This window comes from Saccopteryx bilineata, chromosome 5, assembly GCF_036850765.1.
Source record: "Saccopteryx bilineata isolate mSacBil1 chromosome 5, mSacBil1_pri_phased_curated, whole genome shotgun sequence".
NCBI lineage: Eukaryota > Metazoa > Chordata > Mammalia > Chiroptera > Emballonuridae > Saccopteryx > Saccopteryx bilineata.
The window spans coordinates 101,564,546-101,636,634 of NC_089494.1; the positions used below are offsets into that span (position 1 = coordinate 101,564,546).

The following is a 72,089-nucleotide window of genomic DNA, read 5'->3' on the forward strand; positions in this document are numbered from 1 at the left end:
GAAACAATGGTTTTAAAGACACTGGATATCAGGTAAATAATAGAGTTCACATTTTCAAATAAACACAAAATAAACCAATTAATTCTGAATAAGTAGTAACAACTTTATTTTAACACAAAGTGCTGAAATGCCAAAAATATTTTCAGCAACAAGATACCAAAATTATGTATCTCATTATTAACATGAGCTGATTAAAAATGAGGCTGAAAAGTTCAATATACATTTGCAACTTGAAAATCAATTTCCCCCAGAACCAATTTTTAAATACTTTTAGCAGAATTTTATTTTCAAAAGTGGATTCAAGTTTACCTTCATTCTAAAAATCTGAATGCAAAATTAACTGGGTCACAGTATACAATAAACTCTAACAAAAGACAAAATTAAGTATAAGAATTTCTTTTCCAACATAAAGTCTGTCACATACTGCAAGCAGAAGACACGGTGTGATGACTTAATTCCTATTGAAAAGGAAGTCTTGCATATGGTAGGCACTCAATATTTATTCAACTGGACCTAAAATTTACATCATTCCATGTGCACTTAAATAGAGTTCATAATCTGTATAAAAGAGGTTTGAAAAATACTCTTGTTTGTGTGTGAAAGTGCTGTCTTTATAACCCGAAACCACTAAAATCCACCCACTTATTTTATTTTGCAAGAATATATTGAATATTTTTATTTTATCCATCTAAGAGCAGGAAAATCCAACTTAGAGTGACTCAACACTTGAAGTATAATTCGTCATGAAAAAAGCTTGTGAATTTAACAAAACAACCTCCCAAACTCCCTAGTGTAGGTAGCATCTACGATACACAATTTTATAAAGAATTTTTGCTTAGGTTTTAAAATTTATGCACAGAACTTAAATGGGTAAATAAATTAGTAATTATACTTTTGGCAATTTAAGCTCTAACTTAGGTCTAGTTTTTTAAAAGCCAATAATGTTCATAACAACTTCTTAAGAGAGCTTTGTTAATATTTTAAACTTAATTTTAAAATTAATGAAATCCTAAAAAGGCACTGTTTTGTCATGCAGTAAATTGGTCACATTTCTGAGAATTAAGATTTCCTGTCAATCAATTGTCTCGCAAGAAAAGTACATTTAAATGAAATACTTCAACTAGCCTGAACTTTCAACATTGAACTGAGTCTATTTTCAGCAATTCACTCTTTTGAATATACCACACACAAGTCCAAGTAAAAACAAGTACATGTACACTCACACACACACATGCACACATACACGCACACAGATGCCCAAATAACCGCATAACACATGCAAGGTTCTCCAATTACTATTTGAAGACAATGACACACAAAGTATTCAAGGAGGTAACAATGGCAGCCATAATATTATGGCACCTTCATATTTGTGCTCCAAATACCAATACACATAAAAATTCAAAAACAAAAAAGGCACAAATATCGTGTTTCCCTAGCTGAATCTAAAGAAGTTTTCCAATGATTACTTTTGTAATATGTAACATTTAAAACTAGTCACTACTTTTTAAGAAAAAGTTCTGTTTAGGTGACAAAAGGGAAACAAGAGCAGGCTGATCATCGAAAGGCAAGACTGCTCTGGACAGAATCTGTGCCTAATGAAAACAAAGTACTTTAAAAATGAGCACTTATTTCAGAACACATTAACAATTTTTTATCATTGCCTCAAGAACCCACAATACCAAAAATATACATAATAAATAAAAAAAATAAATCAACTACCATACAATTCTTTTAGTATAAAGGTAGGCATTATATTATCTGAGAAGTGGACATTTCTATAAATGTGGATATTCTTACAGCACAGTGTTTGACATTTTTGGTGAAAAATGTGCTACCAAATTAAAAGAAATATTTATAATAAAATCCTTAAGTTTTGCAATAAACATGAAAACAAGAAAGTGAGGGCAAGCTGAAATGTTCATTATATGGTGTTATTACTGAAATGTAGATTCAAGCAGAGAAGTAATTCACAATGTGCCTGTATTTGATATAAATGGGTATGCCAGTATTTTCTTTGAAATATGCAACAAAATTCTACAGCCTGAGGAGAAGCTTTTGTTTTTTTATAAGACCCTGGCAAAATTAAAATTAAAATTAGTGTAGTATGTATGCATGTATTTTTCTAAATTGTACATTATAAATGTAATGAATTCAATCTTGTGTTGAAGTTAAGAAAGTTTCTGCTCCTTATAGCACTGCTCCATAGGATAGAGTCTATTAACACGTAAAAATCTTTCTTCTACTTTCCAATCTAAGTTAATATAACAATGAAAGACTCAAAGGAACTACACAAAAAGTAATAAAGATATCTAAAAAAAAATTTTTTTTAAACTCAAGTTGTTTATGGTAACAATGCTTATTTGACAGTGTTGTTCAAAGTAAATATGAATCACTCTTAATATATTAGAATTGTTTCAGTGAATACCTAATAAAGAACAAAAAAAAATCCATTTTAAAACCTCAGGCTTAATTTTTTTTCTTTTGTCCTAAATTGAAAAACTAAATAAACAAATTTTAATCTGAAGAATAAAGCTATATATGCAAATATATAGGTATATGCAATTTTCCAGTGACACACTTTTCCCCTTGTGGTCAAATATGAATGTTGCCTACGAAGCTATTTCAGGAAAGCAGATGTGGTTGGTGACTGGACACTGGCAGCTCCTACTTCTCCAGGACAAGGCGCCAGAACAGACCTCCACTGTGAGCAGAGCTATCAAACACTGAGCACGTGTGTATGTTTAAAGCTAAAATTCATTTATAATAAAAGAACTGGCCCATGAAAAGCAGTTTATAAATAGCTTATCCTGTTCACATTATGCAGAATTTCAGTATCATCCACAATGTTAGTACAGTAACTGAAACAGAAAGAAGTCTGCGAGTGATGAGGAGGTTCAGAGTGTGGCCTGACACATTCCTAAGGGTTCTCTCCTTAAGTCTGCAAATACCAATTCCTTGTTTGTGGAAGGAGAGTAGAAGGTCCAGGATTCATTTACTGTTCAGATGCCTTATCCAAAGTGTGATAAAATAGGAATAAATTGAATACTGATTATTTAAAATTGCAACCAATTTAACTATAATGAAGGGTACCTTTCTTATCTATTATCACAAATAGCCCAGTTACCTCCATCTGTCTCAAAAAATTCTTTTGAAAGTTAAGACACAATTAATTATACCTTAATTCCCTCAAATCAAAAAAATATATGTACCATTCAGCATACAAAAGTTCCACATTAAAAGTGCATATATATCTTTCTTAATTGGCCCACTCATTAAATTTACATTTGGTCATCCTTACTTTTAACGTGTACAGAATTCTTCATATAAATGTAGGTCACTATAAATTTAAAAAAAAATCAGCATAAAACATGCCTTCTTACTGAAATCTTAAGCTCAATCATTTCTCAATAGTCATAAACCAGGATAAACCCACAAAGAAACACAAGCAAAGGGTTGTTATACTTCTCTTAGTTGTTGGACAGTTAACATACAAACATCACAAATTTTACTAAAATTTAGGCCAACTCATTGCATATTTGCCCTCTGAAAAGAAAAATAAATTAGAATTGAAGCAGTGTATTGCCATCACTTACCCTGGAGGTAAGCACGTTCTCCTTGCATTGATAGAACTTAAACTGGAGACATTATAGTTATCTCCAATACAAGTGCTTTAAAGGAGAACCTAGTTTGAAACTTTGAGATAGCGTAGCACAAACCCTATAAAATTAATTTTGCTTTTCTCAAGTTAATGGAAGATCCTTTTGAAACAGTATCTTCAGTTACCAATATTACTGCATTATGGAGCTAGTGCAATTCTGCATAGCCTTGGTCAAAATGACAAGGCACAATAAAAAAATTAAAGTATTATATGAACAAGAGAAGTCACTGGAGATAATTTAAGGCCTTGAAGTGAATTAGAGTATAGTCAGTCTAATTTAAAGCTGAAGAATAAACCCATAAATTATCCACCTGAAATGCAAGCAATATGCTTTTTCAGCTTCTGTTCTGTGGACAAGACAACAGAAACAACTCTTGCTTATGATCTATTAGAATCCTTCTGGACCTGGAGGAATAAAAGTCAATTCCATTTTCCTACAGTTCATGGAAGATTTCAGGACTGTTTTAGCCGTTTGCGTGGAATGCCAAACTGTGGACACTGTGCAGATGCTAGTGCTCGGAAGGCTTCTGCTACTAAATGAGGGTGAGACTGAATCATGGACTTCCACCCTGATGTCTCCATTATGTCCGTTGCTTGGCTGAAAAATAAAATTAAGACATGTTTATTAAAGAGTAATTTTAAAAATACATTGTCAATTTTTTTTTAATTTAAGGATTTCAAACTGTTTTGACTATTTTGTCTCTGTATGTATTCAGACTACTTGAATTCATTAAAATATCCTCTTTACCTTACTAGTGTTTTCTGTTGCAACTGAAACTATTAAAACTTTCTGGAAATTCTATTTTCCTGAGGTATGTGACACTTGTCCCCACAGTCCCACTCTGATTGTTACCATTTCTGAAATGGATTTTTCAAAAGCTCTTTTCCCTGGCTTATGCTCAGCTGTTTTCCTCGAGTTCCAATTTTTGCCCTCTATTCTTTTCTCTTAACATTCATTATTCATCCTATTTCCTCCGTTCTTCCCATATTCAATGATGACAATGACTAATTTGTTAAATCCTAAGCCTCCCACAGGTTCATTCTCAATCAGTTGTTCTCTTTACTTGGATGTGTTTCACGAACCATAAATTCTGGATTATAAGAGCTCAACATGTCTTTCTTCAATCCCCAGACTCGTCCTCCCTCATTTCCAGTTAGCTAATACTTCCTTCATTATCCAGTGATTTAAGTCAGAAACCTGGGAGTCACCTAGACCCTGTCCTTTCCAATCAATCATCAAAGCCCTATTTTAATTTCCAAAGATATCTTAAATCCTTAGTCAAGGCCTGCATAATCTACAACAGTCTCCTTTTGTCTTCTAGTCTCCCTTGCTCCTCTCCAACAGGCTTCCAAGCTGCCTAAGTAACCGAAGTAGGACTATGTCAGGTCCTCTTCTACTGCTCCCCACCACCTGGACCCAAGTTCTTTAGAAAGAAAAACAAGGTTTCCTACTTCCTCTCTCTATTGTTCTACCTCCTACTTCCATGCCCTGGTGTTTTGTACAGATACTGAACTATGTACCCACATACAACATGCTCTCACTGAACTATCAGAGTAAATACTTAATTGCTAAAAACAACAATCTAGTGATCCTTCCTTGTCTCCTGTCTTCTCTCCCTTCTACCAGCCCGGCATCCAAATACTATCCAAATATTATAGGTTGTCCACTAGAAATATTATATCTTTTCTTGCTCTCTAGTCCCTCCCCCTTTCAATGATCAACTCTAATCTCCTGCCTGATCTACTCCAAAAACTAGTCTATCTATATTTATCTTGCTCCTCAACTACACCACACTACCTCAACCCTTCCATTTTATATTCTCTACCCTGCATGCAGAGAGAATGCTAAAAACATAAACTTGATCAGGCCCTGCCCTAGGTTGAAACCTTTTACCAGATTACTCTTCGAATAATGTTTTAAAAAGCTCTAATGTTAACTTTTATGGCTTTCTGGGATCTTATCCCTGCCTACTTTCTCTAGCTTCTTCTTATAACCTCTCCCTCACTCTACTGTTCTTTCTTATCACTGAAACTATGCAGACCTGATTCCCTTTTTCCTGGGATACACTTTTCTACCTCCCCCTCTTCTTTACCAAGGTAACTCCTACGAAAGTCTTAGATCTTTATACAATTCCTTGAAAAGGTCTCTGACCTCTAGATTAGGTTAGGTTCCTTTGCTATATGCTCAGATGGGTCACCATATCAATCATCATACTTTATTTCAATTAATTGCTTAATTCCTATGTATCTCCTGCTAACCCATAAACCCCATGAAGCCAGGGAAAATACCTGTCATGTTTACCATTACATTCTTGATACTGAGCACAGTGCCTTGGGTCATTATTTATTGGATAATAAATAAAAATATCTGTAAAACAAATGATCAACTACTGCCTTCCGACTCTGTACTTTGATTCCTGCTATTGTTTCTGTGTACAATGCCTGTTATTTTATTTCTATTCAATAGTTCTGCTAATCCCTATTCATGTTTTAAGACACCTGAAATCTCCAGGAAGCCATCCCTAAACTTCCTGCCTTTCAGTGTCCTGTACATTCCCTCCTTTATCACACTGCCTACCACATCATAACAGAATGATATATTCATGGATTTGTTTCTTACATAAGATAAATTTCTCAAGAATAGGAATTTTTTCTTATTGTTCTACAGGCAGCACATAAGCATGGTATTCAAGACGGTTATAATATGTAAATGTTTGTTGAAATAGAGTAGCTAATAATAAAACGTTTTATATTTACCTGCTATCAGTATGTTGTTATATTTATAATTTCAACTAGTTGTTTAGAATCACATAGATAATTCTTAATATACCTGACATTTTCACTTATTTAAAAAATATCCACTGAAGGTCTATATATACATAACAGCTTCTTCAGGGGATAATAAAATACACTATTTTTTGACACTGAAAAACTTATACAATGAATAATATTTTCTTAAGAGAATAATACTAGAGCTAGAAAATGGCTAATTAACAAAGGATCATAAAATTGCCAATTGCTGCTTATGCATTATATTTTAAATTTGATTTTTATCTAGATCACATACTATAATGATAACATATTATCACACACTGACCAATATACAGATCAATAAATTAAATGTAGTCACAGCCCTGACCAGGTGGCTCAGTAGATAAAGTGTCCCAAAGCACAAGGATCATGGGTTCGACCCCCAGTCAGGGCATATATGAGAAGCAATTAATGAGTACACAACTAAATGGAACTAAATGAAATAACAAGTTGGTGCTTCTCTCTCTCTCTCTCCCTCTTAAGTCCTCATTCTTCGTTCTCCCCCCATCTCAAATCAATAGAAAAAAAATTTTTTTAAATAGTCACTAATTTCACCAATTTTTACTTTCAGAAGAGAGAATTCAGAAACTGAGAGGAACTCAGTTAATTTCACATATATCAAAACAGATTAGCCTGACCAGGTGGTGGCACAGTAGATAGAGCATCGGACTGGGATGTGGAGGACCCAGGTTTGAGACCCCGAGGTCGCCAGCTTGAGCGCGGGCTCATCTGGTTGGAGCAAGGCTCACCAGCTTGAGCTCAAGGTCGCTGGCTCAAGCAAGGAGTCGCTTGGTCTGCTGTAGCCCCCCAGTCATGGCACAGATGAGAAATCAATCAATGAACAACTAAGGAGCTGCAATGAAGAATTGATGTTTCTCATCTCTCTCCCTTCCTGTCTATTTGTCCCTATCTGTCCCTCTCTCTGACTCTCTTTGTCTCTGCCACACACAAAAAAAAATTAAAACAATGGTAAATAATTAAGTCAACAAACATTAATTTTATTGTCTCTACACTGACTTTTTTACTTTCTTACATCAACTTGTCCTGGCTAGCATCCTCATATTAACTTTTGATAATCTGCAAAAATGTAAAAAAGGATTTACAAGCAAAACTAATCAAAAGATGCAAATTTCAACCTAATGACTCTATCCTTTTTGATTTTGAGTAATTATAAGGAATCAAAAATTCTTTCTAAAAACAAGAGAAGAAAACAAAGAAGGGAGTAACAAGTTCTGTACCTCATATTTGGAAGATCTGGGCTTAGAAAAGAGAACTATGCTGCCTCTTATAGTTCTACCAGGGAAAGTAAAGATCAAATGACTCTCATTTTTGGAGTATTACTCAGCTAGCTGAATATAGTAGTCAATACAATGTACATGGCTAACCTAAGAAGAAATGGGTTAGCATTCAAATGTAAAGACTTTTAGGCAAATTAGAGGCTATATTCCTCATAGAATAAAATTAGTAGTTTCCATATTTTTAAAAATGCTTTGTGAAGGGATAGGAAAAGGATATCTAGCAGTCATGAAATACTAGGACTCAGCTATCTTTTATGTGAGCATATGTGCTGAAGAAATTAGAGCATCCATCCCAGTTCATATCAGCAGCTGATCTACAAGGAAGCATAGCCTCAAGAATCTACTAAGTCAAATTAATTTTTCTAAATACCAGCAATTTGCTCCATAACTAATATTTGGATTCCTATTATTGTAGATGAACAAAAGGCTATGCAAACACTTAATTTTACGTGAGCAGATCAACTTTAAGTCCAAAACTGATGTCATCTTACTTGCTGTTCCAGTTTTTCCCATCTTTACACCCAAGCTGTCGAAGTACACTGCACCTGCATTGAAGATTTAAACACACTTAAAAAAAGAGTCCACTGAAGAATGTTGAAGGTGTCATGCCCATGGCATACAAGTATAGCTTACCTATTAATAAAGTCTATGGCTTGTGCTTTCAACTGTTCTGCACTGTGCAAATCAGCAAGGACAAGGGTATCAGCAACATTTTCTACTGAGAGGTTACTACACAAAGCTTCTTCACACATGACCTTCAGCCGTTCCAGTGCATACTATTCGAAAGGAAAACATAACCATTCAACATTTACTCGACCAAGTTTTAAGTACATGACATTTGTGACTTAGAAATAAAGTTAAAGCACAGTATACTTTAAACTGAGGCTACTTTAACAATCTAAATCATTTTTAATGAAGAAAATATGAATAAATACATTCAAAAGAAAAACTAATTTTCTTTAAGAAATTTCAATTTCTGTAAGTGTAAAATATTGTGTATTTTTAAAATATTTTTTAATTAAAAAATAAAACCTTATTACTCAATACTCTTAATGACTATAGTTCTCTCTACTATTTTGAACATGAGTGTATCAAGCAGTACACTGCATGCTGCTACGACTCAACTTGAAGAATTATAAAGCTACAGAAATCCTAAACATAACCACTAAAAGTCTTTAGTGTACATGTTATTATTACATCTTTCGCAGCTTTACTGAGGTCTAATTAACATACAAAAAACTGCACATTAAGTTTATACAGCCATATAATCTCAATTAAATCAAGATAGTAAACATTTTCATTCTCAAGTTTCCTTTGACCTCTTTGTAATCCTTCCCTCTCACCTCACCCCAGCCAACATCTCTGATGTGCTTTCTACTACTCCAGTTTGCATTTTCTGGAATTTTCTATAATTGAAATCATACAATTTGTACTCATTGTTGACTGGCTTCTTCCACAAAGTATAATTATTTTGAGCTTTATGCATGTTATTGCCTGTGTATCAAAAGTTCAATGCTTTTTATTGCTGAGTGGCATTCCATTGTATATAGATATACCACAATTTGTTTATCCATTCTTCTGTTAATGAACATATTTAGGTATTACAAAGACAGCTTCTATAAGCATTCATATATGTCGTTGTATGAGCATATGTTTCTTTTCCCTTGGATAAGAACCCAAAAGTGGGCTCATTGGATCGATCATATGGCAAATGTAAAACTTTTTAAACAATGGCCAAATAGTCTTTCAAAATGGTTGTGTCATTTTACATTCCTACTAGTAGTGTATGAAAGTCTGAATTCTTATCCAACCTTGACCATACTTAGTATTGTCTTCTTAATATTTAGCTATTATGTAGAACTATCTGGTGATAGTTTTAATTTACATTTCTCTAATGACTAATGATGTTGAACATCTTCTGATATGCTTGAATGACATTATTTTGGAAAACATCTGTTCAAATTTTTCTTTTTTTAAATAGAAAGATCTCCTCTATCATAAAAACTCTAGCTACTTTTCCTTCCATCCCCTAAATATATGAGCTAAATTCTTAGTCACACAAGAATCTACAGTTAATTGCAAAAAAACTAATGTTCTCTTCTCCAGGTAGAGTAGTAAACAGTATCCAGTCCCTGGAGCCTACTAGACTATTCTGAAATGACAACTTGCATGTAATAACTGGTTTACTGAGTCTTTAAAAAACTATAGTTCTATTGGCAGTGAATTAGTACCAGGTGTTAAAGACTGGTACACACCAGTACTCAGTTCAGCAACCTGGGGATTTGAGTTCTGGCTAAGAACGGATTCAGTGCTAAGACTCAAATTATAAGAGAAAATTTATAGAAAGTCACAGAGATAAAAGAAGTGATCTGTACGAGAAATGGGCTTAAGGAAACAAGTAACAGAGGTAAAAGAAGGACCCTTGGAGCTTAGGAGAAAAAGGCAAGAAAAACACACTTGGAAGAGCTGCCAAATATTTTCTATTTTTAGAAATAACACAGTTTTCTCATAATTGAGTTTTGAGTTCCTTCTTTAGTCTGAAAATCCCTTATCAGATGCACTCTGAATAAAAAATTGATCATCAATTTTTGATGAATAATTATTTCAAATATTTTCTCCCAGTCTGTTGCTAGTCTTTTTATTTTCCTGTGCCTTTTGAAGAAGTTTTAGATTTTACTGAAGTCCAATTATCATTGTTTTAATATATGTTTTTGATGTCATAGTTAAGAAGTCTTTGCCTAACACAAGATCATGAAGACTTTCTCCTGTTTTCTAAGTTTTAGATTTTTAGGTTCAAAATCCCATTTTGCATAAGTTTTTATATACAACATGAGTTCATAAAAGTTTATTCTTTTCAAATGAGTTCAAAGTTCAATTTGGGGGGCGTTTGGGTATCTTGATTGTTTCAGCACCATTTATTTAAAAAAAATATCCTTTCACCAGTTAGTTGTTCACACATATTAAAAATTAGATGTCCATATATATGAGTGTATTTCTGTACTCCCTGTTCTGTTCCAATGAATTATTTGTCCATCTTATCACCAATAAAGCACTGTCTTAAATACTGAAGCATTATATATATTAAGTCCTGTTATCAGACAGTGTTCAGTGTTAAGTCTTTTATTCTGATCTTCCTTTCAATTATTCATTATAGGTCCTTTTACTTACATACACTTTAAGTCAGCTTGTCAATTGCAGATGTAAAAAATAATAAAATTCTATGTATATTTGGCCCAGTTTCACATATACACATGTGTATATACATATACACATATACACATACATACACATATGCCTACACATGGATGAAAATGCAGGAACATCAATACTTTTGGATAAAGCTCCCAATGTGCTCTCAGAATGGAAAATTAATAGGTTCAAGATTTTCTGGTATTATTGTAATTTCCCTAATTACAAAAACTCACCATCCTAAAAAAGCATCATAAATTAACATTGTTTTTTCTCTTTCTATACTATCAAGTTAAAAAATAAGTATATGAATACAGAGAATTTAATTAGTCAAAATACCCACTATTTCGCACTATTTCTTCCCTTCTGTAAACAGAGATCAGGCAGTATATAGTAAAACTAAGAATATCTGAAAATTGCATTATATTATATATGTTGTTGCGTGTTCTTACAAAACAGTAAAAATAAACTCAAAACTATTAGTTTTACAACTTTAATCTCCCATGAAAAATTTACTTTCTTCCATATAAAGATATTTTTATGTCTTATTTTTAAAAAATCTCATTTCCATATGATCCAACTGTATGCTATTTCATAATACTCTCAAGAGCCATTTACAAATAGTATAAATTAATTCAGTATTTCAAGTTATTTGGGGTTTTCATTTGATGATAGCTTTCTAGATACAGCATAAACTTAAGGACATTTTTCAGCTATTCTTTTAATGTTTATAAATTGATTTATTTTTAAATGAGAGAAAATATATTTCAATAGCCAAAGTAATATTTTTGTAATTAATTTTCTATATTTAAAAAAAACTGGATATGTTCTAGAATAGGCTCTCCTAAAAAGAGGCAGCTATTAATTTTATTTCATTTTTGTTTTTAATTTATGTGTTGACATGGTTTCAAGTGTCCCCCTCAATATAACATCCTCCCCATCAGAAGCTTGAGGACATTTTTTCAGCTCTTTAAGACCTAATTACTTACTTTGTCTGCAGCTGCCAACAAGCTGTCAGCCATTTTGTCAAGGTTTGGTGCTTTCCCTGTGTAAATGAATCTCATCATTTCTTTAAAAACCTCAGGGTCTACATCATTTATTTCCACTCGATTCTGATATTGAAAACACACAAAAAGTTATACTTTAACTTAAAAGCCCAAATCTGTTCAACTCAAATTTAGTTTAAACTCTATATTAAAACTGATGTAGGTAAATCTTCAGTATTCTACACAGGAAGAGTGACACAGGTGGGTCTAAGAGGAGACATATATCCAGCCAAGCACTACCATGTAAGAATATAAACCCCAACTTTTCAATTAAAAAAGAGTAAAATAAAAACAAAATTCTGTAAGCCAAACAAAATACATGTATGTTCAGTTTCTGCCCTTTATCTTATAGGAAAATGTCTATGAACTTTTTCTCTGTTGAAAGCCTAAGTTGTAATACAATGGCTAAGATCATAGAACCAAGTTTAAGCAAAAGCGTTAGTATACGAGATAAACCCAGAGCCCACTACACCACAGAACTCCCCCATTTGCAGAATATGTAGTATTATCTACTGGCACCTCACCTCTTTGTTTAACACATCCTCACGTCCAGACAAGACTAATTTCCTTTTTACTCCTACATCTTTGTAAATTTGGTTTCTCGCCCAGGATCAAACTAAATATCTAATACTAAGACTAAACAGTAGTAAAATTTTCTGACCTTTTGTGACAATAGCACTTGACACAACACTGATGTCTCCTTACTTGGAAGTGATCAGAAAGCTGACCATAGTACCTGCCCAGATCAACAATCAAAGGAAAAGCAGCAATTTTGTTGTAGCCTCCAGTTCTACAGAAAGAATAAAGCTGAACCCACATAAAACTGAAGCCATCCAGTTGAAATACTAAAGATCCACATGAAATGCAACCAGAAAAACTAGCAAAGAATCAACCTCTGAACTTTAATCTGACATTTCAAAATGACAGGTGCTAGAGAACCTCCTGAGAAAAACCAAATGGGTAATATATCTTGATTACAGTTAATGTATAATAATGTAATTTATGCCATTTTTGTTAAATCTAATAAATATTCACTTATTTTAGTGGTTAGTCTGACCAGGTGGTGGCACACTGGACAGAGCATTGACCTGGGACACTGAGGACCCAGGTTCAAAACCCTGAGGTCGCAGGCTTGAGTGCAGGCTCACCAGTTTAGAACACAGGCTCACCAGCTTGAGAGTGGGGCCACTGGCTTGAGCGTGATTTCACAGACATGACCCCATGGTCGCTGACTTGAAGCCCAAGGTCAATGGCTTGAGCAAGGAGTCACTGGCTCAGTTGGAGCCCCCCGGTCAAGGCACGTAGGTATGAGAAAGCAATCAACGAACAACTCGAGTAGTTGACAGCTGATGCTTCGCATCTCTCTCCCTTCCCGTCTGTCTCTTTCCCTCTCCATTGCTTTAAAAAAAAAAAGGCATTGATTTTTGCTGTAGAAAACAAATTCCAAAATCAACTTATAAAGTCTAGAAAGGAGAAATGTACTTCTTAACCAGAGAGCTTTCAAATAACTATCGACCAGAACAGTCCTTTTAGATAACTATACTTTTGAATAACTATACTTTTAGGTAACAACTAGCTAGTTATTTTCCCACCAGACATCAAAATAGCTGTTATTTGGAATATTCACCCTTTTTAGGTTACATCTACTATAGAACACATTTTCCCCATCCTTCTATAATCATTGTATAATAATTGAGAACAAACATCGTAACTTTTATCTTTTAAATTTTTAAAAATATAGAATACTTCATGAATTTGCTTGTCATCCTTGCACAGGACCATGCTAATCTTCTCTGTATCATTCCAATTTTAGTGTATGTGCTGCTCAAGCTAGTACTAAACCATGACTTTTAAAATATACACACCATTATTCTGCATTTGCATAAATTCAATATTAGCCTTTATACTATGGTTACCTTTTTGCTTTCTTCCATTTCATGTTCAAACATTGCATTAAAAACTGGGGATCGAGCTGTAACAAGATTAAGCATCATTATTTAATGCACAAATTCATAAAAGAAATGCACTATATTACCGAAAAGTAGAAAGTACCTGCAAGAACAGATTTATGAGCTTTAAATTCTTGTCCTTTCACAAAAAAACTGCAATCTGTAAATCTTGTGTTTTCCCAGAGATTACCTAAATCTTCTGCTAGTCGACATTCAGGCACCTTCAAAGTATTTGTATTAGTATGCCCTGATATATTTACTGAGTCTTGAACCACACTCACCTAGTAAAAAAGGGACAGTAAGAACAACACTTTAAAATTTAGTATCAACAATCAGTTACTAAGAGTATACTTAACCATCTTATTAAAATAATTTCAAGAATTAAAAGATACTCTTGATTTTTTAAAATGTTAATGTATGAGAACTACATTTAAAGATACAATGTAAAGAAGAGAAAATACAGAAAAAATTTGAAACAAACAGGTTATTTTCAAAACATTTTATGTAAGTAAATGACATCATTGTTTGGGATATTGGTTATTGAAGTAATTACAAAACCTATTTCTCAACAAGATATAAATCATATTATGTCACATTCAAACAAGGAGGAGACATTTTTATGAGGTGGAAGAAATTCTTTCATTTTTATTTTTTCACACTACAGACCTATTAACATTTAAAATTATATACACAGTAAACACAACATCATACTTACAATAAATTTTTACACTATTCAAAAAGATTGCAAAACTACAATCTATAATATGCAATTTGGAAAAGTATTCTAAGTGCTATTCCTACATGTTTCAACTCTAGTAAAACTGATTTAAATATACAGTTAAACTAATTTTTTTTTTTTATCATTGAGGGGCAGGGAGGCAGAGAGACAGAATCCTGCATGTATTCCAACTGGGATCCACCTGGCAAGCTCCCTATGGGGCCATTGCTCCATTGCTTGGCAACAGAGCTATTTTAGTGCCTGAGGTGAGGCCATGGTGCCATTCTCAGTGCCTAGGGCCAACTTGCTAGAATGAATCATAGCTGCGGGAGGGAGAGGGAGAAAGAGAGGAAGAAAAAGATGGAGAGAGAGAAAAAGAGAGAGAGAGAGAGAGAGAGAGAAAGAGAGAGAGAAGAAGGGGTAGAGAAGCAGATGGTCGCTTCTCCTGTGTGCCCTGACCGGAATAGAGCCCGGCACTTCCACACGCCAAGGCAAATGCTCTACTGCTAAGCCAATTAGCCAAGGCTGATTTAAATTTTAAAGTGTGGAATTCTCACAAAAGTGACTATAGTTTATTAAAAGTTCATGGGATCTTTTATTTTAAAAGTCAACAGTAAGAACAATAAAAATACGTTTTAATTTTATTTTTAGATCTTTATTTACATACTAACTAATCAAATTGATATCATTACAACATTACTTTTATACAGACTCAAATATAATATGGATTAAATTATCTCTCATTAAAGATGACCACTAACTATTGAATATAATCTTAAAACACTACTACTGGCCCTGGCCGGTTGGCTCAATGGTAGAGCGTCGGAGGAGTCCCAGGTTTGATTCCCGGGCAGGGCACCCAGGAGAAGAGCCCATCTGCTTCCCCACCCCTCCCCCTCTCCTTTCTCTCTGTCTCTCTCTTCCTCTCTCACAGCCAAGGCTCCACTGGAGCAAAGTTGGCCCGGGCGCTGAGGATGGCTCTATGGCCTCTGCCTCAGGTGCTGGAATGGCTCTGGTTGCACAGAGCAGCGCCCCAGATGGGCAGAGCATAGCCCCCTGGTGGGCATGCTGGATGGATCCCGGTCAGCCTGTCTAACTGCCTCCCTGTTTCCAACTTCAGAAAAATACAAAATAAATAAATAAATAAATATGAAAAACAAAACAAAACACTATTACTAAGTCTTGTACACCATTTTTCAGAAAATGTATTCTATAACTAAGAATTTCACATTACATTTAATAAATTGAAGAAAATTCTACCTCAATAAGCGTATGTTTTAGAGTAAAATAAGCCATTTTTTACAAAAGTGCTACATTAATTATCCATTGTTTTAAACTGAGTTCTTATGTAGAAATAGATAACTGTGTGTTCATTTAAAAACATTTCATGTGGCTTTTATTAAATAAGAGTAGGTATAAAGGACACATATAAATATGTTAGAAAATGTAAATTACAAATGGATAAATTGGTTCAAAACACTGACATACTAACACAGAAAGTATAATGATAACCCAGTATAAAATATTTGGAAAATATTAAATCTCAGAAGCCGTCATTCACCTAAATGTATAAACATGTGCCATGTAAATGAATAGGCACTTCTGAAGAAAAATTTTATTTTTGATGATATATTTATTGTTTTGTTTTCCAACTTGCATTATCTAATCCAAGCACCTTATTTGGTGATAAGATTTCAGAGTGAGATCTAGAGAAGTGTCCTAAATCACACTGCTAATAAAATACAGAGGGAGACTAGATCTCTATCCCCAGATTCCTCTCTTTCAGCACTCTTTGTACTACACAATACTTCTTCAGATATATACTTTATAAAGTACACTGCTCACAAAAATTAGAGGATCAGGGAACGTGCAGATACTCCAGTACTTTCTGCCTTTTGTACAGTGCATTTTCACCAGTGAAATAAAAGTTGGTTTTGCATCTCATTTGCATAATCAAATAACTTTCTTTGACTTGTCATTTGCTTTTCTGATGTTCTTATTTAATTAAAAAAAATGCTTTTTTTATCACTTCATATTCATTTTGAAATATCTCCTAGTTTTTGTGGGCAGTACAGTAACATTATTTTAATGTAAATATGATTCAGAAAGGATTTACCACAATTTTGTGAGATGCTTTCTAAACAGAAGCATCAAAATATTGTGTGCATAAAGTTTCTTCTATTAAGTCTTTAATTATTCAAACAGTTTCTAAAATTTTAATAACTACAAAACAGAAATAAAAAGGCTTCATAACCCTTACTTGACTGCTGTTACACCATACATTACAACTTAATGACACATAAACCGAAGACGTATGACGGAGCTCATACTCAGGGTTTAGTGCAGGATCAGTTTTTACCACATATATGGTATTTATTTGTTCACAGCAAGCATTTCTCTTGAGATTTCTACACAGCAGAAACTGTATCAGTTCAATTACTTGCATAAAGTATGCAGTGTAGTTAAAAAATGTGATGATACATTTAATTTAGGAATGAGTTTCTTAAATTCTATTCATTATACATTATCCTAACTCAAAATAGTATATTACTATAAGTTTGGCAAAAGTCAGGCAATTGAAGAAATAAAAGCATCAAAATAGTACAACCATTGTCATGCATAGTGATGATGTTACGTTTGTATTTTGTACGTATAACTGTAATTCAGAAGAATTTACACATATTATTGAAGTACACCTTTACATAGTATTGTCATAGCAACCACAAATTTTAAAGAAGACATTTCATATTCCAAAGGGTACTCAAAGGACTATTTATAGAGAAGTTGATAGTCTAATTAAAATTTATATGCAGTAAATTTTAATAATTGTTTTTCTTGATAAATACAATTAAGAAAGTGGTAAAATTTTAGTTTTTCTCTAGTACATATTCAAATACAGGTAATAAACATTCCTACTGAATGGAACCTAGAGTAAAAAATTCAGAAAAAAGGCTGAGGTTCTTCCTGAGGTTAAACTGTTATTCTTTCAAAATAAAAGGGCAAACACATAATACTCAAATTTGACTACTGCTACAAAGCAAAACTTTAAACTCATTTGACAGCTCTTTTTCAAATTTGCATTTGGCTCAAGTCTGAGAATGCAATTCAGACTATTGATGACCAAGGACAGGCTCTAATCAACTGTACAAACTCTGGAAATCTGGGCTTCCTCCAGTGTGGAATTAAGGTAATGAATGCCAATTCTCCAAATTAATTCTGAGAATTAGGAATTTACAAAAATGTACAGGTCTACAAAATTTGCAATTCTGATTAACTACCTAACCATTCCTCACATTGGCTCCAAAGTGAGAAACTTTTAACAATATGATTTCAAAGTATGATTTCATCTTCTAGCATAGTGGATCCCAGACTAACTTTCACAGATACCCTTACCCTTTTTTAAAACTGGGGTGATAGAAACAATGTTGCCAACTTTTCATTTTGCCATAAAAGAGCTTTTTAGAGAATTAAACCTAACTTCCACCCCCACCACAAGGGTTTTAAAACAAAGAATATCTTAGCAACTAAAAATAGAATGGGAAAAATGGTATCGTTCTAAATTAAATAATTTAATTTTATGAAAATCTCATTATATATATTTTTTCTGTATATTACGAATGGCATGAGTCTGTAGACCAGGGATCCCTAAACTTTTTACACAGGGGGTCAGTTCACTGTCCCTCAGACCGTTGGAGGACTGGACTACAAAAAAAACCTATGAACAAATCTCTATGCATACTGCACATATCTTATTTTAAAGTAAAAAAACAAAATGGAAACAAATACAATATTTAAAATAAAGAACAAGTAAATTTAAATCAACAAACTGACCAGTATTTCAATGGGAACTATGGGCTTGCTTTTGGCTAATGACATGGTCAATGTGCTGCTCCCTCTCACTGACCACCAATGAAAGAAGTGCCCCTTCCAGAAGTGCAGTGGGGGCCGGATAAATGGCCTCAGGGGGCTGCATGCGGCCCACGGGCCATAGTTTGGGGACCCCTGCTGTAGACTATGAGATTATTTAAAATCTTTTGATTTCAAAAGATGAATTAATCTAACCAATTTTCTATTTTTTCTACTTATTCATCAATTCCTGTCTTCTGTAGCACTTTGGGAGAAAAGGGGCAGAATTGTTTACACAGCTAGAAATTTCTACTGATGATTCACAGTATGGAACTTGCAAGATTGAATTATGTCTTGCTTAGAAAGGGTAGCACCAAACTGCCTTACCTGTCTACAGCACCACTTGCAGGGGAGGGGGAGGAGGCAGTTCTTTACGTAGGGCAGTGCAATGCTTCCTCCTCTTCTGCAAGCAGTGCTGGAGATGCTGTAGAAGGAAGGGCATCAATGAGAGGTGTGGAAGAAATGGTGGAGGGCATGAGGAGTGACTGTTCACAGTACTTGCTGCCTTCCTATGCCTAATACTGTGTCCAGGGTATAAATGCCTACATCAATAAAAGGTATACATATTAGAGTATCCAAAACTAAATCAGATTGATGTCAACTTAAAATGAATGTCATGATGGGTTCCATTTTCAGGTCACTAGTGCATATAATCTAGCATGCAGACAAAAGGTATACTTCAAAAATATTTATCAAAAAAAATCTTATTTCAGCCTTCATTCTGAATTTCTTAGTGGTCTAGGTTCCAATAAAACATGCTTAGGAAAATATCTGTAAACATTATTTCAATTCTAAAATAAGAAATGTTACCTTAAAAAGTTAATATTGAAATTAATAGTTAAACATTCACGAAAAGACTCAACTACAGAAGTTTTTGAACTGAATTACATAGCATTTAAGGTCCTTTAAATTCTGAGACTGTAAGATTTTAAAAAGTTAACATGCTAAAATAACTGCTAAAATTCTGGAAGATTATATATTATCTATTATAGGTATATTATATATTAAGAAAGATTATATATTAAGGATGCTAAAATTTTAAAATAATATGACCTATATTTGCTTAAAATACATATTAAAATATCTATTGATAAAAAATGTTTTAGTCATTTTTAAAAATCATTTAATAATAAACTCTGCTCAAGACACTTGTGGCATGTGCTTTATTAACCAAATAATTGTATTCTTAATAAATTCATCATATAGTTCATTTAAGTTGTCTAAGTGCAAATAAGATGCACTATATTTGTACTATGTAGTCCCTGGTACCATATAGCAATTATTTTTCTAACACAGCATAATGACATAGAGTTAGTCTGTAATCTTGCCAAGAAATTTAACATGTTTTCTATAAAGATTTTAAAGCTAACTTATAGTAGTAGTTAAGGAAGTTATTAAGTTTCCAGAAATACTCATCTGTCTTTAATAACCTATTGAAATAGAGTTAACATTTAATAGAGTTAAATAGAGTTTACTTGATTACAAATTTTCAACCAGTTTTCCTATGGAAATTACCAAATACTATACAATTTTCAATAAAACTATGTAACTAGGATGTATTCTCTATAAATTGTATTGGTAACGTAACATAACCCTTGAATTCACTGCAAAGATGAATGTCAACAATTTGTATAGAAAAAACTACACAATGATAACATTCAGACATAAGCATACTTAAAAAATTTGAGATGCTATTTCTTATAATGCTAATAACATCATTTGATTAAATTAACCAAACTTGAATGAATAAAGAGCTTCCTACTCTTTTTTAGGTACTTTCCTGTTCAAAGTATGGTTTCAAACTGACAAACTACTAATAATGTTTTAATACTATTTAATATGATCAATCTGAATTGAATCTAACATATATTGATCACATGTTAGAAATATTCAGAATAAAGATACTTAAAATTTTCATATAAAGATATACACATCATAGTCTTCCTAAAAGAAAATGTTTAGTATGTGTTAGTATAACTGCATTTACAATTTATAACTAGAGATATGGCCAAATTTTTTCATAATGGGCTACTATACTGAATTCTAAGACAATCTAGGCAGCCTTTACTGGTAAAATAGTTTCAAATGTACGTTATCAAGTATACCATTTATTATTTTTCATAATATATTCAATATTATTGTGGTTTATAATACTGCTTTATCACTAAATACAACCATGAAGTTCCTTGAAATAAAAGATGTACCCACCTCACAAAATAATGTAAGCTTGTCATCTGGTAAAAGACCATTAGCTTCATCAAGCAAAAAATCCCTTCGAATGAATTTTTTAAAACCCCAGTCCTTCCCTTGTACAAATCGATATGCTCTTTGGCTTTCTGGTGGGAAACAGAATAGAAGTTTAAATAAACCAAGTACCCAGGAAACATTTTTGTTAATGATACCATAGTTGAATGTGCAAAAATAGGACTTGGTTGATATATCCATCATATAAAATATAGATATTTGTGTTCATAAATGGGTCACAAGAGTCAAATCAGGTGGTACCAGATCATTTTTTCGGTACTACTCAAATTTCGGCCATCCAATAAGCTCACTTTCAGATTTCTGGATCTCTAGGTAGAAGAAAAGCCAGATCAAATCTTGTGGAAAAGATCTAGGCCCTAAAATAAAGTAGGATAAAAAAAAAATACTGGCGGCCCTGGCAGGTTGGCTCAGTGGTAGAGCATTGGCCTGGCGTGCAGGAGTCCCGGGTTCGATTCCCAGCCAGGGCACACAGGAGAAGTGCCTATTTGCTTCTCCACCCCTCCCCCTCTCCGTCTCTGTCTTCCCCTCCCGCAGCCAAGGCTCCATTGGAGCAAAGTTGGCCCGGGCACTGAGGGTGGCTCTGTGGCCTCTGCCTCAGGTGCTAGAATGGCTCTGGTTGCAACAGAGCAACACCCCAGATGGGCAAAGCATCGCCCCCTGGTGGGCGTGCCGGGTGGATCCCGGTCGGAACATGCGGGAGTCTGACTGCCTCCCCGTTTCCAGCTTCGGAAAAATACACACACACACACACACACACACACACACACACACACAAAATACTGGCAATAAGCATACTACTCATCACCTACCATCACAACCTGATTAGAAACATACCTCCCATATCCTTCTCCCTCTAAAAACTTAGGCCATATTGACTTAAGTTTTACTGAACTAGATTCCCAATTCTTTAGACATAATCTCCTCACCCCTAAAAACAACTTTCATGAAAGTCTAAAAGATAGTTTTTAGTATAATTTCTAAAAGAGCTAATAAATATCTCAAGTAAATGTTTCAAATGCCTATCATAATGAATAACACCTATATAATATGAATTAAGTGAGACAATCTATTGTTAAATATTCATCATCTGTTACACAAAAAATTAATTGGAAGTGGAAACCAGTAGTAAAGCTAACTAAAATACCTCATGTTATGAACTGAATGTGTGTATCCCATCAAAATTCTTATGTTGAAACCACACATCCCAATGTGATATCAATGTAGGTCAATAACTAGGATTAGATGAGGTCATGAGGGTGGCCCTCATGAATGGGAATGTTGCTCTTATAAAGAGATCTCACAACCTGACCTGTGGTGGTACACTGGATAAAGCATCAACCTGGAATACTGAAGTCACTGGTTTAAAGCCCCGGGCTTGTCTGGTCAAGGCACATATGAGAAGCAACTACTACAAGTTGATGCTTCCTGCTCTGCCCCCCCCTTTTCCTCTCTCTAAATTCAATAAATAATATCTTAAAAAAAATAAAAGACCCTGAGAAGTTGGTAGTCCACAACAGAAAGGGCCTTTATCAGAATCTGATCATGGTGACATCCTGATCTTGGCCTTACCAGCCTCTAGATTTGTGAGAAATAAATTCTGTTGTTTATAAGCCACCTAGACTGTAGTACTTTTTTATAGCAGCCTGGACTAAGGCACTCCATTGTCTTAAATCCCAAACAATGTGAAAATACACTTGAAACTATGTATTATATTAGTTTGGCAATAAAAGATGTTATTTTTTAAATGTGTATTTGGAGGAAATTATTTTGTAACAATATTAGTTGAGTCTGTAATTCACTTTTACAAACCACTTAAAATTAAAGGTAGCATATTGCCCTAGGACACACACTGTACATCTTCTGTAATGCAGCTCCAGGCTATCTGATTTCACCAACTTAGATATGGCAAGCTTGAAATGAATTAACAAGTCTTAAGACTATGAAAAAATGATTTCCTTTCAGTCAGTGTTCAAGTCTATTATTCAAAAAAATTATAAAGACAAATTACCAAGACATTTAATATCCTTTCACAATATCCTTAAGATTTTATCTGGCAAAAATAGCAAGGGAGAAGATAAATATTTCCTGAACACCTATTACATATACTAGGCATTGAATCGGGCCTCTTGCCCTTAATAACAACTATTTTTTTCAAGTGAAAAGTAAATGTCATTTTACAACATGAAAAAATTATACTTTAAATTTAATATTATTTTTAAGTAATTTCACATGCCTTAAAGTCTAAGACTTAGTACAAAAACTATAGCTCTACAATGGCATTTAAAATAAATAATAGCCAAATTAAGTGGTTTAGGTTAAGCAGGTTTTAGTGGAAAAAAATATCCTAAATTTTTAGAGGCAGAAGTCACAACAAGTAGTTACAGAGACTTCTTCATTCAGTTTGCAAATCACTTACCCATTGCTTTTGTTTCTTCCCTTTTAGCGTTCAGAAGGGAAAATTTAAATTTTGCTCGAACTTCACTTTTTGGGCAGCTGACTAAAAGCAAATACAAGGACAAGTAGTCTTTACTTTCATCATCTAATCCCTTTGGATTTACCCTCAGGCACCTAAAATAAAACAATAGGCTCACATGGAGGAATATAATACTTTAAACATTCAAAAAAAAAGGCAGTATTGAAATCAGTTGTTAGTATCCTATCAATATCTCCAGGGTTCTTACAATTTTCTATGTACTATCACGAACTTCTTATAAAATAATATAAATTAGACTAATATCTATTCAGTAATAACAACAACAAAACAAATTAGACAATGATAACCTCAAAAACAAAACTCGAAGCAAACAAAAATCTTACCATTTCATTTTGTCACTCGGGTTAGATGAGAATGTTGAACTTTTCAACACTTCACCCATTTCTTCTCGACAAAAACTGAAGTTATTAATGGTCCACATGTAGGAAAATTTTACTACTTTCACCTAAGAGATTCAGAAAAACACTTTCATAATGAATTTTATGCTTTTTACCTATCACATGTTAAATATCCTATAACCCAGTCTTTTAACATGTATAACTACGCCAAAGTGATTCACAAGATTCTCAAAAACCGTAAAGTTTGTAAATGACATAAAGTGAGGCTTTCCAACAACATGTACCTGTGTATAACACCAGCTTTCCGCTACAGGAGCAGGAGACATATCTCCAGGGAGAGGTGGGCTGGGCTCCCGAGACATTGCCACTTTATTGTAGTCTTCCAAGACTTACGCAATATCCCACACAGCTGAGTACTTTACTACAAAGAAAATAAGTTTCATTTACTTATCAAAAAGTTTGACTGAATCCAGGGAAGAAAATTTAAACAATCATAAAACATTGTTTTCCCAAATTAGATTATATGGGAACACACAATGATTTCATTATTTTTATAATATTTAAGAAATAAAATCAGTTTTGTAACATAACACTAGATAATCTAAACAAACCTAATACTTGTAGATAAGACATTATTTTATAAAGGCAGACTTATCTAAATAATAACATTAAAAAATCATATAGCTTAATATAGTACAAAAATATAAACATAAAATAACAGCAAACAATATCTGATTCACCCTCCTTCATTTTATCATTGACATATTTGCAAAGATTAGCCTGGTCTGTGGTGGCACAGTGGAGAAAGCATTGACCTAGAACACTGAGGTCTCCAGTTCAAATCCCTGGGCTTGCCTGGTCAAGGCACATACAGCAAGCAACTACTACAAGTAGATGCTTCCTGCTTCTCCCCCACCCCTCTCTCTCCTGCCCTTCTTTTAAAAAATTAACAAACTCTAAACAAACAAAAAAAGAACTTCTCCCCAAATTAATATATAAATTCAAAACAATCAAAATCCCAATAGCATTTTTGATGGAAATTGACAGGTTATTCTAAAATTAATACAGCAATGCAAAAAGGGGCAAAGAATACAAAGCAATCTGGAAGAACAACAAAGCTGAAAGATTAAAGTACATCAGATATATGATATGAAGACTTAAGCATGAGACATAGGTATAAAATATCAATATTTAGCCCTGGCCGGTTGGCTCAGCGGTAGAGCGTCGGCCTAGCGTGCGGAGGACCCGGGTTCGATTCCCGGCCAGGGCACACAGGAGAAGCGCCCATTTGCTTCTCCACCCCTCCGCCGCGCTTTCCTCTCTGTCTCTCTCTTCCCCTCCCGCAGCCAAGGCTCCATTGGAGCAAAGATGGCCCGGGCGCTGGGGATGGCTCTGTGGCCTCTGCCTCAGGCGCTAGAGTGGCTCTGGTCGCAACATGGCGACACCAAGGATGGGCAGAGCATCGCCCCATGGTGGGCAGAGCGTCGCCCCTGGTGGGCGTGCCGGGTGGATCCCGGTCGGGCGCATGCGGGAGTCTGTCTGACTGTCTCTCCCTGTTTCCAGCTTCAGAAAAGTGGAAAAAAAAAAAAAAAATCAATATTTAAAACAAAGCCATTGAATTTAAGGCAGTGTGGCACTGATATAAAAATAGAGAAACTGACCAATGAATGGAAGAAAATAAAGAACCCAGAAAAAGATGCACACATTTTAGCCAGTTCATTCATAAAAAAGGTAAAGAAGTGCAGTACAGAAAGGATGGTCTTTTAATAAATGGTGCTGGTCAAATAATGCATAGTCATATAGAAAATAAAATCTTGACTCCTACTTTACATTAGATACAATGGTCGATGCTAGATATACTTTGGATATAAATATGAAAGTAAAGCAATAAAGCTTTTGGGCAGAAAATGAAAGAATATCTTTATAATTCTGGGGTAGGCAAACATTTCTTAAGCAGGACAGGATCTAGAATAGAAGAAATTTGCAATAAGGTATTTGATAGAGGACTTACATCCAGAATATAAAGAGAGTTCCTGTAAATTATCATAAAACATGCAGGCAAACTAACAGAAAAACTGCCCCAAAACTACATAAAAAGTAAAAAAGAAGGATACCCAAAAGGTTAATGAACATATGAAAAGCTGTTCAACATCAGTCATCAAACACATTAAGACAACAATGTGATATTACTACTTCCTGAAGGGGATAAAACAACACCCCCCCCCAGAAGACTATTTCTATAATATGAAGAAAGACATGAGTTCAGAGTACCAAGTACCAAGAATGCTTACTAAAAAAAATGATCTATACTACACACATCCTGATAAAACTTTAGAGTTCCACCAAAAAAGAGAAAATCCTAAAACTCCCATGTCATCTACAAATGTACAAAGCATTTTGAAATCTGAATGCTTAAGACATAGGATAAATATATTTAAGGTTTTCAAGGGGAAACAATTTTGATTTTATTTATTTTTGTTTTTGAGAGAGATAAGCATCAACTCATTTTCCACTTAGTTGTGCCACTGATTGCTTCTCAATGTGACCTGACCAGGGGTTCAAACCACTACCAGTGGCACCCTCAGGGTCAAGCCCTGATCAAGGCTTGAAACTGTGCCCTCGGACCAAGCCAGTTACCTCAACTTGAACTGGTAACTCTGGAATCCAACAGTGACTTTGGTGCTCCAGCTGTGTCCACTGTGCCACAGCCAGGGCTATTGATTATTTTTTAAGAGAGAAGGGAGAGGGAGGCAGAGAGGGAGAGATAAACATCAATTTCTTGTTCCACTTCTTGATGTATTCATTGGTTGATTCTTGTATGTGCCTTCACTGGGGATGAAACCCACAACCTTGGTATATGCGGACCAACACTCCAACCAACTAAGCTACCTGGCCATGGACCCTCCTGATCATTTTTTTTTAAGCAAGAGTGGGAGAGAGAGAGAGAGAGGAAGGGAGAGATAAGCATCAACTAATAGTTGCAGCATTTTAGTTGTTCATTGCTTGCTTCTCATACATGCCTATCAGGAAGCTCCAGCTGAACCAGTGATCCCTTGCTCAAGCCAGCAACCTTGGGCTCAATTCAGCCACCTCAGGCTGTAAGCCAGCGACCTTTGGATCATGTCGATAACACCACACTTAAGCAGGTGACCCTGTGTTCAGGCTGATGAGCCCACACTTAACCTGGATGAGCCCCAGCTCAAGCCAGCAACACTGGGGTTTTGAACCTGAGACCTCAGCATCCCGGGTCAATGCTCTCTATCCACTGTGCCACTACCAGTCAGGCTCCCCTCCTGACTCCTAAACATGTGTCGGACAAGGCAATCTGGGTTCCCACCCCTCTTATCCATCTCAATATGGCTTCTTCTCTATATATAACTTAGTTATATAAGTTCAGCTAATCTTCAGGTAAATTTCAAGAGGTTAGTTCTGTAATTTGGTTGTAATTTTAATGTGGTTGTGAGAGGAGAGGCCACACGGCGTTGCACTACTCCACCATCTTGACGAGAACTAGAATATGTCCATCTTAAATGTCATCCCTTCTATAAAACTTTTAGTAACCAACCTATCCCCCATAACATTTTCCTCAGTAAAATGAATTCTTCCCTATCTACCCAAGCACTTTCATCATAAATACCTCTCATATAGAACTGATCAAATATACTGTAGTTATTATTGTGATAATCTATAAGATCTCCATACTTTAGAACTGTACTTGTATATATTATCTTGCTTGATTTTCTAAACAACCCTGTGAAGTAGTTACTGTAGTTCTATTTTACGGACAGGGAAACTATTAACTAGAGAAGCAATGTGATCTGAGGTCACAGAAGTTGAAAAAAAAAACACCATCAAGGAGTCATAAATTAAATACAGGATTTAACTAAAAATACTGTTATTTTTCCAGAGAAAAAGAAACCCCTGTAAACTGTCAAACATCACAAAAGTTCCTTAAAAAATTAAAAATGGAACTACCTTATGATCTAACAATTCAACTCCTGGATATATTTTCTAAGAAATCCATTCGGTGAAGTATTATTTACAATAGCAAAGATATGGAAGCAACCCAAGCACAAGAGACAAATAGAAAACAACAACAACAAAAAAAACACAAAAAACAAGTGGATAAAAAAAAGTGATGGTACATACATACAATCGAATATTAGCCATAAAAATGAATGAAATGTTACCATTTGTAATAATATGGATGGACCTAGAGGATATTGTGCTAAGTGAAATAAGTCAGAGAAAGACAAATGCCATGTTTCACTTATATGTGGAATCTAAAGAATAAAATAAAACAGAAACAGTTATGGATACAGAGAAAAAACTGAGGGTTGCCAGATGCGAGGGTGTCTGGGGCGATGGATGAAAAAGGTGAGGGATTAAGAAGTACAGATTGGTGGTTACAGAATACTAGTCAAGGAGATAAAAGTTCAACATAGGGAATATACTCAATAATATTATAGCCACTACTTAGTGTAAAGCTTGACAGACAGTAAGCAAAAAAACATACTGACTGGATTTGAAGTCAACAACTAGAAAAATATCACATATTTACTAGATAGTTAATTTATTACTTTGAAAAAATCAAAGTACCAAATATTACAGAATGTAATATTACAAAAGGTATACAGTATTACAGAATGATCTAGGGAACACCATCAGATTAGAAATTTGGTTTCTAATATCAGATTTAGGTTCAAATCTTGAAACTGTGTGAGCTCTCTGGGTCTGTTTTCTTGTTTGAAAAATGGGAATAAATGGTAATTATTTCAAATGACTGGTGTATTAAATGGGAATGTATGAAAGATACTTAGTATAGTGTTTGGTACATATAAAGCAGTCAATAAACTAGTTTAATATGGTTAAGTATTAAAATTCAAAGAAAGACCTAGTCTACAAAACAGTCATACTTTCATAAACTATGAAGAAAGGCAGAGTTAAATTTGCCTAAATATGTTTTTGTTTTTCTTTAACCTTTACCACTCAGCTTTCCAACAGCTACTACACATTATCTAATTTTCAAATCACTTTTTCAAAGTGTCTAACCAGGCGTCCCCAAACTATGGCCCTTGGGCTGCATGCTGCCCCCTGAAGCCATTTATCTGGCTCCCGCTGCACTTCTACTTCCAGAAGGGGCACCTCTTTCATTGGTGGTCAGTGAGAGGAGCACTGGATGTGGCGGCTCTGCAACGGTCTGAGGGACAGTGAACTAGCCCCCTGTGTAAAAAGTTTGGGGACCCCTGGAAACCATACCCCTTATCCTAGAGTTCCAGGACACTGTAACAATTTTACATTTGTCTAGCATTTACTGAACAAACATTTCTTTAGTTACCTAAATAGGTCAGACATTAGAAAACAAAGATATGCTCAAAGAGGCAAATACCTAACCAAAAGTAGAATTACTAAAATAATATCCTTTTCTTACACTTGTGAAGGATCTAGAAAAAAATCCACTGTTCTTCCAGATAACTTTCCACTCTTTCAAAAGTGTTTTGTTGCCTGACCTGTGGTGGAGCAGTGGATAAAGTATTGACCTGCAATGCTGGTGGCTGGTTTGAAACCTTGGGCTTGCCCAGTAAAGGCACAAATGAGAGTTGATGCTTCTTGTTGCTCCCCCACTTTTTTCTCTCTCTACTCTCTAAAATGAATAAATAAAGTCTTAAAAAAAAAAAAAACTCTGGCAATTGCAAGGGTCCAATATTATATTCTCTTAACATCTCCTCCTTTGCTTTCCTCTGCACACTCTTCCAGTTAGGCTCCCTTAAGAAGGACTTCAGCACTTCCATTGTCTTCCTCCTACCATCACCTTGCAGAATTTCAGTCCTGTAGACTTCTGACCTACCAGCAAAGTTCCTTGACCTTTCCGAATGGTCTTATCCACTTAACATTTTGGCAATCTTTCTCAAAGATTCTGACTTGAACCTTATTCCCAGAATAGTTTGACCATTTATGAAAATAAAAGTTTATCATTTTTATAACAGAACTTACTCCTAATGTCATCAGTTTAATCCCCAATATCTTATTACCAGCACTTCATTGAGTCTTTCCCATTCTTAAGTCATTATCTCCATTATAGCTTCTCTTCCATATCAAACTCAAAACCAAAATGCATCATTTCAAACACTCTGCAAACATGCTTAACATTTCACTCCTTTTTTTTAACCACAACTATTCTGTAAACCTTCCACTGTTTATCATTATAATCTCCTACGGTCTGCTCCTTTATTTTTGTGCTGAGCTATGGTATAGAAAATCTTTTAAAAAAGCAAAATAGCAACTTAAGTATATACTTTCATTAAATATATTCTTCTGTATTTTAACTAAATACTATCAAAGAGTTTGTTGCAAAATAAAAATCTTACCAGAAAATAAATTAAATTAGAAAGCCAGTTTTTCCGTTGTACTAGACTCAAGTTAAGTGCTAAATAAATAAAGGTGGCTAAATAGCTATCACAATGGAAAGTGGAGATTATACAATAAAACCTTTCCATAAACGCACAAAGCTTTATCAAACAGTGCTGCTCTATACATTCCATGGCAGGACTGCTCAGCCACTATTTCAACTCACATAATCTATAATTTCCCAGTAACACCACCTATTGCCTTATGTGTGACCTCATGAATCTTGCAAACTGTAGCTGGAACATGAAACAACAAGCTGGTATGCAAGTAGTCAAAGGTGGTGGCATCAAATCTATCTTTTACCGTCACCTGAGACCAAAAGCAGTTAGTTGCCCCTAGTAATTTGTGTCCTAGCCCACTTCCAATCATGGAGAGCCCCGCCCCAACACTATCATTAAAGGAAGGTGTTAGTCACATTGTATCTGAGAAGGGTTAGGACAGAGAGGTGTACTTAGCAGATTCCTTTCAGATTTTACCTGTTAAAGATAGAGCTCTTTACTGCATATGTATCTCAGCTCTCACTGTGGCTGCAGCTGGAAGTAATAATCTACCAAACTTACTCAGGTTCATTTTAATGCAACTATTAATAATAGTGTTTTATTAAAAACTACCTATACAGCCCTGGCTGGATAGCTGGCCAAATAGCTCTGTTGGTTAGAGCATCGTCGGAAGCAAGGAGGTTGCCAGTTTGATCCCCCGTCAGGGCACATACAGGAGTAGCTCGATGTTACTCTCTATCTGTCTCTGTCTGACTCCCTCCCTTTCTCTCTCTTTAAAATCAATAAACATTAAAAATTTTACTTATTAAAATTCTAAGTAAAAAAAAAATGATACTAGGAGAAAAAGACATAAACTACATAGTACTACCCTAGGCAAAAAAAAAGGATAAGTCGTTATCCTTAAAAAGATAGCAGGGACTATCTAAATTATAAAATCTAGAGGAAAAAATGAACAAAAAAGCATGCTTAGCAGTGAATAGTTGTAGGGATTAATATTAATATGTTGATATCAACAAAATATATTTATATCAACATATTAATATAATATAATAATGCCTATATTATTACACCCTGCATGTCCGTAACTATTGAAACAGCTAAATTTTCCATAAAAAACAAGTTGCCATATAGCATAGTTTACAGGAAAAAAAGGGGAAAGAAAGACAAAGAAATTTAAAAAGAAACGGAAAGAAATGAAGCAGAAATTATCCAGGCAGAGCAATGTGAGACCTTGGATTTTAATCCAATCTTTTCTTAAATGAAGTAACACATAGTCAAACTAGAGTTAATAAAAGGAAGTTACTGCTGTCTAACTACCAGTCCTACCTGTCTCATAAGGAAATGCTTTGCAAAATAAAGTGAGTTGTTACTGGATCTCACAAGAACTCTTTAAGTACTCAAATGCCATCTCAGGTCCTTAGATATTGAGTTAATAATTCCAAGCTTCTTATGACTAGCAATAACCAGTAAATGCATATGAATATTCAAAGCACAAACAGCTGTTCTACCTTGAAATAGTACTATTCAGCAATAAACTACTAGCTACAATATACATATAAAATATCAAAAAGGGAAAACTATGGGCTTATTTACAGTTATGAGTCTATATATGTGTTTTAATATATCAACAACTAATTATGATGCCCAAAATATATAAGAATGGTGACCCCCTACATACGATTCTAACAATCTACATTCACTGAAGAATAAGAGACTAACCACATTCCTAACACTGAAAAGAAAACACCGGCAGAAGTATTTTTTGCATACTTGGTTTTCACTACACAATTTGATATGAAAAATACAAATAGCAACACTGCCTCTGTGACACAAGGGAAAAATCCGTAAGTAAGAAATTTAATACAAAAACACACTGTATGCTCTGGGCATGTGGTAAAATTGTCTCAATTTTAAATACAAGTTCTGAAAACACAGTAAGCTATGCCATGTAAACAGTACTTCCCTTATTTAAGGGGTAGCAAAACCTCACAAAATAATGAATGAATACAATCTACAATCCGGGTAGACGGCCAAGTAAAAGCAAGTGCATTCAGCATTGTGTAATTAAAGTTTGGGTCAATGTTGCAAACTCACTCAATAAAAATGCCTATAAAACTTTCTCCAGCTTGCAAAATTTTAAAACCTTTTCCACATTTAACAATATTTAGGCAGAAATGCACCATTTGTCAGAAAGCCAATGAACTATGCAGGGAAGCTATAATTTTCATGACAATCTCATTTTTCTTAAGTGATACTTAAATTTGTTTTATATTTTGCATCTTATCAACTGACAAGGCAACCAGAATTATCCAGTGGGTTTTATAAAAATAAACATGCCTCTATTACTTTCTCTTGGTGTGCACATGGGAGGGGTACATGGCTATGACTGAGAAAAGGAATTAGGTTTATTTTTAAAAACTAGCCTATCCACAATGCAGTATCTCTTTACACTCACCAGGATAGCTAAATAAATGAGACAATCCAGCAAATATTGCACAGTAGCTGGAACAAATAGAACTCTTACCCACTACTGAATGGATTATATAAATTGGCACAACCAATTCAAAAATACTGAGTAATATGCACTAAAACTAAACACACACACACACACACACACACTATGGCCCAACAACTCCACTACATGTCCTACAGAAACGTATACATGTTCACCAAAAGATATGTACAAGAATATTCTAAAGAGACACTATTCATTGTGGCTCAAAACTGGAAACAACCTAGATGTTCATCAATGACAGACAGGTAAATCATGGTATATACAATCATACAATAGAACTAAATACTACAGAATGAGAATGAATAAGCTAATACTACACACTACATGGAAGGACCACATAAAAATAAATGTGCTTTAGGATAAGAAGTCAAATGCAGGGGTGTACATGCTATATAATGTCATGTGCATATCTCTGAGTGTATGTTTACTTAATATAAAATGTAAGTAAATATTTAATAAATAAGCAATCTTGATGCCTAGATATTAAAAACTTGTTCCCAGTGTCATGTGCCCATCATCCTAATTTTGGGACAAAATACTGTTTTGAATCTTTTCTCTCAGTAATTTAAAACATTGCTATATTAAAGCAAAGAATGCTATATTAAGGTAACAGAATGCAAGAGTAAAATCCTTTTTAAGAAAAAACACTGATTTTAAAAAAGTTAACCCCAAAATTCTCTCCCTCTACCATTGCACTATCTTGATCACACCTGATCTTCAACTCTCTTCCATCTATCAAGGATCACTCTTTTCTGCCATTCATTTAACAGAAACACATGAAAAGTAATGACCTACCCTAGCACAGTAGTTATGAGGATAAAGAAAAGTGTATAATTAAAGATTTCAGCACTGTGACTAAGTACTCAATGACTAAACAGATTATTTCCAAATACAAAATCTTCCAAGTCAAGGGTTATTTCCAATTCATCATTTTAAACACAAAATAAGGCATTTAATAACTGGTCAATAACCATTTAATCATATGAACTCAAAACAGAAAAAGAACAAAATAAAAACAAGGCAAAGGTGGGAATGAGGAAAAAATCAAGAAGTTAAAGGAAGGTCATAACCTATTTTTGTTATCAGGGTACATAATGAGATTTTTAAATTTCAAGACAAAGCAACAAAATCATGCGCATATAAAACCATTAAAATAAACAAAAACTGCCTCTGTATTTTTCTTTCATGTACTTCACAATGCAGAAGTGGAATGTTTTAATTAAAATTAAAACATGGTTTAGAAAAAAACAACCATGGTTCTTTAATAAAATCCTTTAAAAATATTTCTGAATTAATTCCTTATGAGGTTGACAAGAACCGTAGTACATTACAGGTTCTTTTTAAGACATCCATCACAGTACATCAATCTGACTAAATATGTCATAACAAAGATGAAAGAAAAGCAGATTTTAGCTGAACCTTCATAAGTATTATTTTATGAAAATAAAAATGCAACTTAGATATCAAAATTGTTAAGACTGAAACCTTATATTAGTTTTCGAAAACAAATCAATAAAATACTTTAATCTTCATTTTGTGCACAAAACATCAATGAATCATTTGATAAGGCCCCTTTCCCCTTCCTTTTAAACACATCATCTGCTGATATACCTTAGATCAGAAATAGCATTACTGTTTTTCACCAACATTTAAACAAAGCACTATTTAAAATGTAAATATAATTAATTCAGTTCTTAGAACAGCTCAGGATAGGTGCTGTTATCATTTCCATTTTACAGATAACACTGAAGCAGAAAGTCACAAAGCTAAAGCTTTAAACAGCAGACCAATGCACACTTTTAACCTCTATGCCAGGGGTCCCCAAACTTTTACACAGGGGGCCAGTTCACTGTCCCTCAGACCGTTGGAGGGCCGGACTACAAAAAAAACTATGAACAAATCCTTATGCACACTGCACATATCTTATTTTAAAGTAAGAAAACAAAACGGAAGCAAATACAATATTTAAAATAAAGAACAAGTAAATTTAAATCAACAAACTGACCAGTATTTCAATGGGAACTATGGGCCTGCTTTTGGCTAATGAGATGGTCAATGTCCGGTTCCATATTTGCCACTGCTAGCCCTAACAAGTGATATGACGGGCTTCCGGAGCCATAATGCGTGTGTCCTGTGTCACCGGTAGTACTGTACGTGAGCAACGCCACATACTGTGCTTCTCTCACTGACCACCAATGAAAGAGATGCCCCTTCCGGAAGTGCGGTGGGGGCTGGATAAATGGCCTCAGGGGGCCGCATGCGGCCCGCGGGCCATAGTTTGGGACCCCTGCTCTATGCTATGCTGCCTGGAGAGCTCTGAAGTGAGGCAGAACTATACTTATTCTGACTTCACTTATGTTGGGAGGTTAGTTATTTGAAGACCTTGGGTGATAACCATAAAATGATATAGCAATAATGCCACATTTCATTAATGCTCAGACTCCCATTTTTTAAATATTTTAACATTTCCAAAATTAATGACATTTTACAATTGTAATTGACAGTACTCTGGGGTACAGAAACATAAAACAAAATTGTTTTATGTTACAATGGTAACTGATGGCAAATACAATTCAAAATTTATGATATATCAGACACCTATGAGGAAATTCCATGTAGAGGTATCTGGACACTGGGTAAATTGTCAGTTTCTTAAATCCTTGTTCAAATAATCCTGGTTTTACTCTGATAGGGAAAAATACTGGTTTCACTATACAATTTGATGAATTTTTTTTTCTTTTTTTTTTAGGTGAGAGGAGGAGAGATAGTATGCAGACTGCCACATGCATCCTGACCAGGATCCACCTGGCATCTGGGGCCAATGCTCAAGTACTGAGCAATTTTTCACACCTGAGGCTGACACACTGCAACTGAGCTATCCTCAGTGCCCGGGCCTATGCTTGAACCAATTGAGCCATGGCAGTGGGAGGGGAAAAGGGAGAGAAGGGGAGGAGGTAGAAGCAGATGGTCACTTCCCCTGTGTGCCCTGACCAGGTATTGAACTAGGGATGTCCATAGCCTGGCCAACACTCTACCCACTGAGCCACTGGCCAGGGGCCAAAAAAAATTTATTTTGATAAAGGACTCAGGGACAAGACAGATTAAAAAAAAAAAAAAAGTGGAAATAAAACACCTGACCAGAAAAAATCAATAGAAAAGCCTATAACAAGATACCCCAAAATACCACTTGATTCAAGTCAGGTCTTAAATTCCATTGATAAAATGTTCACATAGAAAAGTATTTTCACGTTTTTAAACACACTTTGAATGCAATCAGAAATGACTGAATCTGTTCAGTGTGTGCATACACCCCACTGAGTTATCTCTAACAACAACAGACATAAGAAAACTGCCATGTGGAATAACTGGTTAATAAAGATTCAAACTAATTGTAAGAGTTGCGAACAGCAACAACAACAACAAAAATTTGTTTAAGTATTTGATGGCTTCCTGTATCAATGTGCCTTGACAATTTTAGGTTGAATTTATATTAAATATTATTTTGTTCTTGGTTATGTTTTTGTGTTATACAATACAAATTATTTACCTTTCCAGGGAATTTTCAACTGGAAAACACCAGTAATTAAATCCAAATTATAAAGGAAAAAATGCTTGTGACAATTGCACTCTTTACCTTAAAAATCAATTATTTGGGAGGGCAGACACAATACAGAGAAAGAGTAGTACAATACATTTTACAAAAAAACCCTTAAATTTGCTTCAGAAACTACATCCAAAAACTATTTTCTTATTTAACAGATCTTAAATAATATGTAAAAAATGTCATACTACTTTTCAGTTTCACTACAACCTTTGAGACCTTGTACTACTAATAAAAGTGAAACCCTTCTCTTTTGGTTTTGAATTGTTATTCCCAATTATCTTTATTTCTATGTCTAATAAAGGATGAAGCAAAAATGAAAACTCCAAAGAAGTTTGTGTGTGTAAGTGTGTATGTGTGTGTGGGGGGGGGGGGTAATTTTCTAAGCACATTCATATTGTACAGATAAATAATATTTCTACCATACAGTCATTTCAGGTATATAAACTTATGCCAACCACAGTTTGAAAGTAATTTTATATTTATAGGTAAAGTTTTTTTAATCTTTTACCTATGTCAAGTTCTGTTTTGCAACACAATTCAGAATACTAATAATTATTCTGGAAAACAGTATCTTTTTTAAAAATGTTATGTCCTGATTTTAGTGAAAAAGGAGAGGAGAGAGGGAGAGAGACAGACAGAACATTGATCTATTCCTGTATGTGCCCTGTCGGGACGGAACTGACCACCTCTGCACATCCAGGCGATGCTCTATCTAACCAAGCTCTCCAGCCAGGGCAAAAGATGTCTGTTTTTAAAAAACATAATAATATAAGAAAAACATGCAGTTGTTACACAAGAATTTAATGAGATTTTAAAAAATAATAAAAAATAAAAAACTAAAGACCAGGGAGTAGGCAAGAGGAAACTATAAAAAAAAGAGAGAGGTTAAAGCTAGTAAGAATAAAAATAAATTTTAAAAGTTACAATTTTAATATAAAATTTAAGGATGACTTCCTTAGCAGATGTTTCTACATCTACAAAGAAGGTATTTCAGAACCAAGTTTTAATACAACCCACCCCCTTTCATTTTAAAGTAGATGTCTCCTAGAACCTTTATTTACTGTGCTTTAAAAATCTGTTTTAACATCATTCTCTTCTAACAAACTTTTTTATGAGACTTTGATCTTGCCAATTAAAGTTCTGCCAACTCCAGTTTCCTTCAGAAAGTAATTCCTACTGATGAATTTTTTTCTATTATGGTGCAAAAGATAAATCTAAGGATGTTGAGACACCTAACTAAAATAGCAGTTAAGGTATCAAGGGATACTGTTATTATTCTGAGCTCAAAAATACCATTATTGACCATATTCCTTTGAGGTTTAAAAGTAAACTCAGCAATCCTTTCCAAGGCCTTCACTTTCTACTCTCTAAATTTGAGAAAAAGTTTTATGTATAAAGTATTTCCTATTAATATCACCAAAGTATAACTGAAATACTATTTAACTAAGACATCAATTACTTAATGATTCTAAAAGCACAGGTGTAATATATGAAATATAAAACTAACCAGCAAAAATAAAATACCACCTTGGAGAATAACTACTACAACAAAGATAATCTTTCATTTTTGAAGATATTCAAAAGATATCATATTTGGTGACTATATGAGTGGTGATAACATTAAACAGCAAACAAAAAAAGAGGTACAAGTTCAAAGGAAAAACTTCTGAATGGCACAGCCAACCTCACTAACCTACCACCCATATGCAATAGCCACAATTCCTTGCATTTGCATGCTTTCAAATATCCAGACTATATTATTTAATCTCTTTTACTACTATATTGCCATTTCCACCTCTCCACTTATCTTTTAGAAACACTGTGCCCAGCATCATTTTCCTTAGAAAGCCTTCCCTAATGCACCTTTACTCTGTGTTTCTGAGGCAATCTGAATAAACTGCTATGACAGCTCTGATCACACTATAATAATAATATTTAATTGTTCATTGCCCCTAGTCTCTGAAGTCTAATAACATTCCTAAAAGTCTAGTATTCAATGTCTGATACTTAAAATACACATTCTGTTTGAATATGTCCTGAATGAATCAGTTGTAGAAATAGTTTGAGATGCATATAAAAGCATCCAGATGGTGACAAACGGAAACATGATTCTGAGCTCTGGAAGGAAGATATGGCTGATGCTATCTATACATGTAAGTTTATTCTAAATTCAGAACTTACTTTGGCAGATTAAAACAAAATTCATCTTCAAATAGTTTATAGATGGACTGATTACTGAGGTATATGTACTTTTGTTCATTTTGCTAAATACAATGTATGCTTTTTAGTTCCCAACCTAATTGATTTCTCAGCTTCATTCAACACAATTAATTAGTCCCTCCTTCCATTTTCTTTTTTAGATTTTTTTTTCATTTTAGAGAAGAGAGAAAGGAGGGAGAGCAAGCGAGAGAGAGAGAGAAGAGAGAAGAGAGGAGGAGAGAGAGAGAGAGAGAGAGAGAGAGAGAGAAAGGGAGGAGCAGAAAGCATCAACTCTCATATGTGCCTTGATCCAGGAAAGCTTGGGGTTTCGAACCAGCGACCTCAGCATTCCAGGTCAATGCTCCATCCACTGTGCCACCACACGTCAGGCTCTTTTACTCCATTTCTTTTTCCCTATGTTTAAATATTGAAGATTCATAGGATATTATGTCCCTATATCTTCTCTCTACATCCTTTCTCCATAGGCAAACTCACCCCCTATCTCACACACTAAGACATGAATATAAGCTATATGATGACTATTCCTAACTGTATTATGACCAGAAACTAACAAACAAAAAAACTGGTTCTTTTCCAGTATGTATCCCTCATATTAGGTATAAAAACCATTTACTCTGGAAATCAGCCTTCTGCTCCCTAGACCCCCAAATCTAATCCATCATCAAAACCTGTCGTTTTACTTTGCAAATATCTGTCAAATCCAGCACTGTCTGTATCACAGCCATACTGGACCAAGAGTCCATCATCTCTTGCCTAAACTACTATAATGGCTGAACTCAATCTACTCAAAGTATGGTCTGTGGACCAATACTGTTATGAGTCTGAGACAATAATAACAAGTACAGAAACTAAAAGGAAGTACTTAGAAATTTTTTTTGCAACCTGACACTGACTGCCACAATATCCATTTTATCGTGTTACTAAAATACCAGTATAAGTCAGAAAATAAAACAGGTCCTTAACCACGGGTCATTTTGAGTAGCACTGGCCTAAATGGTCTCCGTTTTCAGTTGTCTCCCCAATCTGTCCTCCACAGAACAGCCAAGTGATGTTTTTAAAACAAAAAAATTAAGTAATTTACTCAGCTGTTGAACATTCTCCAGTGCTTCCCATTTCTGTTAGGTTTACATACAAAATGTTTAGCAATGATTGACCCTTGTGACCTGTTCCAGGCTCATTTCACATCACCCAGCCTAACATGCTAGGGTACACCCCTACATGGTTCTTCAGTTCTAGAAAGTTCAAATCACCAATACTTGGGTAACTCCAATTGATTCTTCAGGTTTCATTCTGAAAGTCATCTCTTCAGAGAAGCATTCCCTGATACATTAGCAGGCTTGCACTGCTTACAGTAATTTTCCTTTGTGGCAGCTGTCATAACTGTAATTGTAGTAATTATTTGTTTAGTCTCTTTATTCCTGAACAGACTTTTGTCTCCATGAATGCAGGTATACTCCATCATGTGTCACCAGAGCCTAGCACAATGCCTGGCACAAAATTAGTTGTTCAATAAACTTGCTAAGGAAATAAATCCAAGTCAGGAAATGAAACACTTGGGATAAGTCTGTGTATCAGGTGTTTTACAAAAGTTAAAACTTTACTTCCCTAAACAACCTAAAAAAGATAAAGAAACCTCACTGTAGATATTTAAAAGAAAAGAACAAAAGAAAAAAATATTTTTCAGAAAGATGAAGAACCTTGTCTAAAGTAACCAACAAGAAACTGGAAGGCCTGAGAGGCAACAGAGTAATAGGCTCTACAACCGTGTTTCCTGGCTCCACTGCTTGCTTAGCTGCTCAATTTTGTGGATTGTGGAAGTTAAGCAATCTCTGATTCTCAGGTTCCTCATTTGTGAAACAGATGTAATAAAGCCTTCTTCAAAGGACTGTTATGAAGTTAAACAAGTTAATATATATAAATATTTGAAACAGCACTTGGCAGTGTTTTATGGATGTTAGAGATTATCATTATCTTTAATATAACCACTGCTCTCTGCATTATTATTCTCTGATGAAGCTTTTGTCAATCAAGGTTATATAAAATTTAAATGCTACAGAAATTGAATTAAGTGACTATTTCCTCAGTTCTCCCTGTCTCAAGGATCCTACATAGCTAAGACCATTTTAGGTGCACAGAAGAGGAGTTACTTCACTTACATACCTTGGGTGCCTTAAAGCATTAGGGCTTGATATTCACTGGCAACCTGGTTGAGAAGGGCTGCTCCTATGTATCCCCAATGCCTGGCATGAAGTAGGTGCTCATTAAATATTTTTGGAATGAATGAATGTTTACAAAACCAAAGGAATAGTGCTTAGCACAGAGTAGTAAAGGTCAATTTTATTCCACTCCTTCAAAATTCTCCATAAACTTAAAGCCAAGAAACAAATAAACCAATATCGGCAGGAAATAGTAAGAGGTAAAAGATGGATAGAATTTGGACATGCAGAGGAAAGGGCAAAGGTTATTCTGGGCCAGGAAGCAGCATAAGCAAAGGCAGTGTCAGTCTGCAGTACATTCCATAGTTGACACAAAGTGATTTTAAGCTATACATGGGCAAACATCTTTTTTCTGATAGCTGTATATGACCATAACTTTACATGTAATTAGGACAGCAATATGTGATTTCTTTTAATTTTTTTAGAATATATACTTTTTTTAGATTTTATTTATTCATTTTAGAGAGAGGAGAGAAAGAGTAAGCGGGGTGTGGGGGTGTGGAGGGGAGCAAAGAAGCATCAACTATCAACTCCCATACGTGCCTTGACCAGGCAAGTCCAGGGTTTTGAACCGGCAACCGCAGCATTTCAGGTCGACACTTTTATCCACTGCGCCACAATAGTTCAGGCAGCAATTTGTAATTTCAAAATGTTATTATTTATAACACTAAACAGTACCTACTTAAATTTTTTGAGTTGTTCTAAAATATGTGTTAAAAACATTAATGCACAGGAGGTAAGCAAATATGACAAAAAAATGGTCAAGGTCTTAAAGAGTAAAATTTGGGAAACAGCAAGGCATGGTCATGTGAATGAATATTATATGAGAGAAAAGCTTCCAGTCTTCTGAATGAAGCCAAAGCTCTGTCTTGAGTAAGCAATTCAACATAAATGACAGATATGAAGAATACAACCAGTTTTGAGTGTTTAATTTATAGAACTAAAATTCTTATCTATGCTTTCCCCATTTTCCACTATAATATTTCTGCTAAATAATTCAACTTCATTTATTCTCAAAACAAAGATAAAATTTTAAAATTTCCAAGCAGAAGTCTGAAATTGGGACTGACCTGCTGGTAACTTGTAGACTTGCACGAAAATAGCTAAAACTCTGTACTTTTCACACCAGAAGGAATGATCTTACACAGTAACAAAATATGAATCAAATCTATATCAAAAAAGTGTTTAAAAAAAAGCAAAAAGGCAGCTTTTGAGTCCCATCTTCCTCTCTCAAACTTACGCTACCAATAGTCAAACTAAGTCAAGAGATAATGGTAAACAAGATTATTGGACCCTTACCATGTGCCAGAACTGTCACTTGTTACCTACATTATATGTTACCTGCATTTAGTTAAGCAGCTATCACTACCTCCTTATGAAGTACATCACTATCCCCATTTTACAGTTGTAAGAATTCTGAGGCACAGAGAGATTAAGTATTTTGCCCAAGGCCAGAACTGGGAGACGGCAAGGCAGAGGTTACATTCTGGCAGTTCAGCTCCAGAGTCTGAGCTCCTAACCACCAGGCACCATTTCTCTCAAAAATAACAGGATGATAATTTGAACTATTCCACTTTTCCCATTATGGTAGAAGAGACATACTTGCTCAAGGCATGAACCTTTTATTACTTAAGTCTCCAGTCTAAGAAACAATTGTAAGGAAAAACTGGGAAGATGAGTATTATAGTAAAACAACCTAGGTTCAGGATTATTCAAATATAGACAAAGTATCAGAAGCCTCAAAAATGTGGCTGAAAAACACTATTCACGGAGAAGGAAGCCAAGAGCTAGGATGAGCAAAAGGTCAATCTTATTTCTACTCTATCTACTGTTTTGTAGGAGAAAATCCTACCATCTCCTTCCCTTTATTGGATTCACTACAAGAATAAACAGACTCAAGAAAAGGAGGAGCTGGAAGAAAAAAGAGAAGGGAACAGTAAAGGGAAAAGGCAAGACTTGGACCCAGAACCGCGGAGTTAGCGCGAATGTGAATGTGATAGAAATTTTGAGGGCAATTTGTGCTTAGAGGTAAGGACCACTGGAGGTGGAGGGACCGGGTGGCCTAGCTGGGGAGCTGACAGTTCACCTCAACATAGGTAACAGGGCTGAGAATTTCGAGGGCATGTTTGAGATGAGGGGGTTCGGATGTGGACGCTGCAGGGCGAGCAGGTCCTCGCTTAGGGCAGTCCTCAGGGTGGGAAGAAAAGACACAGTATAAGTGGGCGAGCGTGGAGGCAAACGGGATGGTAGAGGACTGGGGACGGAAAGGGGCCAGGACGCGGAGGCAAGTCGGGGACCCGGTAGGCGCAGGCAGGGCAATCGCTGGGTGTGTGGCGGCGACTGGGAGGGGGCAGTCCCCAGGGAAAGCGGAGCGGCGAGGGGCGGCGGCCCGGGGGGCGGAGGGTGGGGCGCGGGAGGGGGCTCGGGCCGTGGGGGCTGGGCGCGCGGAGAGCGGGGAGGAGGCCGCCGCGCCCCCGCAGCGGGGCGCCCCGGGCCAGCGGCCCGGGCTGCGGGGGCGACCCCGCAGAGGGAGGGGCACCTACCCGGACATGCGGGGCGGCGGCGGGCAGGGCGGTCTGGCGGCGGCTCCTCTCGGGCTGAGGCGGCGGCTGCGGCGGCCGTGGAGACAGAGGTGATGGCGGCGAGTCCCTGTGGCGGCCGCCTCCGCCGAACCGCATCCCTTCTCCCCGGCCCGCCCTCCTTAGCTAGCTCCCGGTCCTAAACTTCTTCCCCGGGATAAGCAAACCCGCCGCCAGGGGCGGCCGCCTCCGCCGCTCCTGCCCCCGCGCAGCCCCCCCACCCCCCGCCCCGGGCCCGTCCGGGCTCCGGCTTCCGAGTTGCGATTCCAACCCCAGCCCAGCCCGCGAGGGCGCGTGCGCGCGGCTGCCGGCGGCGGCGGCGGCGGCGGCGGCTCGCGAGGCGCTTCCTCCCTCCCCGCGCGCGGGCACTTCCGGGCCAGCCCGGATCTACCGCCGGGTTTTGGAAGTAGCCGTGACCCCCGCCTGCGTTAGGCACCCGACTCCTCCTGGCCTGGCTGCCCTTGAAGATGGGGGCGAAGAGGCTTCACCTTGCGGGGACCCCGCTTGGCCGGGCACATAAACCTTTCCTTGTCTGAAAAGCCACCGATGACGCCTCTTAACTGGCCTGGCTGGTCCGCGGGGGGGGTGAGAGGCAGCACCGGGTTCAGCGCACTGTTTCCTTGACTAGAAAACCCCAATGGCGAGCCCCAAACTGAACTACTAAAACAAAAATAGCAGCATGCAGTCCGCAACGAGAAAGACAGACGAAGGGCCCTAGCGGAATGGTTTTCATTTGCAGATGAGCCTCAAAGGGAAGCCTGGGAGGGGAGGGGTCGGTGAGGAGCAGGCGGCCTCCAAGACTGGGTGTTGGTCCATTAAGCTCTCTCTAAGCAAGTGCCTGAAGTCATGGGACTGCTTCATAGAGTTTAGGGAAACAAGTGATAACAGAACTTTATTCATCAAACCTTGGGCAATAGATAACTGACCTAATTGCCAAGGGCAGTCTCATTAAAGATATTTGAGGGAACTAATTCAAGCTCTGCAGGAGCAGGCACGAATATCAATCACTTAGGGACCCCAACTCATTTCTGTGTAATTGGGCATCACTCAACTGACTGCTCCTGTGCTTTTCCAAGAAGAGGGTAGGGGAAAAGTGAAGGAAAATCCTTTTTATTTTACTATGTATTGAGCACTGTAAGCAGACTTGTATAATCTTTTTTTAATCCTCTCAACTTCTTTATAACTTCATGGTAGAAATTTCTTGGGTAAATAAAATTTATTATGCTCACTTTGTTAAAGATGGCGCTGCCCACATGGAAGTCTTTGCCCAGGTGATATTAATGTGTGTTGGGGGCAGTCTGTGGGCAGGCAGGATCCTTGTATCCCGGGGCTTGGTTTTAGGACTAAGTCTTTCCCACCTTTTTTGATGTGGGGTGGTGCAATCCCATCATGCCTCAGATAAGTGACTTTGTATTAGAGACTTCCTTATTTTGTACATTGGATTAAAGGTTTTGATTTCACACTATAAAATGAGAGCAGAACAAGAGCTCGCTCTCTTGGTTCCTGAGATTAGCATGAGAGCAGAGAAAGGCCACATGGAGGAGGACAGGAGAAGCAGCCAAGATGGTGGAGTGCTGAGTGAGAAGCCAATTTGTGCAGAGAGAAGGAGATGGGGAACAGAGGTGAATAAGGCTAGTGAGCTGGAAACCTTTGATTCTAGGAAACTCGGATAAGTCAGTGGCTTTGAATGAGTGGGTTTTGGAGCCCAGTGTGTGTTTTTACTTGCCTGCCGGGTACAAGCTAGGACTAAAGATAATGGCCCACCAATTCGTGGCTCCATTGTTTCATTACCATCTGTCCGAATCCAATGCGACCCTGCGTAGTCTGGGCAGCTGTGATGGTGGCTGTGGATACTGGCTTTACATTTGGCGTAGTCTGTGGCAGGATTTGATACAGTTCAGTATGTAGCCACCACCACCTTTGAGCGGTGGAGTAGAGGACTGGTTGCTGTTATGGTTCCCCATGCCAATCCTTTTGGGACCGTAGGCTGGCTGACTTTTACAGCCCTGCATGAGGAAACTGAGAGTTCTGTGGAAGAGGCTGCCTGGGACCTGCAAACTGAGCAGTGGAAAGAGCTGGAGCAAATGTGGGAGAAACAGATGCTGACCCTGGAGCTGGAGGAAGCGCTGGAGGAGGAGGCCGACCTGGTTTGCGAGATTCGCCTGGAAATGGAACAGCTGCTGGAGGAGGATTCACAGGTTCGTGAGTTGGAGATTGCCCTGAATGTTGTGGAGGGCCAGCAGCGGTGGGAGGCTGTGGCCGAGGCTAGGCCTGGGGCTGCAAGGCTGGCAGCAGGAGCTGATGTTTCCAGTTCCTCTTTGGAGAATGAGAGAATCGGGCTGGAGTGACGATCCGCAGTCTCCAGAAGGTGAGAGCCCAGCAGCAAGGAATACTTACTATGTTCCTGGTAGTTCTGCGATTTTGGGACATAGGGGTGGACGCCATCATGCTCTCTGGAGCAGAGATGGAAATGCTGACTGCCATTGCCATGTACTCCTCTTTAGGACAGTGTAAGACCTGCCAGGATGGCAGGGATGAGGAGGGTGACTGAGGCCCCATGTGCATGGACTGATTCCTGGACTATGACTAGAGTGGGCACTGGCTCCTTTGTTGGATGGACTTAATCAATTTTGGACAATGTGAAATACCCTGATGGGGGGGGGGGATCGGCTATGCTAGAAGCCCATCCCCTGCCCCAGGAAGCTTTTCCCATGCCTAGAAGGAAGGCCGAATACATTTTGCGCTTTTGGCAAAGTGCTCAGAGACTAGTGAAGTGTACCTTTGTGATTGTTGAAATTGTATGGTTTGCCATGTTGTTGTAATTTGTATAATGTGCCTAATTTCCTTGCACAGGGATGCCGGTGATGTAGATTGTGGGTAGTAAAGTAAGCATAGGGTTGGATTGTTGGGCAGATAAAATATATTATGCTCACTTTGTTAAAGATGGTGCTGCCCATGTAGTAGCCCGTCGCCCAGGTGATATTACTATGTTGGGGGCAGGCTGTGGGCAGGCAGGATCCTTGTAGCCTGGGGCTTGGTTTTAGGATTAAGGCTTTCCCACCCTTTTTGATGTGGGGTGGTGCAATCCCATCATGTCTCAGACAAGTGACTTTGTATTAGAGGCTTCCCTATTTTGTACATTGGATTAAAGGTTTTGGTTTCTACACTATAAAGTGGGGCAGACCGGGAGCTTGCTCTCTGGGTTTCTGAGATTATCATTAGAGGAGAGAGCAAAGAGGCCATGTGGAGGAGAGGAGAAGCAGCCAAGATGGCGGAGTGCTGAAATAGAAGCCAGTTTGTGCAGAGAGAAGGAGATGGGAACAGAGATGAATAAGTCTGGTGAGCTAGAAACCTTTGATTCTAGGAAACTCGGATAAATCAGTAATTTTGTGAGCACTGAATGAGTGGGTTTTGGAGCCCAGTGTGTGTTTTTACTTGCCCGCTGGGTGCAAGCTAGGATTAAAGATGATGGCCCACCAGTTTGTGGCTCCGTTCTTTCATTACCATCTGTCTGAATCTAATGTGAACCTGCATGGGCCAGGCAGCTGTGATGGTGGCCTTGGCCACTGGCTTTACAGTGTGTTAAAAAATAAATAGAAAAAGATGAGATCAGCCTAACTATAGATAGAGTTTAGGGTTTAAAAACAGAAGTGGAAGTGAGCACTTGTGTACAGGCAACTGGTGGGGAGAGGAAATACTAGTATAAAGTTTCACGTTCTCCAAACACGAAGAAAGAATTTTTAGAACTATTTGCTATACTTATTGTGGGCCTGTGACAACTTCAGGATATGCAACAGAAACAGTGAAAATTACATATAATTTTTGCCCAGGCCTTTTAGCGATTTCAACCCCTTAATAGTATATATATTTCCTGCTCTCTCTTCCACTGGTCAGTCATTAGGCACTAATAAATTTAATATGCTCAAGAAATCAAAGTATAATTAATTCTTCAAGTAGCTTTCCAATTGGGAGTTAAGAAATGAGTAGGAATGATGATCCTTGACATTTGACTGGGTTCTAGTCAAGGAGTGGTTCAATAAACTATTATTATAACAGGCTTATTTTTATTGCTGTTATGTTACTTTTAAAAATAAGAACTTTATCACTGGTGTATAGCAGAGTGTACTTCTACCTGTCGTGTATCAGGCTTACATCCCTTAAGGCATTAGCCATTAGGATCACCCAAAACCTCATAGACACCAAGAAACCCATTTTACTGCTCATTTGTCAATTTTCTATAGGAAACCATTCAGATTCCTCAATAGATGTGGCTGACTTGAAAGTTTTGCTTACTGTAATTAATGTGTTGGCAGTAAAGATTAGAAGAACCATTCTCAAAGCTTAATGAGCATAGATGATACTTTGGATCTTCTTGATCCAATCCTTTGAGGCTCTGTCTAAAGAGCCAATCAACCCTACCACTTTCATATTTCAGGGACTGCAGCATCTTCCTCTATTTTAAATTAAACATCACAGATGCTCCCATTTCGTGGCAGGGTACAGACAATGGATTTAAACAATCCACAAATACAATATCTTCCCTTTAGAGGGAGAAAACAGTAGCAATAGGTTAGTAAACATGATATGCTTCATGAATTCTGAGTGATAACTCTGAGCTTCCCTGGACATTTTGTTCAGCCCTGTAAGGCTAGGGGCTGCCATCGTGGCCATTCACATGCAGGCTCTCACTGGATTCAGGAAAATGGTAAAGAAATGGCGGAGTCGGAGGACGGTTGGCCATTCTGTTTATTGGTGTCTCACCAAAACAGGCAAACCACAAGAGAAGACAAGGGAAAAGCAGAAAACCTGTTTTTCCCATGGAGGGCAAGGGATGAGGGAGGCCCCTGCAATGGTGATAGCAGGAACCGAGAGAGAGAGAACCCCCGATCTGTCCCCATTTTATAATGTAGAAATCAAAACCTTTAATCCAATATACAAAATAGGGAAGTCTGATATAAAGTCACTTATCTGAGGCATAAATGGGATTCCTCATAAGAGTGCACCACCCCCTATCATGCAACAGTCAAGGGTGTGGGAAAAGCTTAGTTTTAAAACTAAGCCTTAGGCTATAATGATTTTGCCAGTTTACAGCCTGTCTCCCACACCCAAAGCAAGCAAACATATATGTCATATTTAAAAACTTATTTGACCAACAAGTCCCTTACCCTTTTTAATGTGGTCCACCAAGTTCTTCCTCTCCTAGAGAGCTGGCTTTCCATATTTTCCTAACCTTGTATTCTAAATTCTCAAGAGAACCAAACTCAGGCCTTACTTTCATAAGCTAACACTTCTAATCAGACATTTAAAATAACATTTAGCTTTTGCCCTGAATGGTGGTGGCACAGTGAATAGAGTCTCAACCTGGGATGCTGAGGACCCAGGTTCTAAACCCTAGTTGCTGGCTGAACACAGGCTCACCAACTTGAGCATGGACTCATCGACATGATCTCAAGGTCACTCGCTTGAGCAAGGGGGTCACTGGCTTGGCTGGAGGCCTCCAGTCAAGACACCTATGAGAAACAATCAATGAACTACTAAAGTGCTGTAATTACAAGTTGATGCTTCTCATCTCTCGTCCTTCTCCTCTCTCTCTCTCTCTCCCTAAAAAAATAAAATAACATTTAGCTTTTGGAATTTATGTGCAAAAAAACAACTTATTTACTAATTATTTTTCACAGTTTTAACTATTAGGCCTTTTATCTGGAAAAGAATACTAAACCCTTACCCTGGCTGGATAGTTTGGTTGGTTGCATCGTCCGGAAGCATGGAGGCTGCCAGTTCAATTCTGGTCAGGCACATACAGGAACAGATCAATGTTCCTGTCTCTCTCCCTTCCTCTTTCACTAAAATCAATCAATAACTTTTTTTAAAAAAATACTAAATCCTTGTTTAATAATTTGTAAGTTATCTTACACATAATTTCATTTTCTATTCCTATGTCTTCATTTCTTTATCTATGGCTTTTCATTGCTTGTGAATTCCACTTTTGCACTATGTGATACTTTTTAAGGATCCAAAAACTTCAGAACTCTTTTTTTATTATTATTAAATTTAATGCAGTGACATTGATATATCAGGGTACATATGTTGAGAGAAAACATCTCCAGATTATTTTGACCTTTGATTGTTCTGTATACCCCTCACCCAGAGCCAAATTGTCTTCTTTCACCTTCTATCTGGTTTTCTTTGTGCCCCTCCCCTCCCCCACCCCCTCTCTCCTTCCTCACCCATCCCCCCTCCTCCAACCCCCCCACCCCCTTTGCCATCACATTCTTGTTCATGTCTGTGAGTCTCATTTTTATGTCCCATCTATCTATGGATTCATATAGTTCTTAGTTTTTTCTGATTTACTTATTTCACTCTGTATAATGTTATCAAGGTCCATCCATGTTATTGTAAATGATCCGATGTCATCATTTCTTATGGCTGAGTAGTATTCCATAGTATATATGTGCCAAAGCTTTTTAATCCACTCGTCCTCTGACAGATACTTGGACTGTTTCCAGATCTTTGCTATTGTGAACAATGCTGCCACAAACATGGGGGTGCATTTCTCCTTTTGGAGCCATTCTATGGTGTTCTTGGGGTATATTCCTAAAAGTGGGATAGCTGGGTCAAAAGGCAATTCGATTTTCAGTTTTCTGAGGAATCTCCATACTGTTTTCCACAGTGGCTGCACCAGTCTGCATTCCCACCAGCAGTGCAGGAGGGTTCCCTTATCTCCACATCCTAGCCAGCACTTATTCTGTGTTGTTTTGTTGATGAGCGCCATTCTGGCTGGTGTGAGGTGATATCTGATTGTGGTTTTAATTTGCATTTCTCTAATGATTAGTGATGTTGAGCATTTTTTCATATGCCTATTGGCCATCTGTATGTCCTCTTTGGAGAAGTGTCTATTCATTTCTTTTTCCCATTTTTGGATTGGATTGTTTGTCTTCCTGGTGTTGAGATTTACAAGTTCTTTATAAATTTTGGTTATTGGCCCTGGTCGGTTGGCTCAGCAGAAGAGCATCGGCCTAGCGTGCGGAAGACCTGGGTTCAATTCCCAGCCAAGGCACACAGGAGAAGCGCCCATTTGCTTCTCCACCCCTCTGCCGCGCCTTCCTCTCTGTCTCTCTCTTCCCATCCCGCAGCCAAGGCTCCATTGGAGCAAAGATGGCCCCGGCGCTGGGGATGGCTCTGTGGCCTCTGCCTCAGGTGCTAGAGTGGCTCTGGTAGCAACATGGCGACGCCCAAGATGGGCAGAGCATCGCCCCCTGGTGGGCAGAGAGTCACCCCATGGTGGGCGTGCTGTGCTGGGTGAATCTCGGTCGGGCGCATGTGGGAGTCTGTCTGACTGTCTCTCCCTGTTTCCAGCTTCAGAAAAAATGCAAAAAAAAAAAAAAAAATTTTGGTTATTAACCCCTTATCAGACGTATTGTCAAATATGTTCTTACATTTTGTAGTTTGTCTTTTTATTCTGTTCTTATTGTCTTTATCTGTGCAAAAGCTTTTTATTTGATATAGTCTCATTTGTTTATCCTGTCTTTTATTTCACTTCCCCATGGAGATAAATTGGCAAATATATTGCTCCGAGAGATGTCAGAGAGCTTACTGCCTATGTTTTCTTCTAAGATGCTTATGGTTTCACGGCCTACATTTAAGTCTTTTATCCATTTTGAGTTTATTTTTGTGAGTGGTATAAGATGGTGATCTAGTTTCATTTTTTTGCAGGTAGCTGTCCAATTTTCCCAACACCATTTGTTAAAGAGGCTGTCTTTACTCCATTGTATTTCCTTACCTCCTTTGTCAAATATCAGTTGTCCATAGAGCTGTGGGTGTATTTCTGGGTTCTCTGTTCTGTTCCATTGATCTATATGCCTGTTCTTATGCCAGTACCAGGCTGTTTTGAGTACAATGGCCTTGTAGTATAACTTGATATCAGGAAGTGTGAGACCTCCCACTTTCTTCTTCTTTTTTTTAAGATTGCTGAGGCTATTCGTGTTCTTTTTTGGTTCCATATAAATTTTTAGAATATGTGATCTATATCTTTAAAGTATGTCATTGGTATTTTAATTGGTATTGCGTTGAATTTATAGATTGCTTTGGGTAATATAGACATTTTAATGATGTTTATTCTTCCTAACCATGAGCACGGTATATGCTTCCACTTCTTTGTATCTTCCTTGATTTCTTTTATCAATGCTTTGTGTAAATTTCCGAGTACAAGTCTTTAGTCTCCTTGGTTAAGTTTATTCCTAGGTACTTTATTTTTTTGGTTGTAATAGTGAAGGGGATTGTTTCCTTAATTTCTCTTTCTGACTGTTCATTGTTGGCATATAAAAATGCCTCTGATTTCTGAATATTGACTTTATATCCTGCCACTTTGCTAAATTCATTTATCAGGTCCAGTAGTTTTTTGTCTGAGACTATAGGGTTTTCTATATGCAATATCATATTATCTGCAAATAATAATAGTTATACTTCTTCTTTTCCAACTTGAATGCTTTTTATTTCTTCTTCTTGTCTGATTGCTGTGGCTAGGAATTCCAGGACTATGTTGAATAAGAGTGGTGAAGAGGGGCACCCCAGCCTTCTTCCTGATCTTAAGGGGATTGCTTTTAATTTTTGCCAATTGAGTATGATGTTGGCTGTGGGTTTGTCATAGATGGCTTTTATCATGTTGAGGTATGTTCCCTGTATTCTCATTTTGCTTAAAGTTTTGATCATGACCGGGTGCTGGATTTTATCAAATGCTTTTTCTGCATCTATTGAAATTATCATGTGGTTTTTCTCCTTTTTTTTTGTTTATGTGATGGATCACATTGATTGATTTGCCTTGCCTCCCCAGAATAAATCCCACTTGATCATGGTGTATGATTTTTTCCATATATTGTTGGATCCGGTTTGCTAATATTTTGTTGAGGATTTTAGCATCTATATTCATCAGAGATATTGGCCTATAATTTGCTTTCTTTGTGTTGTCTTTGCCTGGTTTTGGAATCAGAATTATACTCGCCTCATAAAAGGAGTTTGGAAGTCTTCCTTTCTCTTGAATTTTTTGAAATAGTTTGAGAAGGATAGGAGTTAGTTCTTCTTTGAATATTTGGTAGAATTCAGTTGTGAAACCATCAGGCCCCGGACTTTTCTTTGTTGGTAGTTTTTTGATAACTGTTTTGATCTCATTTGGTGTAATCGGTCTGTTTATCTGATTCTTCCAGATTGATTTTTGGAAGATTGTATGTTTCAAGGAATTTGTCCATTTCATCTAGGTTGTCTAGTTTTTTGGCATACAGTTCTTCATAGTATTTTCTTACAATATTTTGTATTTTTGTTGTGTCAGTTGTTATTTCTCCACTCTCATTTCTAATTTTATTTATTTGAGTCCTCTCTCTCTTTTTCTTGGTGAGTCTAGTTAAAGGTTCATCAATCTTGTTTATCTTTTCAAAGAACCAGCTCCTAGTTTCTTTGATCTTTTGTATTGTTTCTTTAGCCTCTATGTCATTTATTTCTGCTCTGATCTTTATTATTTCCTTCCTTCTACTACATTTGGGCTTTACTTGCTGTTCTTTTTTTAGTTCTTTTAGATGCAGGGTTAGGTTGTTTATTTGAGCTTTTTCTAGCTTCTGAAAGTGTGCCTGTAGTGCTATGAACTTCCCTCTCAGTACTGCTTTTGCTGTGTCCCATAAATTTTGAGTTGTTTTATGTTCATTGTCATTCGTTTCTAGGAATTTTTTAATTTATTCTTTGATCTCATTCTTAATCCATTCATTATTTAACAACCTGCTATTTAGTTTCCATGTGTTTGAGAATTTTTGAGCTTTTCTGTTGTGTTTCACTTCTAGTTTTATGCCATTGTGATCAGAGTAAGTGCTTGATATGATTTCAATCTTCCTAAATTTGTTAAGACCACCCTTGTGCCCTAACATGTGGTCTATCCTAGAGAATGTACCATGAGCACTTGAAAAGAATGTATATTCTGCTGCTTTAGGGTGAAAGGTTCTGAAGATATCTATTAAATCCAGTTGATCTAGTGTGTCCCAATAAGTCTGCTGTTTCCTTGTTAATTTTCATTCTTGAGGATCTATCTAATGATGTTAGTGGGGTATTGAAATCCCCTACTATTATAGTATTACTGTTGATCTTGCCCTTTAAATCCATCAAAGTCTGCTTTATGTATTTAGGTGCTCCTATATTAGGTGCATAGATATTTATAATAGTTATATCTTTGTATATAACTTTTGCTCCCTTTATCATTATGTAGTTGCCTTCTTTATCTCTTACTATATCCTTTGTTTTAAAGTCCAATTTGTCTAATATAAGTATTGCTATGCCAGCTTTTTTTTCATTTCCATTTGCATGAAATGTTTGTTTCCATCCTTTTATCTTCAATCTATGTGTATCTTTTGTTTTAAGGTGTGTCTCTTATAGACAGCATATGTACGGGTCCTGTTTTCTTATCCACGCAGCTACCCTATTTTGATTGGGTCATTTAATCCATTTACATTTAAGGTTATTATTGATATGTAGTTGTTTATTGCCATTTTATTCTTTAAAGCTGTATTCCTTTTTTGCTATATTTTTTTCCCACTTTGATCTGTTTACAACTGGCCCCTTAACATTTCCTGCAGCATTGGTTTGGTTGTAATGAATTCCTTGAGTTGTTTTTCGTCTGGGAAGCTTTTTATTTCTCCTTCGATTTTAAATGATAGCCTTGCTGGATAACGTAGTCTTGGTTGTAGGTTCTTGTTCTGCATTACTTTGAATATTTCTTGCCATCCCCTTCTGGCTTCAAGTGTTTCTGTTGAGAAGTCGGATGTCATCCTTATGGGGGCTCTTTTGTAGGTGATAGCTTTTTTTTCTCTCGCAGCTTTTAATATTTTCTCTTTATCGCTTAGCCTTGGTATTTTAATTATGATGTGTCTTGGTGTAGGTTTCTTTGGGTTTCTCTTCAATGGAGTCTTCTGTGCTTCTTGAACTTGTGAGAGTTTCTCCTGCATTAATTTAGGGAAGTTTTTTAGCTATGATATGATTGAACAAAGTCTCTATCTCTTGTTCTTTTTCTCCTTCTTCAGGAACCCCTATGATGCGGATGTTATTTCTCTTCATGTTGTCACAGAGCTCTCTAAGTGTTTCCCCAGACTTTTTTTTAAAAATATTTTATTTATTGATTTTTAGAGAGAGAGAGAGAGAGAAAGAAGGGGGAGGAGCAGGAAGCATCAACTCCCATATGTGCCTTGACCAGGCAAGCCCAAGGTTTTGAACCGGCAACCTCAGTGTTCCAGGTTGACGCTTTATCCCACTGCGCCACCACAGGTCAGGCTTCCCAGACTTTTTGAGTCTCTTTTCTTTTTTCTTCTCTGCTTTCATGCCTTCATTCCAGTTGTCCTCCAACTCAGTGATTCGATCCTCAGCTCTATCTATCCTGTTTTTAATTCCTTCCATTGTGGTCTTTATTTCTGATATTGTATTTGTCATCTCCAACTGATTCTTTTTTATACTTGCTATTTCTTTATTTAGGTGTTCATAAAGACCATCCATTTTTGTTCTAAGATCCCTAAGTATCCTTACAATCATTATTTTGAACTCCGCATCTGGAAGTTTGATTATTTCCATACCACTAAGTTCATCTCCTGAAGGTTTTATTTGGATTGCACTTTTTTGTCTTCTCATTGTCTGTGTTTTCTTTGTAGAGTTGGTTGAGTCTAGGCTTGGTGTTGTCTGCCTCCAGTTTTCAGTTGTGTTATTTCTAGGTCTTCTTGGGTTGGTATCAGCTATTATTTGTAATCCACTTTCGGATTTGGGCAGCTTTGAAGTCTTGATTTGTTTGTTTTCTTAAAGGTGATAGTTTTGTTTACTGATCTCAGCAGGGGGCTTCCTTGAAACTGTATCCAGGAATGTGGTGGGTTTAACCTGAGAATCTGAAGGCCTCTTCCACCAACTAATCTCTCTGGGGGCAGGGTGTTTTTTCAGCTTCAGTAGGTGGAGATGTATCTCAGATCTCCATGGAGACCTGAGTTACTGCCCCTCCTCCCCACTTCTTGTTTTCAGCTTTGTCTTTTTGTGCTGATTGGACCTGGAGAGATGTCTGGAGATCTCTGATCCAGAAGCAATTCAATACTGTTTTGTGGGGAAGGATCAGTCCCTCCCCCAGCTATGGCCACCTCCAGCATGGAGGAGTCAGCTTTTTTTTAGATCGTCTTCTGCATTGCTTAGCCCCTCACAGTCTGTCCCTCTCTCTTTCCTTTCCAATTGGGAGATAAGCTGGTCTTTTCAACACACCTCGTTCCCTGGTCGCCAGGCAAGTGGCTATGAGCAGTATTTTCTGCTCTTTTCCCTGGGGTGAGATCCCCTCTGGGCTTTCAGCCTCACCCCCCCCCCCCGTTCCTGTAAGCAGGGGAGATTCAGGTGCTCCCTACCTGGTTTGTTGTGGCTTCTTTGCTCCTTGGTTTTTGAGAGCTGTTCTTATAGTCCAGAGTTGGTTTTTCATGCTGATTTTTCCTAAATTGATTTGTATTCCAGTTTGGTGGTGAGAGCTGGGTGTCTGTACATCCACCTACTCCGCTGCCATCTTCAGGTCCTATCACTTCACAACTCTTACCATTATCCCTACAACCCTTGCGTAGTAATGCCTATAGCAAAAAAAAAGGGGGTAAGTTTGATGTACTTACCATTCAGAAATCATTCCTAGGAAACTGAGAACAGGGACTACCCAGAATTCTGAGAGCAAGACCATTTTTGTGTCTTTGTTTAGGTCCTTCTCTGAAATCCTAATTTTCATGTCCCCAGCCACATTATGTCAAATATTTCAGGATGTTCTCCTGTTTCAAATTAAATAAACATTCATGTATTTAATGCTTTGGTCCTTTGAATAATCTGTCAAGTCCACTACAGGAGAAGTGATTTTTGTTGTTTTTCTTCTATCACCATGTGAAGAGTAATGGTTGAGTTGCAAATCATTAGTTAGTGTACTGATACATTTTACAGCCATTCAATCAAATATTAATTTTAATCAGGTTTGAAACATGGGAAAGAGTTCCAGGTGAAGCCGAGCGCTCTCCACTGTGCTCTTCAGCCAAGGTCACCATCCTCTGCAGCAGCCCTAGGTGGCTCTAGAGTTTTAGCTGTTCAGTCTCTTCTTTTATCTCTGCTTGGTCATCACAATGTCTCCAGATCAGGGTCTTTGATCCCCTTCCAGAGAGACACACACCTTTCTGCCTATCAGGCCAATTTCTCACTAAAGGAATTAATTTAAACATCTGCCCCTGCAACACCCACTGGATCAGGGGTCGGGAACCTATGCCTCATGAACCAGATGTGGCTCTTGATGGCTGCATCTGGCTCACAGACAAATCTTTAATAAAAAAATAATGGTAAAAAAATATAAAACATTCTCATGTATTACAATCCAGTCATTTCCTACTGCTCAGGTTCATGGTTGCAGTTGGCTGGAGCCAATCACAGCTGTCCTCCGGGACAACACCAAATTTTTATTGGATAATGTATAATGTACACAGGTCGTTATATAGCTTTCACGGAATTACATTTTAATATATGTGGCGTTCATGGCTTTCAGCCAGAAAGGTTCCCGACCCCTGCACTAGTTGCTTCCGTTACATACAGCCTTCTTCTGCCTACAAGTTAGGCTTACTTTATTCCACTCCACCCTGACCCTTACTTGACAAACGGCAGCTCCAAGATTGTTGTTTTCTCTGACCACATTAAGGGGCCTTGCCTTCAGCATACGAGATGGCCTCCTGTTTCACTTAGACTAAGGCATCTCTCCTTCTAGGCGGGTGGCACATAGAATTGGGTCCTCCTCTCAGACTAACACTCTGAAAGCCCTAGAAAGCCCACTGGGTAAACTCCTATAGGGGTCTGGGATGGGGTCCTGCAGCCAATCAGATAGCAAGTAAACCCAAGAGTATTAGAACTTCTGTGCCTTGGTGTTCCTAACTCCCTGGTTCTCCGCTGCACTGCTGCCTCAGAAGGTCTGAGTTCTCCCGCTTAGTCCTCTCTTCCCTTCTACCACTTTTCCACTTTGGAAACTCAACTCTGCTGTCTAGCTGTTGCCAATTCTGCATTCATACCCCAAGACAACTCTGAGTGCCCACCTACCTCCAGATGGTTCTCTCTGCTATTCAGAGCCCTGTCTGGAAACATGTTGGAAACCCTGGTATGACCATTTCTAAAATTAGAAATCAGATCGTGCCATCTCTAAGGACACTTTGTACCTCCTAGCACTTCCTAAAGCCCAATTTCTGCTACTCTCCCAAACACTCTTCCACCAGGCCTCCTCCTCCCTTTCCCCACATTTCTTTCTTGGTGATTTGAACTTTTGGCTTCTGTAAAGCCAGTGGCCAAGGCCACCATCACAGCAGCCTGGCCCATGCAGGTTCACATTAGATTCGGACAGTTGGTAAAGAAACAACCGGAGCCAAAAACTGATGGGACATCATCTTTAATCCTAGCTTGCACCTGGTGGGCAAGTAAAAATACACACTGGGCTCCAAAACCCACTCACATTCAGTGCTCACAAAGCTACTGATTTATCCGAGTTTCCTAGAATCAAAGGTTTCTAGCTCACCAGACTTGCTCACCTCTGGTTCCCCATCTCCTTCCTTCTCCCTGCACAAACTCTGCACAAACTGGCTTCTCACTCAGCACTCTGCCATCTTGGCTGCTTCTCCAGGCCTCCTCCACGTGGCCTTTCTCTGCTCCCTGCTCTCTGCTCTCTCCTCTAATATTAATCTTAGGAACCAAGAGAGCAAGCTCCTATTCTGCCCCCATTTTATAGTGTAGAAATCCAAACCTTTAATCCAATATACAAAATAGGAAAGTCTCTAATACAAGTCACTTATCTGAGGCATGATGGGATTGTACCACCCCACATCAAAAAGAGTGGGAAAGGCTTAGTCCTAAAAGCAAGCCCCAGGCTATAAGGATCCTGCCTGCCCACAGCCTTCCCCCAACACACATTAATATCACCTGGGCGACGGGCCTCTACGTGGGCAGCACCATCTTTAACAAAGTGAGCATAATATATATATTTTATCTGCCCAATAGCTTCCCTTCCTTGAAAGCCCATCCTTGCCAGAGTTTTAGCACCTTCTTGACCTTCTCTGCTTGAAATATACCAGGCTGAAAAGGGCCAAATCAAGGACTACAGAAACTCTGGACATGGGACTTCATTGCACATACAAACACTGGAAAATGTAACCATAGCTCACATAAAAAATATAATGTGTTTTATGCAAAATAAAAGTTTTATATAATTTTCCTCTTGAAATATTTATTAGTTTCATTTAACAGTTTCCTTTATATTTTAGAGCCAAGACATTTTCCTTTCTAGCTCTCAAGCAATTTGATAAAACCTGGAAAAGCTTATGGGCCTCGGGCCCAGTGCCTATAGTGAAAACCTGTGCCTTAAACGAATGAAGAAAAATGGCTGGGAGAGAGGAAGTTAGCACTTACACTGTGGCCTCAGTTCCAAGCCCCACCCACACTCCAATGATTCCCTAAATCTTTCTCTTTCTCAGTTTTTAATCACCTGGCTTTTTTGATTCCCCTGCCTGGGTCACTCACACGTACTTGAGCTGCTCACACTTACGCCAAATGCCAGCTGGCCTGCCTGGCTTTCACAGAATCACCAGCCCCTGGATTCCTTTTAACAGGCTACTCCCACCTTATTGTCTCAAAGCCCCTTTCCTCCAGGTGACTGCAGTATAGGACTATTTGTTTGACCCTGAAGTTTAGGTACGATGATGATGATCTTTTCCACAGACTGTGCACTGGTAAGTCTGCAGCTGCATTCAGATCTCCGCCCATCCTCCCCCTCCAAGAGGCAGGTCCAATACTGCAGTTTGGATGATTCATTCTTACTCTGTCTGCTGGGACTGACCAGCAAAGCTCCCTAGCCTCTGAAGAAGGATAGCTACCAGAAATCCCACTTTACACATTCCTCCTTAAGTGCCTCTTTACCTTACTTTGCTCTGTGCTTCTGGTGTCTCCTTCTCTAAAGGAGGCCTTTTATCCCTCAGTTACATACAGCATCACTGATAAGACTTCTCTGTGAGTTTTCCTTATCATTTATTATGCAAATAGAGAATTTATATATGAAAACAAAAATGTTCCCAGAAATTACCCCAGATTACATCTCTTCTAAATATTAACCATTACTTAGCTGAATGAGCCATTGAAAGTTTGGCTTTTACTTTCCAGGATTTCCAGTTATTACAATTTCAATATACTTTTTAAAAGTGAATTATGCATATTCAGAGCACACAATAAGCCAGTTAAGAGGAAGAGCCTGCAGCAATATATTATTGCCTCTTCGTCTCCCTTCTCAATATGTCATCCTGGGAAGAAAATTAGGGCCTGGCCAGAGAGCTAGATTGGTAGAGCATCCTGAGGCTTATCAGTTGATAGTGAGATCCCCAGTCAGAGCACATACAGGAACAGATCAATGTTTCTGTCTGTCTGTCTCTCTTCCTCTCATTCTTTCTAAAATCAATAAATAAATATTAAAAAGAGAAAATTAGGCTAGCTTTTTCAAAATCATGTTCTGCTACAGTCTACAATTTTAAGAGGAAAAGTGAAGAATGTTTTTATTCTTATGTGTCAAGAGCTCAAAAAGTGGCCCTGGCCAGTTGGCTCAGTGGTAGAGTGTCAGCCCAGCATGTGATATCCCAGGTTTGATTCCCAATCAGGGCATGCAAGAGAAGTGCCCATCTGCTTCTCCACCTCTCCCCCTCTTACTTTTCTCTCTTTCTCTCTCTGTCTTTCTCTCTCTCCTCCCTTCCTGCAGCCATGGCTTGATTGGAGCAAGTTGGCCTCAGGTGCTGAGGATAGCTCCATGGCCTCTGCCTCAGGTGCTAAGAAGAGCTCAGTTGCTGAGCAACAGAGCAACGCCCCAGATGGGCAAAGCATCGGCACCTAGTGGCCTTGCTGAGTGGATCCTGGTTGGAGCACATACAGGAGTCTGTCTCTGTCTCCCTGTCTCTCATTGAAGAAAAAAAAGAGAAAGAGAGAGAGCTCAAAAAGAATTTGCTTCGATTTTTAATGTGGAACCTACTATATGCAAACTGACAAAATTCCAACTTCCTTTCTGAACACCTATTACAGTTGGGGTTTTTTTTCTATTTTTTAATTTTTCTCAGTGTAATCAATCATAAAAGGTCTGGATGTTTACATAAAATAATATTGTGATTTTCTTTTTCTTCTTTTTAAATTTTTTTCTTTTATTTTTTCAAATTCCATCCTCTTCTGAGTTTATTTATTTAGAGAGACAGGGAGAGAGAGACAAGAACATAGAATTCCTCCTGCATGTGCCATGACTGGAAATCAAACCAAGCTCCATGTTCTTGGACGACACTCTAACCAACCAAGTTATCTGTCCAGGACTTAATGTTTCTATTAGAGACAGAGAGGGGAAGGGGTTGAGAAGGGAGTGGAAAAGGAAGCATTCGTTTGTTGTTCCACTTAGTCGTGCATTTATTGGTTGCTTCCAGTGTGTGCCCTATCCGGGAATAGAACCAACACCTTGTCATTTCCAGATGACACTCTTAACTGACTGAGCTAACTGGCCAGGCCCCTGTGTTTGATTTTTATTTTACTTATTTGATCCAGGATAGACTTAAGACATGTTTTCATTGACTAGAAGGGATGTGTGATTTAGGTCCTGGAATATTCACCTGATGATTTGGACCAATTCACAGTGCCCTTCCATTGGCATGATGTACAGAGGACACGTGATGGTTCTGAGCCGATTTGCCTTCAGATCCACCTCCTGCCCTTCTTCCCTCCTCCACCTCTCAGCCAGCTCCTATAGGCTGCTTCCCAAGCTTCTGCAGGGTTTGACCAATAGCAAGCAGTCAGAAACCCGGAAGGTGGAGGAAGGGAAAAGACAGCATTTTTCTTCTGCTCTCTCCCTGACTGAGGCACCAACTCCAACAGTAACTGTCTGATCCCAGGAGCACCTCTTTCTGGCAGACTAACAGGGAATCAGCCCTGGACCCTGGCAATAGCACCTCCTCCCTCCAGCCTGGTTAAGAGTGGGATGACTTCCTGTGGTTGATAAACCCTGGATTCTTCCCAATTTTCCCATCATCACCTGTACAATAGATTCCTGTTATCAAATTCTCTGTTAGAGGTAATGAGCGTGGTTTCTGTTTTTCTGGATGGACTCAGTACATTTGCCCATTTTATTTTTTCAAGGGTCTTACTTCGTTTAGAGGGGAAGAAATGATTTTGACAGTGAGGAGTCACTTTAAGGAATGTCTCTATGCTCCTCCATGTAGCTTGACTAATGTCATTGTTCTTTCTGCACCTTACCTCCCATACTTGATTCCCACCTCCCATAACTTCCAACCACGCCCTGCTCTCTCCCACTCTTCATTCCTAGAGCAAATGGCATCTGTCTTCTGGAGTCATATACCCATAGACGCATAATGATTTGCTTTTTAAATGTTTACATCTCCCCCATTTTTTAAACATTATTTATGATTTGAGAGAGAGAGAGAGAGAGAGACAGGAACGTTGATCTGTTTCTGTATATATGCCCTGACCAGGAATCAAACCAGCAACCTTTGTGCTTGAGGATTATGTTCTAACCAACCAAGCTACATGGCTAGGGCTAAAACCAGTGGTGGGATTCAGCCAGTTCACACCGGTTTGGCAGAACTGATACCTAATTTTTTGTTGAGTTTGGCAAACTGGTTGTTAACATGGCACTTGCAGATCAGAGTTCTCTATAAGGTGGGTGCCTGGGCAGCCACCTAATGTGAAAATCACAAATTTACGTTCCTTACTCTTTTTTAACATTCATCTGTGCAAGAATGTATTCTAAGCACTCATAGTAATGTTCATTCCATCCAGATGAAAAAATTGCAAGTAAGGATGCTAATGAAGAATCGATATGGAGCCTGATCAGGTGGTGGATTGAGTATCAGACTGGGACACAGAAGACCCAGGTTCAAAACCCCGAGGTTGCTGGCTTGAGCGCGGGCTCATCTGGTCTGAGCAAGGCTCACCAGCTTGAGCCCAAGGTCGCTGACTTGAGCAAGTGGTCACTCGGTCTGCTGTAATCCCCAGGTTAAGCACAGACGAGAAAGCAATCAATAAGCAACTAAGCCCTGGCTGGTTGGCTCAGCGGTAGAGCGTCGGCCTAGCGTGCGGAGGACCCGAGTTCGATTCCCGGCCAGGGCACACAGGAGAGGCACCCATTTGCTTCTCCACCCCTCCGCCGTGCCTTCCTCTCTGTCTCTCTCTTCCCCTCCCGCAGCCAGGGCTCCATTGGAGCAAGGATGGCCCCGGGCGCTGGGGATGGCTCTGTGGCCTCTACCTCAGGCGCTAGAGTGGCTCTGGTCGCAATATGGCGATGCCCAGGATGGGCAGAGCATCGCCCCCTGGTGGGCAGAGCGTCGCCCCATGGTGGGTATGCCGGGTGGATCCCAGTCGGGCGCATGCGGGAGTCTGTCTGACTGTCTCTCCCCATTTCCAGCTTCAGAAAAATGCAAAAAAAAAAAAAAAATCAACTAAGATGCTACGATGAAGAACTGATGCTTCTCATCTCTCACTTTCTGTCTGTCTGTCCCTATCTCTCTCTCTCTCTCTGTTTCTGTCACCAAAAAAATAAAAAGCAATATGAAAATATCTTAAATAATAGTTTTATTTTTTTAGTCAGGTATTATTTAATATTTTTCATTAATATTTTAAAACTCTTATAACAATCTAGTTTTATGTATCTTCTTTATTGTTCTTATTTAAGTATTAAATGCATGAAATAATAAAATACCTTTTGGTATGTCTCTTTTTTATATTTAAAATGTTCATTAAGGCAGAGAATTGGTTGTTAAATTATTTGAATCCCACCACTGGTCTTAACCTAATATCAAATCTAGACAAAAATATTACACAAATAACTCTAAAAAATAAAGATGGAGGGCTGAAAGTTCTTTATTTTAAGAATTACTATAAAGCTACAACAACCAAAACATCATAGTAAATGAGTTCATCAAGATTTCAGGACAGATCAATAATAAACATCAATGTGTTTCTATATCCTAGCAATGAATAATCTGAAAATTAAATCAAGAAAATACAATAATTTTATTTACAATAATGTCATGAAAAGATGTTCAGTATCACTAGTCATTAGGGAAATGCAAATTAAATTGCAATGAGATATCACCTCATGACTGTTAGAGTGGCCATCATAAAAAAGACAAGAGATAACAAATGATGGTGTGGATGTGAAGGAAAGAAAATCATGTGCACTGCTGATGGGATTGTAAATTAATACAGCCACTGTGGAAAACAATGTGGAATTTCCTCAAAAAATTAAAAATAAAACTACCATATGGTCTAGTAATTCCACTTCTGAGAATACATTTAAAGGAAACAAAAACACTAATTTACAAAGATATCTGCACCCATGTTCATAGAGTAATTATTTAAAAGGCTAAAACATGGAAATAAACATGGATGAATGGTAAAGAAGTTGATGTATACGCATATACACACATACACATGCAATGGAATGTTATTTAACCATAAAAATGAGGAAATCCTACCTTTCATGACAACGCAGATGGATCTTGATGGCATTATGTTAGGTGAAATAGGTCAGATAGAGAAAGACAAATACTGTTTGATCACATTTACATGTGAAATTTAAAACAAAAAGAAAAGAAAGAAAAAGCCATAATTCACATATCAGACATGTGCTTATCAGAGGCAGAGGGTAAGGAGAGGGGGGTTGGAAAAAAAAAGTGGTCAAACCGTACAAATTTCTAGTTACAAGTGCTAGTATGTAATATACAACAGTATGACTAGAGTCAGCACTGTTATTTGATCTATAGAAAAGTTTTAAGAGTGTGATTCTGAAGCATTTTCATTTTGAGAGAAAATTACAGGTATTTTCTTTTTTATATATTATATCTATGTTAGATGAAGGATGTTAGCTGAAACTATTGCAATAATCATTTTACCACATATATAAATCAAACCATTATCCTGTACAGCTTAAACTTTACAAGTGATGTATGTCAATTACTTCTCAATAAAACTGGAAAAAAACACAGTAAGATACCATTTCACACCCACTAATATGGCTGTAATAATAAAGTCAGATGAGAATGTGTAGAAATAGACATCCCAGTACATTGCTAGTGGAAATGTGAAATGGTGCAGTCCCTTTGGGAAACAGTTCCTCAAATTTCCAAACAGACAGTTACTATATGACCTAGCAATTGCACTTCTAGGTTCACACAAAAACCTGTAGTAAATGTTCATAGCAGTATTATTCATAATAGCCAAAAGGTAGAAACAACTCAAATGTCCATTTAATGATGAATGCATAAACCCAATGTAGAATATCCTTACAATGCAAAAATATTTAGCCATAAAAAGAATGAAGTTCTGACACATACTACAACATAGATAAACCTTGAAAACATGCTAAGCGAAAGAAAAATGCCATGCCTTGTATGATACCATTTGTACAAAAGGTTCAGAATAGGCAAATCCATATAGACAGAAAGTAAATCAGTGGCTGCCAGGAGCTGGGGGTTGTGGGGTGGAATGGAGAAGATGGAAAGTGACTGCTAACGAGGATGGGGTTTCTTTTAGGGGCAATGAAAATGTCCTGGAATGAGATCGTGGTGATGGTTGCATAACCTTGTGAATATATTAAATACCACTAAATTGTACACCTTAAATGATAAATTTACTGTTTGTTAATTATATCACAATAAAGGTGTTTCAAAAGTAATGTAATCAGAAGACAACTAACTTATCTTTCCACCACCAGTTCAGTTACATAAACTCTCCTCCATTTACTAACTCCTTCCATGATTTCTTAGTCCATCCCACCACTCCATTGACATGATCTTCTCAAGGTCATTAATGACCTCTGTTTGTCAAATTCATTGTCAACTTCTGTCCTAATTTTACTCAATTTTAGTAACATCAAAAATAAGTTTATCATTGCATTGTCTTTGAAACAACATTTTTTTCTAGAGTTCCATGAAATCTCATTCACCTACTTTTTCCTTACCAGATTTATATAACTAGCTGTATATTCATAATCCTTACTTAGAAGTCTAAGAGGTACCTAAAAACTAAGCTGTAGATGACAAAATTCTTACCTACCTGCTATAACCCTATCCCATATATGCACATCAGGCCCTTATCTATTCTTTCCTAGTCTTTCGTTTTTAAAAAATGTTTATTGTATTGATTTTAGAGAGAGAGAGGAAGGAAGATAGCAAGGGAGATACAAAAACATTGATCTGTCCTTGTAGGTGCCCTGAACAAGGATCGAACTGGCAACCCCTGTGCTTTGGGGCAGTGCTCTAACCAGTCGAGCTATCTAGCCAGAGCAGATGCTTATTTTTTAAATGTCTGCATTTTTGCAAGATATATGAAACCAAAAGATTTTATTCTAAAACAAAAAAGTAATATACATGGTCACATGCACATGAAGTTGGTAGTATTAATTTTACAGGTAGAGGTCTTTGTTCACACTGTTAATATAAGTAATCAAATCTCCAGTTTTACAAAATAATGTTAAAACTATATCATAGAGCCCTGGCTGGTTGGCTCAGTGGTAGAGCATCAGCCTGGCATGCAGAAGTCCTGGGTTCGATTCCCAGCCAGGGCACACAGGAGAAGCGCCCATCTTCTTCTCCACCCCTCCCCCTCTCCTTCCTCTCTGTCTCTCTCTTCCCCTCCCGCAGCCAAGGTTCCATTGGAGCAAAGATGGCCCGGGCGCTGGGGATGGCTCCTTGGCCTCTGCCCCAGGTGCTAGAGTGGCTCTAGTCACGGCAGAGCGACGCCCCAGAGGGGCAGAGCATTGCCCCCTGGTGGGCAGAGCGTAGCCCCTGGTGGGCGTGCTGGGTGGATACCGGTGGGGCGCATGCGGGAATCTGTCTGTCTCTCCCCGTTTCCAGCTTCAGAAAAATACAAAAAAACAAAACAAACAAACAAACAAAAAACTATATCATAGAAATTTCACAGAAGCCAACTAGTAAGTTAATGACTATGACCTAGTTTATAATATTATGGCTTCGTTCAGCCATTGTTTCAGAAAACAAACAGCATAGTTTGGTGCTAGATCAAGGCCCTTCATTAGGTCCTGGGTACTCATGCCCTCTGAGTTGCAGTGAGACCTTAGCATAACATTGAATTTTACTCCATAAAATTAAGACTGGGGCATTATTACATTTTATTGGTTAGAACACAGAAGATAGGGAAAAATGATAGGTTCAGGCCCCTTCTTGTACTAAAACCATTGACTGACTAAGAATCAAGGTCAGTCATATTACAAATTGAAAGTAGTAACTTGACCGGCTTTGGCACAGTGGATAGAGCCTCAACTTCGGATGCTGAGGACCCAGGTTTGAAAGCTGGCTCAAAGTTGCCAGCTTGAGTGCAGGCTCATCCGCTGTGAGCACAGGCTTGCCACCTTGAATCCAAGATCATCAACATGATCCCAAAGTTGTTGACTTGAGCCAGGAACCACTAGCTCAGCTGGAGACCCCTGGTCAAGGCATATATGAGAAGCAATCAGTGAGCAACTAAAGTGATGCAAGTATGACTTATTGCTTCTCATCTCTCTCCCTTCCTGTTTCCCTCTCTCAAAACAAAACAAAACAAAACAAAAACAAAAAAAACACACCCACAGCAAAGAAAGAATTGAAAATTGTAGAAATCACTTGGCTTTTTTTGGGTGGAAATATATCAATCCAGAAACACTGTGTCTATTTCCCCAAACCTCTAGCTGGATAGAAAAACATACCTATTTTTTTCTAAAAAGGAAAAAGTATCCAAACTACCGAAAGATCTTTTTAATTTCACTGTTATATATTATGACTCCAGGAAAGAAAGAAGAGAAAAGCCAATAAGAAAATGTTCTGTAAGTCAAGATAGCTCTTAAAAGGCACGACTTCATATTTTTTCCTTGCAAATGTAACAGAAGGATGGCCAAGAATTTATTCTCAGTTTTCCAGCACCAGGTTGCTGTACTGTGGACTAAAAGAAAAGCAGTACGTCTGGTTGGCAGAAGAAAGCTCTTTACCCACCTTCTTAAATTTTCTTTTCCCAAAGAAAGTAGAATGACAGCACATTTAGATTTGCAAAAGCACTGATTGACAGAGCACCCTCCCACTAATACTCTGGGATCAGTTGGAATGGGGGGGGGGTACAAAAACCTTCAGCCAGTTCATTAAAAACATTTCTGTTTAAAATCTCCTTTGATTTTTGGCTTTTCTTGATGACTTCTCCAGACATCTGCTTTTATTCCCCTACAAGTTATTTCAAAGGATAATGAATGGTGGGTAAAAAATATATATTTTATGCTCTATGGGAAAAAGAAAGTATAGATTATTTTTGTCCTTGCTTTGATCATTCTTTCCATGACTCTCCAGTCAGCTACATAAACTATTCCTGAGATCAAAACATAATTCCTGTTATCACTCTGAATGAGTATCTGCCTGAGTGAATGTGCAGAAGTTTCTTTCCATTGGCCTGTTCAGGAGCACAGTTTTTAGAAATATATAGCATAGAACTCCTATAACTGTGTTCATTAAAAACTCTTGTCACTGACAAGGGTTCCTTGGACTCTCAGTATATTTAACAGCTTTGAAATAAGACTCAAGTGTTGTTTCTTTTTATGTAACTACAAATGTGTACCTGTTGTCCCTAATGATCTCATTTTCCCTACTTCTGTTTTTCCCAGTTCGTCCCAGCTGGAGTCAATAATGGCCTCATGCTGGACTAGGATGATTCTAGTTTTCTAGTAGAACCTGAGCAGGTCAGATCAGAGCAGTTTTATTCCTGCCGCCTATCAATAGATCATAGAACCATTATTCTTCCTGTTTTGTAATTGGCATGGGTATAGAAAACTCTTGGATTGGAGCATGAGAACATTTTGTTGCAGGTTTTTCTCCCCTCATTACCCACTGTATTAATCCAATGATGAATTTGCTTTGCTTTCCTTGCTGGACTTGAACTAGTCCCTGAGCCAGAACTCACTTGGCTGACACCAAATCCTGACTTGATTAGCACAAGCATCTTTTCGGTGGTCCCTGACTTCTGGCAAGAGGCTTGCTGTGAGAGAGAGATGATCAACATTAAAAATGGATTCCTGTTGTAGTCCTCCACCTTACTGATGGGGACCCTTAGTTACTCAGCCTTAGGCTGCCATATCTTTTGGTTTTTGGGTATTTGACTTCCCAGCTACTCTCCTAAAAGCTGGCTGCTCAAAGCTGGTTGGTATTCTTGTGCCCTGCTCTTCACACTACCAACTTTTTCTTCCTTTCTTGGTTATACATGTTGCTAAGGTACCAGGATGTCTCATGTCTCAGTCTGCCCAATTGTTGATACTATGATGTTTTTCCTTATATGCACATATAAATGCATGTGTTTTATTATTTTAAGATAAACTCACTAAAGATGAAGGCACTGTATCTCCAACTTACCCTAGAATCCTCAGATGCTGATGTGGAAGAAGGTAGTCTTGAAGCTACTTGAAGCCCTTGAAACGACTACTCAGCTGACTCTAGAGAATTTTTGTTACTATTGATAACATGTCCATCAACTTCAAGATCTATGACATGCCTGACTGACACTTCATATATCTATCCAAGGCTAACAGAAATCACTGCTCCGAATTCCATTACTTAAAGTTTTTTGGACTCTCCAGAACCTCAGAAGCATTCCTTCTCCCAATAATCCAATTAATTCCTAAAGTTGACTTAAATTTAGCCTTTAACCCAGTTAAGAAAAATGCATGATGCTGATATCTAAATAACATGATCTGGTTTTAGAGACTTTGGTAGCTGAGAGATATCAAAGTTGTTACTCTGGCTGTAGCTTTATTTCCCACAGAACATCTCTAGTAGTACTGAGTCTCTTGCCATCTACTAAAAGCATTTTTCTATCGACACAAGTTTTAATTCTCTGCCTCCTAGAAGTCATTTTCTTTCTTGCATCTTTCCCAGATCATTTTTTAAGTCTATTTAAAAAATATTTTCTCTAATACCAAATCAGAGAAAAAAATTAATTGTTCACACTTTTTGTTTGAACCTTGTCCTTTGTAATAGAGGTTAGATTCTTCTTCCAGAACACAGACCATAAAGTTGATGGTAATCTTAGGCAAAAGTATAATTACAGCACATCTAGGGCACTTGGAAGAGATTTGTTGGTGTCCCTGCTTCCTGTGCTCACAGTGAACTACAAAGTTCTGTGGTTGTACCAATGAATGGCCAGGCAACATGTTGGCTTTTGTCTTGGTCACTAAGAATTCCTGTTAATATTGTTTTGAAGTCTGTCTGGCTTTTGTCTTCTTCTCAAGCAGCCAATCTGATACATATTAGTAATTTTTACCTTATGAATGTTCCTGTTTCCCTTGTGGATGCTAAACATCATATCCAACATAGTTCACAGTTGTTATCTTGGAGTTGTTTGTTTGTTTGTTGATTGATTTTAGGGAGAGTGGAAGAAAGAGAGGGAGTGAAAGAGAAATATCGACTATTTTTGTTCTGGTTTTCAATTTTTATTTATTGACTTGAGAGAGAGAGAGAGAAACATTGACTTGCTATTCTAGTTATTTATGCATTTGTTAGTTGCTTCTTTTATGTGTGTTGGAGATTGAACCTGCAAACTTGATTTGTCAAAATGTTTTAACCAACTGAGCTATTCAGCCAGGGCAAGAGAGTAACATCGATTTGTTATGACACTATTTATGCATTCATTGGTTGATTCTGTTTTTAATTTTTTAATTTATTTATTGATTATTAGAAAAAGAGAAAAAGGAAGAGAGAGAGAGAAAGAGAAACATCAATCTGTTGTTCCACTTATGCATTCAGTGGTTGATTCTTGTATGCACCTTGACCAGGGATTGAACCCACAAGTTTGGCATATCTGGATGACACTCTAACCAACTGAGCTAACCAGCCAGGGCTAACCTGTAGTTTTTAGTCACCATCATCCTGTAATTGCCTTCATCTCTTTTTTAAATTGAATCCCCAGTTTGCTTGACCCTACTATTCCTTTTTTGTTTGTTTGTTTTTGATGAGGTATATTTTCTGTTAGTTGCCTGAAGAAGGTTTTGTGAAAGTATTTTAGGATTCAACTAGAAAAAAAAAAAAGAAAGAATAGGAGATATATACTTTGGAATTGGTATGTGATTGTGGGAGCTGATTAGGCAGGTCTGAAATCCATAGAGCAGGCTGTCAGGAAAGGCAGGTCAGAAGTCTCAAATAGGCTAAAGCTGAAGTCCACAGATGGGATTCTTTACTTCTTCCAGGAAACCTCAGTTCTGCTCTTAAAGCCTTCCAACTGATTGGATCAGGCCCACTCAGCATATCAAAAATAATCTCATTTACTTAAACTTAACTGATATAAATGTCTATTTTTTTCTATTCTTTCTTGAAATCCTAAAAGTTGTCTAAAAGCTACAAGAACAGTGTGATGAACCATCCTTATTCAATGAGTGTGCATGTCCAGTGACATAAATAAGATATCTCTGCTTAGATACAGTTGAATAAGTTTCTATAAGCTTTTATTTTGGTTCCCCTTTCTCTAGCCTCGGTTAGAATTACTGTGCTTCCGTTAACACATCCCATCCTTCCGACAGATAATAAATGCATGTAATTAACTTGCTGCTTTTCTTATTTACGTTTGGTTCCTTGCCTGGATTCTGATCTCCTCAGGAAACAGAAAAGATCTCATGAATACGGAACTCCTACAGCTGGCTGCTTCATCTGTCGTCATCCCCCCCTACCCGTGGGGTTTATGCTCCGAGACCCCCAGAGGATTCCTACAGCCAAGGATAGTCACAACCTTTACATGCACTGTTTTTTCTTAATTATACACACTCATGATAAAGTTTACTTTATAAATTAAGCACAGTAAGAGGTTAACAACATTAACTAACAATAAACTAGAACAATTGTAACAAAATGTAATAAAAGTTATGTGTATGTGGTCTCTTTAGCTCTCAAATATCTTTTTGGACTCTATTCATCCTTTGCCTTAGCAGGATAATGTGAGATGATAAAATGCTATGTGATGAGATAAAAGGAGGTGAATAAAACATTATTAAGTAAAATAAGGGTGACCTGAATACAATACTGCATTACTGAAACAGTTGATCTGATAACCTAAACGTTCACTAAGTGACTAATGGGCAGTGAATATGCATGGCATAGAGACACCAGACAAGAGAATGATTCAGACCTTGCATAGGATAGCACAAGATATCATTATGCTACTCAGAACGTGCAATTTAAAACTTACGAATTACTTCTGGAGTTTTCCATTTAATATTTTTAGACAACCGTTGACCATAGTAACTAAACCAGTAGAAAGAAAAGCCATGGATAAGAGAGGACTGCTAAACTGTGTTTTAATTCTCATTATATTGAATCTTATATTTTGACTTTTTCCTGACCTTACCTAAGCTTCTGAGAGTTTCTCATTGTACCCATATAAGCCATACAGAATTTGAACTTCTAGTACGAAAATGCTAAGAATCTGGACATTATGTTCTTTAATCATTCTAAAGCAAACAATAAAATTCACATCCAATTTCCTACTAGTATGACAAATTGTACCTTAAACAGTATGGGAAAAATGCATTCTAGCTTCATCCACATTAGCAATGAATTTCAATTTGTAATCTTCCCCAGTTGGCTTTAGAAGTACTAGCATTCTTTTCCCATATCCTTATCTATAGCTTCAGCCTCCAACCAAGTCCCTGAGACATATGGTTCTATATTTCTTGGAAGGTTTGCCGCAATTCATTACTATGCTCAAAAATCCCTTGACTCCAGCTACAATCCTGGGTAATTACTCCAATGTGGAAAAGAGTCAAACTGCATGTGAACGT

General features: G+C 37.5%; 1 protein-coding gene and 1 non-coding gene across 3 annotated transcripts; both read right to left on the reverse strand.

The window, feature by feature from the left end:
* Window positions 1–663: 663 nt before the first annotated feature.
* SPOPL (speckle type BTB/POZ protein like) lies at window positions 664–43,431 on the reverse strand. 2 transcript variants are annotated; one of them, XM_066278676.1, is made up of 12 exons: window positions 43,181–43,431; window positions 27,866–27,958; window positions 23,960–24,096; window positions 23,661–23,782; window positions 23,260–23,411; window positions 20,787–20,914; window positions 14,058–14,235; window positions 13,922–13,977; window positions 11,949–12,071; window positions 8,404–8,546; window positions 8,262–8,315; window positions 664–4,259 (listed from the first exon to the last, which is right to left on the reverse strand). In XM_066278676.1, the coding sequence occupies exons 3-12, from the start codon at window positions 24,035–24,037 to the stop codon at window positions 4,115–4,117; spliced, it is 1,179 nt and encodes a 392-aa protein (XP_066134773.1). In that variant the 5' UTR covers window positions 24,038–24,096; window positions 27,866–27,958; window positions 43,181–43,431; the 3' UTR covers window positions 664–4,114. The 2 variants fall into 2 exon arrangements, with proteins under 2 accessions (XP_066134773.1, XP_066134772.1); XM_066278675.1 differs by lacking the exon at window positions 27,866–27,958.
* LOC136307098 (U6 spliceosomal RNA) lies at window positions 13,737–13,842 on the reverse strand. Its single transcript, XR_010725790.1, has one exon. It is a non-coding gene; the product is annotated as a U6 spliceosomal RNA (small nuclear RNA).
* Window positions 43,432–72,089: the final 28,658 nt, after the last annotated feature.

What these genes read in the sequence shown, in the direction of transcription:
- SPOPL (XM_066278675.1), bottom strand. Translation starts at nt 24,037, where the DNA reads ATGTCTCGGGAGCCCAGCCCACCTCTCCCTGGAGATATGTCTCCTGCT. An exon ending in CCGAGTGACAAAATGAAATG is followed by an intron (nt 23,412 to 23,660) that starts GTAAGATTTTTG and finishes GTTTTATTTTAG; the next exon opens with GTGCCTGAGGGTAAATCCAA. An exon ending in TGTTGGCAGCTGCAGACAAA is followed by an intron (nt 8,547 to 11,948) that starts GTAAGTAATTAG and finishes CCTTTCGAATAG; the next exon opens with TATGCACTGGAACGGCTGAA.